This window comes from Mya arenaria, chromosome 11 (genome assembly GCF_026914265.1).
Source record: "Mya arenaria isolate MELC-2E11 chromosome 11, ASM2691426v1".
Classification (NCBI taxonomy): Eukaryota; Metazoa; Mollusca; class Bivalvia; order Myida; family Myidae; genus Mya; species Mya arenaria.
Genome location: NC_069132.1, coordinates 15,893,165 through 15,965,253, shown reverse-complemented (window position 1 = coordinate 15,965,253; position 72,089 = coordinate 15,893,165). Strand labels below are relative to the sequence as shown.

The following is a 72,089-nucleotide window of genomic DNA, read 5'->3' as shown; positions in this document are numbered from 1 at the left end:
CCATTATATTTTCCAATCGGTTAAAATATTCAGCATTGTCTTAATCCCCAAGTTTCAATATGCGCCAAAATAAAATGCAGGTTACAGGATACTAACAATGTTTCCTAAAGGTTATGGAACACCAAACTTATTTTGCATTGTTAACCTAGAAATTACAGATGGTTAGTGCGATTCAATTTATGGAAACCATATATGTCAAATGAAAATTCATTTAGATGGGTGCCGATGTCAGGGTTTCCATGTTGCCTCATTGTGTGATTATGGACGATTTTGGTTGGCCATGTCATGATCAGAATCCTATGTCGAGCAACGTTGTAATGACATCTGTGTTTGCTGAGTGGGTCCACATAAATGAGGGACAATGAATTGCAATTTTTGTATTGGTTGGAATATTTTAAACATTCATTATTCATTCGTTACTTTGAAGTCTTTTTCATGAATTTTAGTGTCCATATATGACATACATAATTGACGGACCTATAAACCCTAATCCAAGCATCCTTATAGTTGTCATGATTGTATGTCAAGTGATTTACCGTTTTTAGCAAACACTTCATAGATACAGCCATTTTAAGAATCCCCCCAAAACTGTCAAATTATCTAGGCTAGGTGCCTAAGAATGTTAAGGTTAGCTCTTGTGCGCTTCATATTCTATTTCTTTGCAAAACTTGATGTTACTTGTACTCTGAAATAACATAATAAGTTTATAAAAGAAACATTACAAACTAATTTAATTTCAGGAGTATCTTTCTGATCTGGGGAGGTTCAGTGTGGATGACTTTCTTATGAAGTTGGAACCTGATGTTTCTAGTTTGACGAGTGACTCCTTTCCCAACATCAGCATTCCTCTTGGAAGGCAGCTTCCTGATACGAGGCCTGCAAGGTGAGTGCATCTGATGTACATAAGATTTTCACAATATTTGTCTACCAAAAATGAACAAGTGTTGCGAGGCAGTAGGCTGAGAAACCTGTTTCAATTTTCTGTAGGATGTCATACTTGACTCTCACATGGTATTTTGGCGCACCTCCCAGCATCTCGCTTCATTAGGTCAGTGTTAGGCAATGATAAATAGTCACAGAATAGTGAATTGCAATTGAAATGGATTTATTTTTTACAAATAAGAGGGAAAGCACCTTGAAACAAAATATGGTTTGGGTGTGTTTTGTAAATTGTAAAATTGTGAATGTTTGGATTGTTGAAAATATCGAGGTATGTTTGCATAAAAAATGGAAACATAAGAATTAATTATTTATTTACTGTGATGGCATTATTAATTTCACGATTGTTTTTGTTCTTTTTACTTATGCTATTCAGATCTATTATCCCTTATGAATGAAAGATATACAAATAGGTGGATATCTTGTCACAGAACTTTGTTTGATTGCGTGTACAGTGGACAAATACAATGGACACATTTTTGGAAAAAGAAACATCAGATAAAAATGTGATAGAGTACAGCAGATGCTTATTTTAATTTAACATTCAAATGTTGAATACTGTCGCATGAATCATGTTGATATATACTGAATTTTTATCAATATGATTTGATTTACAGCTTTCTTGTTAACACATCTATTTTAAGGTTAGGTTCATGATGTTAGCCCTAAATGGCATCAGACAACCACATCTTAACTGTAAATTAAAGTTACTAGAAAATGGGCAGAGGGCAGAGGATTTATTAAAAATAAACAATAACTACATCACATAAACCGAAAGAAATCTGGTCTACAACAATTAATAGCTGTCTCTACTGTCAGAAAAGGTCTACATGATATTGAGCTATGAAAAATTTGACAAAGCCCTGAATGTTGTCTCCCCATAAATAAGTTCAAACACCAAAATTAAAAAAAGGCCCAGGACTATAATGGCTCTAGCAATTGTTGCTCAGTTATATTAAATGTTATAAATGTTTAAAGGGCCATGAAATTATAATTTCCCAAAAAATGCATATCATTTTGCGTATAAACCATAGATGTAGTCCAAACCCAGTCCAACTGGTCAGATTACCAGACACAAGTGTGGTCACAGTGGTACAAGGGGAGCCCAGGCATGTCATTCTGAGGACAATATACACGTGAGTTTTAAGACTTTTGGCTATCTGCATTATTTATGTATTTATGCCACATGCTTGAAAAAGTGTATGCTGCTTGACTGAAGATTGAGCCTGGCACTACACTGCCTGCTTGCAAGTCAGGCATTTTCCCAACTAAACTACATTATAGCTGGCCTGTATAACTCAGATACTCTACAACTTCTGCACCTCACTGCCAAGATACATTAGTAATTTTCATCCAAGTGTTAAATAATACTACAATGTATATGTTTTGATATTATCATGTGTACCTTACTTTCAACAACAAAATGTATTTAAGCATCATTCTCCCTACAATATATCTCCATAAACGGGTTTTAGTAACATGATTAAAAGTCATCAGGTTCTAAATTAACATTTTTTGGGCCATATTAAAAGGGTACACCTATGGAGCAAGAATGGTAGTCAATATAAAACTCTGCATCTATTTCAACTTATTGACAGACACATTAAGAGTCACATTAACAATTATGTACACATTAGTCATGAGCAGTATTAACTCAATTTACTCATCTGCAGGTAAAATAGTAAAGTTCTTGTACATGTATTGCAGTGTGCTGCTGAGGACACCACCAGATCTGCTGAAGGAGATCATTGTTGTAGATGATGGAAGTGAAGATGGTAAGTACTATTCATGATGCTTGTTATACTACTAAAACTACCAGTATCATTTTTTCAGAAGTAAAAAAAAGAATGATTGTTTTTTAAGGTAATTTGAGGACCTGTAGTTTGCTGTCATGGATAGTGTATTTATGTTGCAGTAAGTGCAGGTCAGCAGTTGATGTACATTCCAAAGGTTAAGGTCATCAGGACTGACAAACAGCAAGGTCAGTGTGATGATTGTTTTTTTATCACAATGGAATAAACAATGTAATATATTAATGGCAACTAGGAGACATTTACTCTTGATCAAAATAAATGCACTTTTAAAGTAAAATTCTGCATAAATCTTTCATTCTTATGCTATTGTACCACATTTCTAGAACTTTTTTTTTCTTTTTTCTTTAATGCATTTATTGTCATATCAGAACTGTAACTGTTTGTGGTGCAAGTTACTGTGCATGTAGGTTAGCGTGTGGATAAGTTACAACAATATTTCAATACACACTTACATCTTATTGTATGGTTAGACTTCTTGTTGTATGGTTCAACTTCTTGTTGTATGGTATCCTAGAGAATATGGTACATAACCAGTAACTACACCCAACCGTTCTGATTGAAATGATACATAACTCATGCTTTGGGCTCGCTGCAAATACCTTCATAAACAGGGGAAGTGGTTGCAATATTTATAAATATGTTAACTTGGATAACTTAAACAGGTTTGATACAGTCCTACAACCTAGCAGCTGGTATTGCAGAAGGAAAGGTGCTCACATTTATCAGTGTCAAGTGTGAAGTGAATGTCGGCTGGCTTGAGCCCATGCTGCAAAGACTGGTACAGAAGCCAGCAGCAGTTGTCTCCCCTGTCTTGGACAGTATCTCCCACACTGGAGAGTATTTAGCCACTGCAGATGCTCTCAAGGGAGGTAAACTATAACGCAAAGCTAAAATATAAAAATAGAAATAGAATTACATTGTACATGTCACATGTTGGAAAGATTTGTGTCCTGTGTGTACTGTACGTGACTCCTTCATCTTGTTTATCTTAGTTGCATTACCATCTTGTATGATGCCCAAGGTTACATGACTTGTACATTTAATCAGATGCAATATTTTACCGTTACAAAAATAAAACTATAACTTTCGATTTCAGTCTTTGACTGGGGTCTGATGACATCTTGGGAGAAGTTGGAGAGATTGCCAGAGTTAGATACAGTTGTAAGGTACATTGTACAATAAAGGACCTCTCAGAACAAATATTCAAAAACATTTTGCGATGGGAATCTCTTGTAATGTGTTTTACTTTTTCATTATTGCACTGTGTAATGTTAGGAAGGTGTTGTTTTTCAGCTTATTTGTACCTTAATGTACACAAGAATTTGGCTCTAAACAAATGTGTTATAACACTAAGCATTGTAATTTATCAAATCTTCAAATACCGCACAAATATATACTGCAGTGTGGTATGGAATGTTTTCAGGACCATTGTGTATCGGGGCCAGGTGTTCTGTGTTGGACGGGAGAGATTCCGACAGCTAGGTAGACTGGACCCAGGCTTTGATGGGCAGGGAGGTGAAAACATAGGTGGGTCAATTCATTCTGGATTGGCAGACTAATGTTTTCAGGAGTGTTTTTAACAATGACCTTGGACTTTATGTCTGAAATGTTCAGCTTTACCCTATCCTGGAAGTGCAGGAAGGAGAAAAAAAAGGTGTATGAACACATTCTTTGTTAGTTTTCTGTTTTCAAGACTCTAGTGTACTGGGTCATGGCAGTGAAAGAGGTTGCAACCACTGGACAGGATTGATATATGTGAGAGGGTCCAACCACTAGGCAGGTTTGATCTGTGTTAGGTGTTCCGACCACTGGGCAGGATTGATATGTGTGAGAGATTCCAACCACTGGACAGGATTGATCTGTGTGAGGGTTCCAACTGCTGGGCAGGATTGATATGTGTTAGAGATTCCAACAGTTGGGTAAAATTGATGTGTGAGAGATTCCAACAGTTGGGCAGGATTGATATGTGTGAGAGATTCCAACAGTTGGCCAGGATTGATATGTGTGAAAGTTCCAATTGCTGGGCAGGATTGATATGTGAGGGTTCAAATGGTTGGGCAGGATTGATATGTGTGAGGGTTTCAACAGTTGGGCAGGATTGATATGTGTGAGGGTTCCAACAGTTGGGCAGGATTGATATGTGAGAGGTTCCAACGGTTGGGTAGGATTGATATGTGTGAGGGTTCCAACAGTTGGGCAGGATTGACCTGTGTGAGAGGGTTCCAACAGTTGGGCAGGATTGATATGTGTGAGGGTTCCAACAGTTGGGCAGGCTTGATATGTGAGAGGTTCCAACAGTTGGGCAGGATTGTTATGTGAGAGGGTTCCAACTGTTGGAAAAGATTGATATGTGTGAGAGGGTCCAACTGCTGGGCAGGATTGATATGTGTCAGAGGGTCCAACGGTTGGGCAGGATTGATATGTGTGAGGGTTCTAGCTGCTGGGCAGGATTGATATGTGTGAGAGGGTCCAACTGCTGGGAAGGATTAATATGTGTTAGGGGTTCCAACTGCTGGGAAGGATTGATCTGTGTGAGAGGGTCCAACTGCTTGGCAGGATTGATATGTGTGAGAGAGTCCAACGGTTGGGCAGGATTGATATGTGAGAGGGTTCCAACAGTTGGGCAGGATTGATATGTGTGAGGGTTCAAACAGTTGGGCAGGATTGATATGCGTGAGGGTTCCAACAGTTGGGCAGGATTGATATGTGAGAGGTTCCAACGGTTGGGTAGGATTGAAATGCGTGAGGGTTCCAACTGCTGGAAAAGATTGATATGTGTGAGAGGGTCCAACTGCTGGGAAGGATTGATATGTGTGAGGGTTCCAACCGCTGGGAAGGATTGATCTGTGTAAGAGGGTCCAACTGCTTGGCAGGATTGATATGTGTGAGAGGGTCCAACTGCTGGGAAGGATTGATATGTGTTAGGGGTTCCAACCACTGGACAGGATTGATCTGTGTGAGAGGGTCCAACGGTTGGGCAGGATTGATATGCTTGAGGGTTCCAACAGTTGGTCAGGATTGATATGTATGAGAGGGTCCAACAGTTAGGCAGGATTGATATGTGTGAGAGGGTCCAATGGTTGGGCAGGATTGATATGCTTGAGTGTTCCAACAGTTGGGCAGGATTGATATGTTTGAGAGGGTCCAACAGTTAGGCAGGATTGATATGTTTGAGAGGGTCCAACAGTTGGGCAGGATTGATCTGTGTGAGAGGGTCCAACGGTTGGGCAGGATTGATATGTGTGAGCGCTCCAGCTGCTGGGCAGGATTGATATGTGTGAGGGTTCCAACAGTTGGGCAGGATTGATATGTGTGAGAGGGTCCAACGGTTGGGCAGGCTTGATATGTGTGAGGGTTCCAACTGCTGGGCAGGATTGATATGTGTGAGAGGGTCCAACGGTTGGGCAGGATTGATATGTGTGAGGGTTCCAGCTGCTGGGCAGGATTGATATGTGTGAGGGTTCCAACAGTTGGGCAGGATTGATATGTGTGAGAGGGTCCAACGGTTGGGCAGGATTGATATGTGTGAGAGGGTCCAACTGCTTGGCAGGATTGATATGTGTGAGGGTTCCAACTGTTGGAAAGGATTGGTATGTGTGAGGGTACCAATTGCTCGGCAGGATTGATATGTGTGAGAGGGTCCAACTGCTGGGCTGGATAGATATGTGTTAGGGGTTCCAACTGCTGGGAAGGATTGATCTGTGTGAGGGCTCCAGCTGCTGGGCAGGATTGATATGTGTGAGGGTTCCAACAGTTGGGCAGGATTGATATGCTTGAGAGGGTCCAACAGTTGGGCAGGCTTGATATGTGTGAGGGTTCCAACTGCTGTGCAGGATTGATATGCTTGAGGGTTCCAACAGTTCGGCAGGATTGATATGTGTGAGAGGGTCCAACAGTTGGGCAGGATTGATATGAGTTAGAGGGTCCAACAGTTGGGCAGGATTGATATGCTTGAGGGTTCCAACAGTTGGGCAGGATTGATATGTGTGAGAGGGTCCAACAGTTGGGCAGGATTGATATGTGTGAGAGGGTCTAACAGTTGGGCAGGATTGATCTGTGTGAGAGGGTCCAACGGCTGGGCAGGATTGATATGTGTGAGGGTTCCAATTGCTGGGCAGGATTGATATGTGTGAGGGTTCCAACAGTTGGGCAGGATTGATATGTGTGAGAGGGTCCAACGGTTGGGCAGGATTGATATGTGTGAAAGGGTCCAACTGCTCGGCAGGATTGATATGTGTGAGGGTTCCAACTGCTGGAAAGGATTGATATGTGTGAGGGTTCCAACTGCTGGGCAGGATTGATATGTGTGAGAGGGTCCAACTTCTGGGAAGGATTGATATGTGTTAGGGGTTCCAACTGCTGGGAAGGATTGATCTGTGTGAGGGTTCCAACTGCAGGGCAGGATTGATCTATATGAGGGTTCCAGCTCTGGGCAGGATTGATCTGTGTGAGAGGGTCTAACTGCTGGAAAGGATTGATATGTGTTAGGGGTTCCAACTGCTGGACAGGATTGATATGTGTGAGAGGGTCCAACTACTGGAAAGGATTGATATGTGTGAGGGTTCCAACTGCTGGGAAGGATTGATATGTGTGAGAGGGTCAAACTGCTGGGAAGGATTGATATGTGTGAGGGTTTCAACTGCTGGGAAGGATTGATATGTGTGAGAGGGTCCAACTGCTGGGCAGGATTGATCTGTGTGAGGGTACCAACTGCTGGGAAGGATTGATATGTGTGAGAGGGTCCAACTGCTGGGCAGGATTGATATGTGTGAGGGGTCCAACTGCTGGGCAGGATTGATCTGTGTGAGAGGGTCCAACTGCTGGGCAGGATTGATATGTGTGAGAGGGTCCAATGGCTGGGCAGGATTAATATGTGTGAGGGTTCCAACTGCTGGGCAGGATTGATATGTGTAAGGGTTCAAACTGCTGGGCAGGATTGATCTGTGTGAGGGTTCCAACTGCTGTGCAGGATTGTTATGTGTGAGGGTTCCAACTGCTGGGAAGGTTTGATATGTGTGACGGTTCCAACTGCTGGGCAGGATTGATATGTGTGAGGGTTCCAACTGCTGGGCAGGATTGTTATGTGTGAGGGTTCCAACTGCTGGGCAGGATTGACCTGTGTGAGAGGGTCCAACTGCTGGGCAGGATTGATATGTGTGAGGGTTCCAACTGCTGGGCAGGATTGATATGTGTGAGGGTTCCAACGGCTGGGCAGGTTTGATATGTGTTAGGGGTTCCAACAGTTGGGCAGGATTGATCTGTGTGAGGGTTCCAACCGCTGGGAAGAATTGATCTGTGTGAGGGTTCCAACTACTGGGCAGGTTTGATATGTGTGAGGGTTCCAACTGCTTGGCAGGATTGATATGTGTGAGGGTCCATCTGCTGGGTAGGACTGATCTGTGTGAAGGTTCCAACTGCTGGGCAGGATTGGTTTGTAATTTTAACACCTAAAAAGCCTCCTAAAATGAAGACATTTTAACCCATAATAAATGCCTGAATTTCTCACCTTTGGAAAGATAATAAATAAAACAATCATCAATTTATTTCTAATTTATTTTCAAAATGAAAAAATTATTAAGAATAAAAAGGCAGTAAAACAAGAGCAATCACAGACTGTCATATCACCTGCTGATTTAGAACAGTATCAATTTCGCCTTACCACAAAACATGCCAATAACTTAAAAAAATAGAGTGCCTGTAGTTATGGTTCCTTCGCATAGCACTTTTGCTAAATGAGATCTATCTGTATATACACTTTGAAGTGTAAAAAATAAACAAAGGGCAATAACTAAAAAAATGCTGCACCCAGAGTAATGGGTCTTGCTCACTGCACTTCTCCTAATGAGATTTATCTGTATATAAATTTAAAGTTTGTAGTCAATACCATACAGACTTTCTAAGTTAAGATCTCTGCAGAAATAAGTATTAACATTACCAAAGGGCAATAACTAAAAACATACTGCACCAAGAGTTATGGTTCTGGTGCATTGCACTTCTCTGGACTTGGGAGGTAATCCGCATTATCATCAATGCCAAGCTGGACCCTTGTGATCTCCACAAAGGCAGCAAGGTATGAAAAGTGCTTGGGAGGTCAGCAACCTACCCACCACCTCCACGCTGCATACATGTGATCCAAACACAGGCAGCAATATATGTAAATTACTTGGAAAGTCAGCCATGAAGCAACCTACCCACCATCTCCTAGCTCGACCCCTGTGATCCCAACATAGGCAGCAATATGTGTAAATTACTTGGAAAGTCAGCCAAGCACCGACCATCTCCAAGCTGAACCCATGTTATCCACACACAGACAGCAAGGTATGTAAAGTACACGAGAGGTCAGCCACGTATCCACCATCTCCAAGCTGGACCCCTGTGATCCCCACACAGGCAGCCAGGTATGTAAAGTACTTGGGAGGTCAGCCACATACTCACCATCTCCAAGCTGGTCCCTGTGATCCTCATTCAGGTAGCAAGGTATGTAAAGTACTTGGGAGATCAGCCACATACTCACCATCTCCAAGCTGGACCCCTGTGATCCCCATTCAGGCAGCAAGGTATGTAAAGTACTTTGGAGGTCAGCCACGTACTCACCATCTCCAAGCTGGACCCCTGTGATTCCCATTCAGGAAGCAAGGTATGTAAAGTACTTTGGGAGGTCAGCCACGTACTCACCATCTCCAAGCTGGACCCCTGTGATCTCCACACAGGCAGCAAGGTATGTAAAGTACTTGGGAGATCAGCCACATACTCACCATCTCCAAGCTGGACCCCTGTGATCCCCATTTAGGCAGCAATGTATGTTAAGTACTTGGGAGGTCAGCCACATACTCACCATCTCCAAGCTGGACCCCTGTGATCCCCATTCAGGCAGCAAGGTATTTAAAGTACTTGGTAGGTCAGCCGCATACTCACCATCTCCAAGCTGGACCCCTGTGATCCCCATTCAGGCAGCAAGGTATGTAAAGTACTTTGGAGGTCAGCCACGTACTCACCATCTCCAAGCTGGACCCCTGTGATTCCCATTCAGGAAGCAAGGTATGTAAAGTACTTTGGGAGGTCAGCCACGTACTCACCATCTCCAAGCTGGACCCCTGTGATCTCCACACAGGCAGCAAGGTATGTAAAGTACTTGGGAGATCAGCCACATACTCACCATCTCCAAGCTGGACCCCTGTGATCTCCACACAGGCAGTCAGGTACCTTACTTAAAGTACTTGGAAGTCAATACCTCAAAGGCTTTTTGAGTTATGCTCCAGACAAAATAGTATGAAAATTAGCAAAGGGCAACAACTAACTTTTCCTTAATAATAAATATCTGTATATAATGTTTGACGTCTAAACCTCAAAGATTTTTCAATTTATGCTCTGGACAAAAAATAAGTATGAAAATTAACAAAGGGCAATAACTGATACTACACCTGCTGGGCAGGATTGGTCATAGTTATGGTTCTTGAACAGTGAACTTGTCCTCAATGAGATACCTCTGTATATGAAGTATGAAGTAAATACCTCAAAGACTATTCAATTGATTTACTTGAAAGGTTTAGACAGCTAGGCAGGTGTGATTGGAGATTGGGAGGTAACTCACTCCTTTTTATGTAGATGCCACTATTATTTTTTGTTTTCCTGCGTATATCATTCATCACCAATCAATATATGTATATGACTGGAATACCCTTTCTGAATTGTTGCAACATCTATGAGATATTTATAGAGCTTGTGTGGTATATCTGTAGATCTCTGTAGAGATGGTTTTGTGTCATAGAGCTTGTATGTGTATTTCAGAGTTGTCGTTGAAGGCGTGGTTGTGTGGCGGTTCGGTTGAGAGGGTACTGTGCAGCCGTGTTGGTCAGGTGCATTTGGACAAAGAACTAACTGGCATCCAGAAAGGCAGAGAAAATATCTACACAAGGTAACTTATTTGTCACAACTCAGTGCCGATCTGGAAGAAAATATATTTTTATTGTGTATCTTGAAATAGATTTTTGTTAAATGATAGAAAGTTTTTTTCTTTAAGTTTTATTTGTCATGAACGTGTTTATTTTATTTACTTTTACCTAAATGTTTGAATCACTTGCATTAAACAACTACCAGTTAACATTGTTTATTGCAAGTATTAATAACATTTAGTTGAAAGTTGACTTTAAAACATGCTTGTAGGTCTTTGGCGATGAATCAATTATTCTTTGCCCAAATTTATTTCCTCATTTGTTCAAAACTAAATAACTTGTTTTGTTAAGAGAAAATGTCAAGTTATGGTAACAAAGAAACTTTCAGTATTTTACTTGTGTATACAGGAACGTAAAGCGGGTGGCAGAGGTTTGGTTGGATGACTACAAGAGATTTTTCTATCACATAAAACCGTCAGCCCGCATGGTCTCAGTTGACAGGTACAATTGACTGTCCTTATATATTTAAACAGGGTTCATCATAGACAAAAATTTCAGGGAGACATCTGAAGTCTGATATTCATAAAGCATCCGAAGTCACTTCCTAACTTAAGTCACTTTCCTAACTTAAGTCACTTTCCTAACTTAAGTCACTTTCCTAACTTAAGTCACTTTCCTAACTTAAGTCACTTTCCTAACTTAAGTCACTTTCCTAACTTAAGTCACTTTCCTAATTTAAGTCACTTTCCTAATTTAAGTATCTCATTGGTTATATGATATAAAAACTTATTAATTTTTAAAAAACATACTTAACTGTTAAAACACAGATATATTTCTTTTAATGTCACTTTGAAATTTTTAAGAAATCATCTTAAGTTAAGAAATGACTTTTAAGAAGCTTTATGAATAAGGCCCCTGTTATTTAAGAGAAACATTCTTATTGGTTTTCATCTTTCAAAGGCTTTAAGATTTTTGTTGAACATGAATTTATAGAAGAAAAGTCTACAATTTTGCACAAATCATCTATCTAGATGAGCCCTAATAAGACAATGAAGTTATGAATTTGTGTGTTGTGTACGAAATAACCCAGGTTTGCCTGCAGAGGCAGTTTGTAACAATGTTACTTGTTTCTTTTTATTGGTTAGAATATGATGTCAAATATTTGAAAAGAATTTCAAAAAATATTGTAAAGAAAGTCAGAAATTAAGTTGTAGATGTTATGCAATCTATGGGTCCCTTTGAACAGGCGCCAAGGAAGGAAATTGACATTGAGGCTGCGGAAGGGGTGGGCTCAGATTTTTTCCATTTTAAGCATTTAAAGACTATTTCCAGTGAGTTCAGGCCAGCTTGTACGGGCCTGTTGAATGAGAGTGACAGTTGTCTAGTGGCTAAGGCGACCCCCTTTTACTACTAACTGTTGGTTAAAGCTCAACCAGTAGCACATATATGGACATTCTCCCATGCTCTCAAAAGCGATACCAGTACTGATTTTATCCCTGAAACAGACACTATCCATATCAACCCATGCATGTAGTATCCTTCCATATCCAATACAAATAAATTAGTATACACTAATGATAAGATTCAGTGTGACTGTACCTATTGTTTATAAAGTTGTGTGTTACCAATGAAAGTATGGTTGTAATTATAACTGTGTGTCCAGTGTGGCAGAGAGGAGAAGTCTACGGAAACAGTTGCGATGTAAGACGTTCAAATGGTTCCTGGAGAATGTCTACCCAGAACTCTTGTAAGAACCTTGGAAAATATCAGATTATTTTTTTCCATATGAATGTATGCTGTAGTTGGACCTCATTAGCACGATTATTATACAAAGAAAGCTTTCACAGTCATGTCTGATCAAGTTGCAATTGCATTTATCTAAACTTAATATTGTTTCAATATTGGTAGCACAATAAAAGATAGCGTTTGGAATTAATGCACAAGTTTAATGTTCATGAAGCTTTTTTTTCAAGACATAGGTATGAGTTGATCTTGCTTCTTTAGACTGTCTTTGTTTTCTTCCGGTGTACAGGCCTCCTGTTACAGATGAGGTTATGTATGGTAACCTTCGCCAGGGCAACCAGTGTGTGGACATTGAGGTCGGCCATGTACCCACTATCTCTAAGCTGGCCCCATGTGATCCCCATACTGGCAGCCAGGTATGTACAGTACTTTGGAAGTCTGTAAGCACGTTTTCCGTGATCCCACAGGTATTATTTAAGCCTAAATTTCAACAGTAAAACATTATTTTTAAATACACATAAACATATTCAATACATTAAACCTGCTGATAATACAGTTTATTATAAAAGATTGATCTTTTTATAAATATGTCTTCATTGTTGACACCGTGTAGGTAAACGTTATAACCATAAAGTCCATGTGGCACTGGCTGGAGTTAACAACTGGACGGCACGATCTGCAAATGCAAGAAATCATATAAAATTGAAACCTAATTGTATACTCGTCTATTTATGTGACTAGAGATCGGCCGTGTAGGTTCATTGATCATTGGAATATTTTGGAAAAATTAAAGTTAACTGTTTCGGAAGAAGTTGTTAAACTTTTGTACAAGCACAAAATGGTTTAGTGGTATTTGCTGATTGAAACCTTTGAGATAAGGCCTTTGTTGGCAATACTCACTGGTGAGCCATAAGGGATATTTTGGTGAAGTCAGTTAGCCCATTGCAAAATTAACCATGTTTTAAGGATGATCTTCATTTGTAAATGTGAATGACTGTATATTTCCTAACAGGACTGGTCATTAAAGCAGTCTGGGGAGGTTATTAGTGGAGGGATGTGCCTTACAGCTGATCCTGTAGAGACTCATGGCTATGTGATGGTCCACTTCTGCACAGGGCTCAAATCTCAGGTTAGCTTCTAATAGGTGAACATGTTCAATAATAGTTTTAAGTCTTACAGAAGTTAAAAGAAATTGGTGTGGATTCAATTGAGTGGTTTCAATCATATTTATCTGGACGTAAACTAGTTGTCAATGTAAATAATACAATGTCTGAATTCATGAACATCTCTTGTGGCGTTCCTCAAGGAAGCATACTTGGACCGTTGCTGTTTTTATGCTATGTCAATGATATGAGTATAAGCATAAGTGAAAAATGTAAATTAATATTATATGCAGATGATAGTGCTATCCTTTTCTCACACAATGATCCGTCTGTTATTAGTAATGTACTCAGCAAGGAACTTGAAAACTGTAGTAAGTGGTTAGTTGACAACAAACTGTCTTTGCATCTTGGAAAAACAGAATGTATTTTATTTGGGTCTAAAAGAAAAATAACAAAAGTTGATAGCTTTAATGTAAACTGCAATGGCCATATCAAAAAAACTAAACAATCTGTTAAATATCTTGGAAGTATACTCCAGGACAATGATCTCAGTGCTGCATCTATTGTTAACAATATTGTCAGTAAAGTTAATTCTAAGCTAAATTTTTTATATAGACAAAATCGTTTTTTAGATATGAATCTAAGAAGATTGTTAAGTAACTCCTTAATACAATGTCATTTTGACTATGCATCGACATCTTGGTACAGTGGTATATCTAAACAATTCAAGAACAGATTACAGGTCACTCAGAACAAAGTTGTCAGATTTATTTATGGCTATGATTGTAAAACTTCCCTGAAAGTCTCGGCTTTCAGTGATATTGGATGGCTTATATAGAAAATAGGATAAAGCAACTAAGACTAAACCATGTACATAAAATCTTTAAAAGCAAATGCCCATCATACTTACATGAACATTTTACTTTAGTCTCATCCACACATTCTTACAACAGTAGACATAGTGCTGGAAATTTTAAAGTGTCACAGGCTGACAGTTTTATATCAAATACTTTCTTTTATCAAGCAATCCAGGACTGGAACAGTCTTCCAATAAAGTTAAAAGAATTGAAAAATAAGAATACTTTTAAAAAAGAAGTGAAATCACATCTCATTGTTGGAATGAAATGTGCAGAAATGGAAGATTTCCTATTTTATTAATTGTTATTCATTTAATCTTGCATATCAGTTCGAAGATTTTTGTCATATTATGCTAAAGTGTCATATGGTTTTAACAGTCAGTTGCATTATAACTGTAAAAGTTCGACATTTAATCATTCTTTAACTGGTCAAGAGTACATGCATGTTATTTTTGTATAAGAAAACCTAATTTTAAACAGCTTACAACTGAGATCTTGAAATAATTATATTTGTCATAAGGACCCCATTGGAAATAAGTTGAATAACTTTAATGGGTTATCCTGTTAATCTGTCTGTGTTATAACTTTATGGTTTGTTACTATGACTTACATATATGCACGAATAAATCTATCTATTACATGCTGCAGCATAGCAAAAACTGAATATCTCCTCATTTTGTAACGGCCCTGTGTGCACAAACTCATAACAAAGAGATAAAACAGATATACTTCTTCTCAGTATGGAGATGCACACATCCTCCCAACTTTTTTACAAATCTTAAACTTTCTCTGGAAATAGGATTTTATAATATATTAAAATTAATAATTCTCTTCTTTCAGAAGTGGGAGTTAGTAGAAGGTCAGCTGGCAAGACAAGACAGTGGTCTGTGTCTGGACAGTCACAAAGCAGAGGTTGGACTGGTCATCTCTGAGTGTGATGGTGACCTGCCCAGCCAAAAGTGGTCAGTCAGCTCCAAACAAGCCAAGTCCAGATCCAGGGATGAGGTATGAATGTGAAGGTCATCAACTTGGCCTAAATCAGGATGTATGATTTGATTTATTTGATATGTTTATTCCATAGCAGGTAATTAGTCTTTTAACTTGACACCAGACTGAAAGACTTGTATCATGATATTGTTGTTACATATGTATTGTTCATGTATGATGTTTGGACACAAAGTAGTTTCTTGATGTTAACAAAAATTTTAAGCCGTTGTTTGGCTGGAATAAGTAAAACAATATTCTTTAAATATGAGACGAACAATTTTGTATTTATTTGCTGCTTGTGGTAGTGTATGATGGTATGATATAATAGATGTAATTTCAATAAGGTCTATAGGGGAAATATCTATGAGATGAGTATGGACAAAAGGATTATAGAGTACTGTCAAAAATAGATCTGTTTCAACAAGGTTGCCAATATTTGATTCCATTATTTGGGAAACAATGATAGCCATGTTGCCAATATTTGATTCCATAATTTCAGAAACAATGATAGCCATGTTGCCAAATTCTGTAATGTTCGAAATGTACAGTAGAATGTGATTACCAGATTGAACATTTAAACCAGTTATGGCCCTGCAGTTGTCAACATTTTTAAGAAACTTACCCTGCCTGCTCTATGAGAGCATACATTCCTCAGAGGTGTTTTATAACCGGGCTTAGTCACTTTAGTAACACCAGAAATATGGTCCCTATGCGGTAACAAGTGGACTATGTTAAGTGTGTCTTCTCTCTTACTTGACCATTTCTTATGAATCTCGATTTCTGTTAAATATCTCGTACATGTAAAACACAATTATTTATTTTTTATCCGTATTTATGGATCATATATTTTGAACAAGTTTAACTTTAATTATCATCCAATTATTTTAGAAATTGATTGCAATATATATGTGGAATTTATATTATAAGAATAATTTATGAAAGCAGTCACCATTTATGGTATGTTCTGATTTCTTTTAAATTCATTTTGTCTAATCTGTGTTTATTTTAATTTGTTTTTGTTTAAAAATGTTTATTTACAAATGAAGTGCCAAACTGTTCATTTTGTGCAATGTTTTTCTTTTGAAATTTTGTTTTATTGTTTTTGTTTTTCTTTGAATTGTGTTGGTCTTATATATACATGGTTGTTTATTATAATAGTGCTTGGATTGTTTTGTAAGTTATTTTACTTGATCAACACCTGTCTTTCCCAAAGAAAGTGAAATAGTTTCCATAAGAAATCACACATTTTACTGAATTTACTGAAACCTATAGAAACCAAAAACAGGACAGTATACTCACACATTTGGTCTAGTATTAACCATATTGTAAATTGTTTCTACCCAATTATATTTTAGTTGACCCTTTTCAAGGTTGATACATTCAGTCACAGCATGAGAAAAATCATTTAAAGCTGCACTCTCACAGATTAAACATTTTGACAACTTTTTTATTTTTTGTCTTGGAACGAGCCAATTTTTGCGACAATCCATGGAAACCAGTTATATAAGACTGCTGACAAAAAATTAGATCGCAGATTTTTATATTTAAGTTCAAAACTTGATGTTTTATGCATTTTTCTTAAACCTTAAGTAACGGTTTAAGCTATTAAACATTAATTTTCGAATGGAAATATGAAAATCTACGATCTGATTTTTCGTCAACAATCTTACATCATTGGGTTGCAGATATTTACGCAAAAATTTGCTCTTCCCAAGACAAAAAAATGAAAAAGTTGTAAAAATGGTAAATCTGTGAGAGTGCAGCTTTAATAAATGGGTTTTACCGTTATCATTGCTAATCTTTCTGACGATATTTGCCATTTTCTTGTTTATTTTGTATTTACATGCTTTATATACTTTTCACATGTTTAAATAATTTCTTCTGTGGTTCCCTTCTGTACCCGGTCAGAAAATTTCAAACCAGCTGAATATACGACAGTTTTATAAAACTTGGATAAGTTGTCCACTGGTTATCTTTAGGCTACTTTGTTCATTTAAATGATTTCATTGGTTAATACATGTATACATTGATTGGAATATTGGCCAATCAATAAACATTTTGTATTAATCAATTGGCTGCTGATGTTTAACTTCTGTCGTATATTCAGATGAATAATGTCATGGTTGGGCACAGACAAGCATTCCAGTAATGTCACTCTTGTTATATTTTTGTTTAGTAATCTCAGAACGATAAGTTAAACAAAATGACTTAATGAGATATTAACTTGTATGACTTTGAAATGTTGCTTTATTAATTGTGTGTGTCTAGGGATATGTGTAAACAGTGGTAAAGGTTGGCCAGCTTCAATGTGTGTGTCTAGGGATGGGTGTGTACAATGGTAAAGGTTGGCCAGCTTCTGTGTGTGTGTCTGGGGATGGGTGAGTACAATGGTAAAGGTTGGCCAGCTTCAATGTGTGTGTCTATGGATATGTGTGTACAATGGTAAAGGTTGGCCAGCTTCTGTGTGTGTGTCTGGGGATGGGTGAGTACAGTGGTAAAGGTTAGCCAGCTTCTGTGTGTGTGTCTGGGGATGGGTGAGTACAATGTAAAGGTTGGCCAGCTTCTGTGTGTGTGTCTGGGGATGGGTGAGTACAATGGTAAAGGTTGGCCTGCTTCAATGTGTGTGTCTGGGGATGGGTGAGTACAGTGGTAAAGGTTGGCCAGCTTCTGTGTGTGTTTCTATGGATGGGTGTGTACAATGGTAAAGGTTGGCCAGCTCCTGTGTGTGTGTCAGGGGATGGGTGTGTACAGTGGTAAAGGTTGGCCAGCTTCTGTGTGTGTGCGTGGGGATGTGTGTGTACAATGGTTAAGGTTGGCCAGCTTCTGTGTGTGTGTCTATGGATGGGTGTGTACAATGGTAAAGGTTGGCCAGCTTCTGTGTGTGTGTCTATGGATGGGTGTGTACAATGGTAAAGGTTGGCCAGCTCCTGTGTGTGTGTGTGTGTGTCTATGGATGGGTGTGTACAATGGTAAAGGTTGGCCAGCTTCTGTGTGTGTGTCTATGGATGGGTGTGTACAATGGTAAAGGTTGGCCAGCTTCTGTGTGTGTGTCTATGGATGGGTGTGTACAATGGTAAAGGTTGGCCAGCTCCTGTGTGTGTGTGTGTCAGGGGATGGGTGAGTACAGTGGTAAAGGTTGGCCAGCTTCTGTGTGTGTGTCTATGGATGGGTGTGTACAATGGTAAAGGTTGGCCAGCTTCTGTGTGTGTGTCTGGGGATGGGTGAGTACAGTGGTAAAGGTTGGCCAGCTCCTGTGTGTGTGTCTATGGATGGGTGTGTACAGTGGTAAAGGTTGGCCAGCTTCTGTGTGTGTGTCTATGGATGGGTGAGTACAATGGTAAAGGTTGGCCAGCTTCTGTGTGTGTGTCTATGGATGGGTGAGTACAATGGTAAAGGTTGGCCAGCTCCTGTGTGTGTGTGTGTCAGGGGATGGGTGTGTACAATGGTAAAGGTTGGCAAGCTTCTGTGTGTGTGTCTATGGATGGGTGTGTACAATGGTAAAGGTTGGCCAGCTTCTGTGTGTGTGTCTATGGATGGGTGTGTACAATGGTAAAGGTTGGCCAGCTCCTGTGTGTGTGTGTGTGTGTCAGGGGATGGGTGAGTACAATGGTAAAGGTTGGCCAGCTTCTGTGTGTGTGTCTATGGATGGGTGAGTACAATGGTAAAGGTTGGCCAGCTTCTGTGTGTGTGTCTATGGATGGGTGTGTACAGTGATAAAGGTTGGCCAGCTTCTGTGTGTGTGTCTATGGATGGGTTTGTACAATGGTAAAGGTTGGCCAGCTCCTGTGTGTGTGTCTATGGATGGGTGAGTACAATGGTAAAGGTTGGCCAGCTTCTGTGTGTGTGTCTATGGATGGGTGTGTACAATGGTAAAGGTTGGCCAGCTCCTGTGTGTGTGTGTGTCAGGGGATGGGTGTGTACAATGGTAAAGGTTGGCAAGCTTCTGTGTGTGTGTCTATGGATGGGTGTGTACAATGGTAAAGGTTGGCCAGCTTCTGTGCGTGTCTATGGATGGGTGTGTGCAGTGGTAAAAGTTGGCCAGCTTCTGTGTGTGTGTCTATGGATGGGTGTGTACAATGGTAAAAGTTGGCCAGCTTCTGTGTGTGTGTGTCTGGGATGGGTGTGTACAGTGGTAAAGGTTGGCCAGCTCCTGTATGTGTGTCTGGGATGCGTGTGTACAGTGATAAAGGTTGGCCAGCTTCTGTGTGTGTGTCTATGGATGGGTGTGTACAGTGGTAAAGGTTGGCCAGCTTCTGTGTGTGTGTCTGGGGATGGGTGTGTACAGTGGTAAAGGTTGGCCAGCTTCTGTGTGTGTGTCTGGGATGGGTGTGTACAGTGATAAAGGTTGGTCAGCTCCTGTGTGTGTGTCTGAGATGGGTGTGTACAGTGGTAAAGGTTGGCAAGCCTCTGTGTGTGTGTCTGGGGATGGGTGTGTACAGTGGTAAAGGTTGGCCAGCTTCTGTGTGTGTGTCTGGGATGGGTGTGTACAGTGATAAAGGTTGGTCAGCTCCTGTGTGTGTGTCTGAGATGGGTGTGTACAGTGGTAAAGGTTGGCAAGCCTCTGTGTGTGTGTCTGGGGATGGGTGTGTACAGTGGTAAAGGTTGGCAAGCCTCTCTGTGTGTGTGTTTAGGGATGGATGTGTACAGTGGTAAAGGTTGGCCAGCTTATGTGTGTGTGTGTGTCTGGGATGGGTGTGTACAGTGGTAAAGGTTGGCCAGCTTCTGTGTGTGTGTCTGGGGATGGGTGTGTACAGTGGTAAAGGTTGGCCAGCCTCTGTGTGTGTGTGTTTAGGGATGGATGTGTACAGTGTAAAGGTTGGCCAGCTTCTATGTGTGTGTCTGGGGATGGGTGTGTACAGTTGTAAAGGTTGGCCAGCCTCTGTGTGTGTGTGTGTGTCTGTGGATGGGTGTGTACAGTGGTAAAGGTTGGCCAGCTTCTGTGTGTGTGAGTTTAGGGATGGGTGTGTACAGTGATGAAGGTCGTCCAGCGTTTGCGTATGTCTAGGGATTTGTGTGTACAGTGATTAAGGTTGGCAAGCTTTTGTGTGCTTGTGTCTGGGGATATGTGTTTACAGTGGTAAAGGTTGGCCAGCTCCTTTGTGTGTGTTTAGGTATGGATGTGTACAATGGTAAGGGTTGGCCAGCTCCTGTGTGTGTGTGTCTAGGGATGTGTGTGTGCTTACAGTGGTAAAGGTTGGTCAGCTTATGTGTGTGTGTGTGTGTGTGTGTGTGTGTGTGTGTGTGTGTGTGTTTTTTTGTGTGTAGGGAAGGGTGTTTACAGTGGTCAAGGTTCGCCAGCCTCTGTGTGTTTTTGTCTTGGGATGTGTGTTCACAGTGATAAAGGTTGGCGAGCTCCTGTGTGTGTGTCTAGGGATGGGTGTGTACAGTGGTCAAGGTTGGCCAGTTTCTGTGTGTGTGTCTAGGGATGGGTGTGTTCAGTGGTAACGGTTGGCCACCATCTGTGTGTGTATGTCTGAGGATTGGTGTTTATAGTGGAAAAGGTTGGCCAGCTTCTGCCGTTTCTTCCTGACTTGCATTTGCTTAATCATAGAGTCCCAATTTTATTTACGTAACTGTTTTATGTAACTGTTTTATGATTTCGGTGTTTGTATATATTGACATATGTGCCAAGTGCCTTTGACAATCTCTGGCTTTAATTTGTTATGAAATTTTTCCTTACATTTAGTGTCCATTTCTAATATATTATTGTTTACTGATTATTATTTTTAAATCTCAGTTATCATATTTGTTGCTTAACATGTTAAACTATTTTAAAAACTTATATCATACATAAATTATACATAAAATATGCATATTTAGATTACGTAATGCTTTTCAATTTGTATCCATTTAGTGGCTTTATATTGAAATGTGAACTTTAAATTATAAAGGAAACACCTTTGTTGTTGTTTTTTCTCTTATTTCATTGTAATGTCGTCGTTGAGTCAATCAAGGTAATAAAGTCATAAAAGGTGATGCATCAGGACAAAATCTTAAAATTCTATTATCACATTTTTACACATTCTTCATGATTATGATCAAGAATGTGTGTCTTTAAAAACGTTTATAGACGTCAGTGTCCGTGCTACAACATGAAGATGAATTGAAAAAAAAGACTAGGAAATCAGTGCAACAGTGCAAAAGTCAGTTATAAGGACCAAAACATAACAGCTCCAAACGGTCATTTTTTTATTTCAAACCGAAATTAAAATTTTGGACTTTGAAATTTGTGTATAATCGACTGCCTTATGATATAAAGTCTTGTCCAGGAAATGTTCAACGTACCATGGAAAAATGCTGCAGGGACTGTAACGTTTTATTGTGAGAGTTGTCGACATTTTAGTCACATGACGTACAGAAAAAGAACATTTGCAAAATCCGGCATGTGTGTTAGAACGGCTACAGAAGCATGGTGTCAGGCTTTTAAAACCCGAAACAAGTTTGTTTAAACTTTTCTCAACAAACGCGGTTATTTATCTAAGATACATGCTCACAGAAAGGGAAGTTGCATCACTACCAGAACGGTTAAAGGCTATATAGGAAATGCCAGCATCCTGAAACAAGAAGCAGCTACAAAGTTATCTGGGACTGATTAACTTTTATCATATTTTCTCAAGTTCTAAACATGATAGAACGAGATGGAGAATTGCAGAATAGGAAGCTAATATATTGAGTAAACATGATCCTTGAGTACAGCTGGATAAAACTGTAAAGCCGCTTTCTATTGTTTTAAATAGTAAAATTAAGTAGCATGGTATAAAATTAAATATAGCACTAAAATCACATTTATTAAACCCAATGAAGAAAGTTGGTTACTTTCAATCTAATGCTAAACGGTTTATTTATGGAAACAATACAGTTAAAACATTAAACGATATAAACAATAAACTTTAAAATAGAATGGCGGATTGGATTATAGAAGGATCTGGTCAGGACATTTTAAAGTGTTCATCAACATATAATAATCATTGTTAGGTATAAGACTTTAAGAGGCTTCGCATATCTTTCCCTAGCAGCAGTCATTAAAAATAGACAAGGACTTATAAATATTAGTAATGAAAAGGACTGAATGTTTTCGCTGGTGTCATTTGGCATATACCTTTCCCGCACAAAAATCCATAAAGAATAACTAGATATAAGAAACACATAGAACAACTTAACTATGAAGGTATTCAGTTTCCAGTCAAGATAAAAGATATCACATAAAAGAAAGATCTAATGATATTAGATTTAATGTCTATGGAGTAAACTGTACCAATTAAAGTAGCCCAATTTATCCATTATATATTTCAAAGACTATCAAGCCCAAAGCCGGGACTTGTAATCTTCAATTGATCGAGCAAAATAAAGTATCCCATTATGTATGGATAACAGATTTTAACAATGAATACACAGTCAAGAAATCATAATCATTTCCAGGAATCTTGGGTTCTTTTGTAAATAATGCACCCAGCACTTTACAAAAGAAAGAACACTCAAAGCTCATACAGATGTTTGTTTAGCTATAAATGGTGCACAAAGATAAAATGACCAACTCCAGGAAAGAATAAACTAAGGTTTGAAAATTATCACAAGCAATTAATGGCTTTATTTGTTATTTTTGCTGATTTTGAGGCGATAGTTGAACCATCTAATAAACCATCAGGAAACTCAATCACTGCTTATCAAAATCATATTGCTTGCGGATATGGATATAAACTAGTTTGTACTTATGATGATAAATATTCTAAGCCCGTAAAAGTGTATCGTTGACTTAATTTATCGTTTCATACAGAACATGTTAAAAGAAAAAAGAATTGTGCCAAAATAATGAAGGACCATTTAAATAAAGAAATTATGATAACCAAAATATGTATAAGAGAAAGATTTTAGGAAAGCAACATCTTGTCATGTTTGTAAAAAGAGTACAAAGAATCAGGCTATTGAAACGATAAGCACAGACCAGTTAGAGATCACTGTCATGCCACTGGGTTATATAGAGGGTCTGCTAACAATTCTTGCAATAGATTAACCAAAAAGATCCCAGTAGTGTTTCATAACTTACGTGGATATGATAGTCACTTCATTATGCAAGAGATAGGTAAAATAATGAAGAAAAATGAAGAAAACAATAAAAAAATATTGAGCAGGAAATGGAAGAACTTAATTCCCACTTAGTTCAGAACAACTTAATAACATTACAACAAATAAAAAAGTTGGAAGAGAAAAACGAGAAAACAAGAATTAATGTAATCCCAAACAACATGAAAAATAACATGGCATTTATGGTAAGTGATTTAATGTTTATTTATTTTAGTTAACAATTTCTTAATAAATCTCTTGCAAATCTAGTTAAAAATTTCGGAGGCATTTGTTTTTACAAGGCAGTGCTTTCAATATTTATGCAAGAAGCTACAGAAACAAGCTCAGTGGCAAAACGTTTAAACATAAACCCGGTTTATTGTCACTGGGTAAACGCCAAAGACAGATAACATAAAATCACAAACAAGAAACATAGAAGAACAGCACAAAACTCCACAAACAGCACAGTGCATACATGCTATATATAAAAAATAGGTATGTTTATCAAGAATTGTTAGGTACCGCCTTGGAACGGTCAGTAAAATTTAAATTTACTGGGGGTTTAAACCAGTTTAAGTGCACAAACCTCACTCTTATCCCAACAATCCTAAATAAAAAACGCAAAAGGTAAATCTTATCAAAGTATGCATTAACTTGAGGGAACTTAACAATAAAATAATAAATTAAATTAAATTATAGGTAAACCCCAAGTTCTTCTATGATAAGAGATCCCTACTCTATCTGCAGACGGAGGAATACAATTCAGAGCACCTTATGCAAACTTCGAATTAATGAAATGAAAAGGAGTTTACTCATACGATTATATGAATTAATTTAAAAAGTTTAATAATACCTATTTACCACCTTTTTATTCCCAACTAACAGATGAATCTATATCCGATGATGACTACAAACATGCAAAGAATGTGTGGAGATTATTAAGTTGTAAGACAATGGAAGATTATCATGACATTTACCTACATACAGATGTCCTTTTATTAGCAAATGTATTTCAAAAGTTTAGGAAGTCTTGTATTGAGTACTACAGATAAGATCCATGTCATTACTTTATTTCTCCTTGTCTTGCTTGGGATGCAAATCTTTAAATGACAAATTTGCAACTAGATTTGATTAATGATATTGATATCCATTTAATGATTGAAAAAGGACTACGTGGCGGCATTAGTTACATTTCTAACAGATATTCAAAAGAAAATAATAAGTACATGAGTAATTATGCGAATGAAGATGTACATTAGTGTACCTTGATGCAAATAATTTATATGGATGGGCTATGAGCCAACCACTTCAAACAGCTAACTCTAAAAGACTTAAAGGATTTAAAAGAACGTTATTGAATGTGATCTTGAATACCCAAAGGAGATACAGTTAATAAGTTGGTCTTCAAAACCAATCACCGATCCGAATTTGGAGTTCCTTAAATCAAGAGTAAAATTGCTGCTAATGAAAACAAGACATTTCAAACTTGATAAGTGAACCTCAATCACTCAATGGTTATTGGGCTTGCTTCATCTGGTTCTACTTCGCCATTAGTAATTAACGTTTCGTTTATATAATTATTTACATTGCCTGACTGTAATTGCCACTGTCAAAAACATGTCTTTAAGTTTTTTACATCAAGTTTACCAAGTTTACCAAGTTTATTTAACATCACTCATGTCATAAGTACATGACAAAAAACGCATGAGTACATATACAATACAATATAATGAGGCATTACAAAATATATTGGACATTATAATACAGATTGTCTAAATATGAATAGTTTTTATGTTATTGAAACTTTAATATCAAACATATATAAATATATGTGGAGGAGAACATAGTGTTACATTCTTATACTAAATTTGTTAACAATACACTTGAGGAATTTACATAATTTTATCAATTTTATATCATAATTGGGATTGATATTCACAGTTCCTTTAAATTTCAAAACATTAGGATATCGGTATAATGTCTTTTAATAAATCTTATTCTATATTCGACAAAATAGCTACATTCTAATAAATAATGAAATTCATTACCAATACTGTTTTTATCGCAAACTTCGCATTTTCTATCATTCAGTCCTATATTGTTCCAGCTTCCTACTTCAATTGGTGGTCTGTTATTTCAAATATTAAATATTTCAAAAACTTAGTAGGTGTTTTAACTAAATATTCTTCGAATTCAAAATTCTCTTTAAACAGTCTATAGCTACAACATTTTCTTGACGTACGTTTTTAAAGTAGAATACCACTCGTTTTTTAATAGATGAGATATTTTCATTTGAACGGACCTTTTAATCCATAATGTGTTTCGGAACTCATGACTTTCCCAAATATTATTCATACCACATTTAACAAATATATTTCGTATATGTTTTATCCATTGAAATTAATTGTTTCTAATTCTATTGTCATACATATATCTACTTAGCATAACATAATATACAGATACTGGAAGTTTTGTACAGTGTGGAACTATCAGCTAATCAATAACCGACCAATAACTGATAATTTGAGTATCAATATCTATTTGCAATGGCTTTACACCAGTTTCGCCATATACCATACAGTCTGATGTACTGCTTTTAATATTTAGTACATACTTAAAAATATGCAACTGTACTTTTTCTAAAATATGATTATTTCCGTTGCCCCACACCTCACATCCATATAATCAAATCGGTTTTACAATTTTCTTAAACAAATTAATCTGTAGGTCAATAGCTGGACATAATGTTTTTGTTTTTTTAATAGACTAAACATGGCCTTTGTTTCTTGCTTTGCAATATGTTCTTTAGCTTTACAAAAAGAACCACTTCTACCAAATCTCACTCCTAGATATTTATATTCAGACATTACATCAATATTAGCATTACAAAGAGTGAAATCATATCTAGGCAATCTACCTCTGGAAACAATACGAATTTTGGTTTTTGAGGTATTAACTGTGAGTCTATTTTCGTTACAATAATTTTCATATACATGTAGAGCATTTTGTAAATCGTTAGCACTTTCTGAAAAAATGATTGTATCGTCAGCATACAGCAGTACAAACAATTTTAAGAGATCTATTAGTCTTTGATCACCGTCGTGTTTTGTAATATTCAAGCCTTTAACAACTGTGCTATTTTGAAAATATCCATGTAGATCATTTACCAGAAACGAAAACAATAAGGGGGATAAACTTTCTCCTTGTCTGACCCCTATACAACATTGGAAGTAGTCCGAGTATGTTCCATTTACTCGAACACAACTTTTAGCCTTTTCGTACATATTTTTTACAACATTAAAAAACTTTCCTTGAATACAATAGTTCTCTAATTTTAACCATAGGAAACTTCTATTAATAGAATCAAATGCAGCTTTCAGATCTATGCACGCACAGGATATTTTTTTGCGTGAGATATACAGGTAATCTATAAGCATTTTTAATTCGAATATATTATCAACTGTCGAGAACGTAGTAATAATCGTTGTGATATTTTACTACTGGGATTTTGTAATCTGGATTATACGTATTGTACCATGAATACGTCATTGTGTTGATTTTATCTAGCTCTTAAGATACTGCTTAGTGTTTATTGTTATCCAAACATTTTGTTATATTTATATTAATGCTGATAATATGCTTTCATTACTCCGGATATTTGAACAGTCTTATCTGTTGTGAGTTCAAGGTTCGAATGATAGTAGCCTGCTTCAAATAATCTTGACAGATTATTCCCTCGCTTGCTTGATTTGAAAAACTAAATATATGCATTATTCGAGAATCATTAAATGATGGTAATGAAACAATGCTAACTCTATAACTGAGTCAGGGGTTGTTAAAAGCTCAAAATATAATGTTAAAGGTATTGGCACATTAAAAGGAAAACAAATATATTTATCATCGTAATCGTAATACAGAATTTCGGGATGTACATAATCTTTGCGTGTAAATGCGCCAATTAATCTTTCATAAACTTGAGGTATTCCATCTGACAAAGATGAATACCTATCAAAAGATGTCCTTATTATTTTTTGTCATCTATTTCATACTTTGAAATTAATGTATGCATCCCAAGTAGGAAAGTCAATCCATTCATTTGCTGTTTTAGTTCAGTATTTACCTGCTTTATTGTATGCAGTGACTGTGAATAAGTTTCTGAATTGTTCAGTTGTTGTTGTTTATCTGATAAATGTACGCCTCCATCAAGATTTAAATCTATCTTTTCATTATTGTTTATGATTTTTTTTAGATTCAAAACATGCGCAGCATTTGCTGATGATAATAGCTTGTCTTTAAGTAAACCAATTCATCTATAGCGTTCTTTTGTTTCATAACCATTGTACGGAGCTTATTTAATTGTTCGTCTTCAGTACTAATCAATTCTCTCACATCCTGTATTTCAGAATAATTAGCATTCCTTTTTATATGTATTTTCCAACGTGAAGGTACTGAATCACAGGCTGGGTCGAACTCGTATGGATGAAGAGAAAACGTAACACAAGCTTTGAATGAAAATAGGGCATTTACTAATGCTATAAAAGTGCTTTTACGAAATATCGTAAAATAAAACATCAGAGTCAATAGCATGTGCATAATAACATTTCCCAAAATACATATCTGGGTGGACAATCCTTCCTTCTAGAAATATTGTTTTGTAGAAATAGTGCCTGACAAAACTGGTGAAGGGAAGAGAAACAAAGAACTGTGACAATACATATGGTAAGAAAATATGAAGAAAAACATGGCCGTAAACGATGTGTTCACATTCAAATATGACATGAAAACAGTTAGATCGGCTCATTTCTAGACCTTGTTAACTGACAGTTAATTAAACGGAAGGTGGTGGAGATGGTGGTTGTGAAAACTAAAATAAAATGCCGAGGCTTTCGCCCATGCTAAAAATATATCATTTATGGCTAATAGGTATTTGTTAATGCCACAAGTGTTTTGACGAAATATCGTTAAATAGCATGTGTATAATAACATTTCCCGAAATACATATCTGGATGGACAAACCGCCACGAGTAGAATCCTCCGCCGCCAGTTATTTTTATATCTAAAGCATTATATTGTGCATCTCGCTGAGAACGATGTTGGTTTGAAATTACTCATCTGTGTCAAATACGTCTTCCGTCATTTGTTGAAAATGTTCTATTAAGTTTTCCTTAACCATCCCAGTGGTTATGCCTACCCTGAATAGAGTGTAACGTGCGAGTCAACAAACACCAACAGATCAGAGCAAAGCATTCTCGACCCTGAAGGGGTCCACTGGTCTTTATATACACTAAGTTCTCTATTCTCACAGAGCCCGGGCTTTGCTAATTTGCATTTTACCAACCAAGATAACATCCGTTATGAACGTACTTCCGTTTATAACGGAATGTTATTATGAACGCACATCCGCCGCCTTCAGCGGACCGTTACACTATGAACGCACATCCGCCACCTACAGCGGACCGTTACAAAAGTAATCGATATATGTTTTGATTTTTCTCGCAAACATAATCATGAAATATTACTACATTCTGCTGATCACAATTCGTAACTGTAACAGGTAAAATTCCATCGCTTAATGTGTGTATTATGTCTTCTAGCAATATTTTAATCTTTCTTGTATTATTGTCCATTGTATTAATCAAGTGCTGATATTTTGACTGCTCCATATTCTTTACATACAAGTAAATCTTATCATAATAAATCAATGGTTAGTAGTATATGAAGACGCGTATTAGTCTTCCTAGAACCACTATTGCCAGATATCAATAATCCAAAACAAGACTGTGGCATGCAGTCGTAGTACCTTAAAAGAATCATGTTCTTGTTTAACATCATAATTCGGAATTTCCATCATAAAGCTGTTGTTATTTTTATGAAGCGACCTCTTTTGTAACATGTTTACCATATGTGTCAATCAATATTAAGTAAATAGAAGCGTAACGTTAAAGTCAAACAGCTCCAATCAATACAATAAAATACTATCTGCTACAAAATTGATACAAGTAAGGGATAGCTAACTGATCGCTCAGTGGTTTAATAAATAAGTCATTTTTTTCCATTTCATGTTGTCATAATTTCCAGTTTTACAGAGACCGCGAACGGTAGTCTTTAGTGTACATAATCGTAGCCTTGATGAAGACCTTTGACCAATTTGGAATTCACTTGTGTTGAACGTTTGCGAGGGCGATTTACAAAGCATTACATGGTTAAGTATCAAAACGATTGAACTAGTCAATGTATTGCAGATTCATTTAAAATCTACTCGCAACGCTCCATTCTAGTAAGGTCCGAATTGACCATCTGCGTCAGGACGAATACATTACATACTGCTGCAGTGTTTTATCTCGTATTTGTTGGTCTAAAATGAAATTGATTGCCAGTGAAGTGTATTATTGCAAACATAATTAAGACTCCCAAGAGTTAAGTCATTAAGTTCAACTGCTAAATAAAATTACTTCGATATCTACTTGCAGCAGACTTAAGAAGACCCGATTTCTGACATTGTAAACCGAGGTTGTTTTCAATAAAAATGGCCGAGAGTTCCAAATGATATCATGTTGTTCAACTCAGAGTGGTTTAAAGTAAAGTGTGTGATAAGAGTTAAACGCAGGAAGCATAAGGATAATATTCCGCTATATGTTTAAAGATAACGTTTAGGCCACATGTGAACCATAAGCGAGTGGGAAATTATATTGTTGGAATAACAAAATTGAAATGAAAGGATGCTTTTTTAAAAAGCTTAAGGGAGTAAACAATGTATACCCGAACCTTTGTCATATTTGTAGCCACTCTGGCATGTTCTATGTCGACTGTCTATGTTTCAAAAAACTTGCCATTTTCACTAATATTTAACTACTTCAACAGAAACAATTTGCTGCAGATCGTTGAAGACTCTAATCAGAACAGACTAAACAAGGCGAGGCGACATCTTAAAAGCATGAAAATCAATAGGCCCGTGGTGGCAGATTATGTCTCGTCAGATGTTTTAATTCTCATCGTCACTGTGGCGAGAAGCGGAAACAACCATTATTTGACGCAAACATTTGCAGCAATGGACAGCGCCATAGGGCGGAGCAGAGGAGATCGGGAGTATGGTCTGCTCATCTGTAACGCTGACAGCCAGCCGGGCAAACATCAGGAGGCGTTAGAACTTCGAGATTTCGCCTTGTACGTGGACAAAGAACACACCAGCAATTTTACTGGCCAACCACCCAGAGTCCCTCGAGCCATTAACTCTGGACTAAAAGATACGGCGAGGATTCAAGAAATAAATGACTACGTTTTCTGTCTGAACGCTTCAATGGCCTTGAAATACAAACATGTTTTAGTGTTAGAAGACGATGTTCTGCCAATCAATAATCTTTTACAGACATTAGACTTTATAATATTAAGAAGACTTCGCAATACAGCAGACGATAGTGCATACTATGGAATGACGAAGCCCTTTTTGTACTTAAAATTGTATTATCCACAGAGATGGCAAGGGTTTGCTTACGAAATAGGTATCATGCTAGAGTTTCTGAGCATCGGCGTAGTGGTGGGAGGGATTGTTGTATGTTTGGACACACTATGTGGAAGTCGTAACAGACGCAAGGGACACACACTCTTTATATTTGTGGTATTCACAGCCTTTGCCTTGTGCTTGGCCAAGTGTCTTGGTCGTGTAAACATTAACGATGTCCGGCGTCTGTCGCCCCAGTTGTATCGCTTTGGACGAAGCGCAGCGTGCTGCACACAGGCTATGTTGTACCCGAGGGGCGCCATATATCCGCTTATGGAGCATCTGCTTGTCAACAACAGTCTCAATAAAGATCTTTCCATTCACAGATTCTCCGAAATTAGCGGTTACCCGGGGTACCAAGTAGAGCCAAATTTGTTTCAGCACATTGGAATGCACACGTCATTATCGGGTGGGTCAGATAAGAATCCGGAAGAGTTTTTGTTTAAACTACATGAAAGCACGTTTAAGTGAGAAAGTTATACGCATGTTTTCGTTTTGATATTGAAAAATATGTGTAGTTATGAATAAAAACTTGAAATTATATCTAGTCGTAAGTTTGTACATAAAGCGTACATTTAACAAAACTGTTTCAGGACTAGATTTCTGAGTACAAGCTTGGTAGTAATGATAGCTAAGCTTGGACATGTGTTGTATTCCAAAAGGTACATCAGGATCGTATATCAAACAAATCGATTTTAATTGGTGACAAGGCTTATGTGTTATCAATCTGGAGCAATACAAACCATATAGGAGTCAAATGTTCAGTATTTGAGATAACAGGCTGTCGTAAACGGATGTCAACGTTTGTTCCCTTTCCTCAGTTGCTTTATATCACTCGAAAATTATTTAAACCATGCAGAGTAACCGGCTTTGCAAAACAAATGCATACTCCAATGAGTTTCATGTATATATCAACTTAGAAGTTTTTAAGCTGTGTTTAAATCAGGGATACTCTTCACGTGTAACATTCAATCAGACACGACGCCAATTTATTGCCTATTTAATTTTCAATTCGGTGGTCAAAGTTCATTGAATTTAATATCATTTTGAACGTTTGGTTTAATTACCGTGAATGCCGCCTAATATCAATGTCACGTGGGGGGTGTGAAAATAGGACTTAAGAAAGCTTTATTGTGATCTCCGACATGTTGCCAATTTTGTTCATACTAGACTAGAACACATCCGACATTTTGACAATTTTTATGCTGCAGGGTTGGGATTTAGACAACTAAATTTGCATTTTGTCTGCATCACTCGTCCATCATTACAAAGCTTTCAAGATAAGCTTGATATACCCCCCAAAATAGTTGAACATAATATCCTTAAAAATGTACAAAAAATGAAGTAATTTTTAAAGGAGATAATTAATCAATCTATACCAAAACAAAAAACGTGTGCTTAGCTTGATCCTGTTGCAAGCGGTTTAAGAATTTTCTAGAAATATGGCACACCAAATCCACATACACTCAATTATTGGAAGAGCTCATCAACTAATTAGAGACTTTTTCAATTCAATGGAATCAAGCATAACTTGAATAAGAGACCTCTCCAAATCATATCAAGATTTCAATTGGAGATATCTCCAAGTCAATCTTTAATATATTATAAATAGAACAAGAGCTTGTGACCTGGAAATAAATATAATATGTGTGAAAATGAGTAAGTAAATAAGAGCAAGTATTTACAAAAGCCGTTCGTTATCTGATGATATTCATGCATACAAATTCAAATAGCAAAATTGGATTAGAGCATAGAAAACAGTGGAAACATCAACAAGTTTTCCAGGCTGTACGACCAGTCCACAAGCGCACGGTTCCACTAGTTGATATACCACTGAACTCTATGGAGAAGATTTTCGTAAGTTGAGGTGTAATCATTAAAAACAATTTTTAAAGCTCTGCATTGAAATTTTTCTGTGTTGTTTTTGCTACAAAAATGTCAAACGACAGGACAGTAGTTGAAAATGGATCTGATAAAATATTTAAAGACAATAAGCTTAGAATTGGTTGTCAAAAATTTGCTTAATCTTTGAAGAATATTCAGTTGCTTAGCTGCTTTTTTGCACATTTTAGAAATCTGGGCATCAAAATTTAATAAACTATCTACCTCAACACCTAAAAGTTTCACTTGCTCTTCGCAAACAATGGTGTAATTAAGTATATTGAATTGTTTTATTTCTTTAACAGACTTTGAGCCAATTGAAATTGCTTGAAAATTGCTTGCATCTGATAGGAAGTAAACCAGTTTATCAAAATGTTACTTTCTTCTTCAAGAGTGGTCCTAACAACATCAGGATTTTTATCACACACAGAAAGAGTATTGTCATCTGCAATTATACAGAGCTGCATTATTGATAAAGTAGAAGATGTCGTTTAGGAAGATGTTGAGAACTAAAGACCATAATATTGATCCTTGTGGTACGCCTTTCAGGATGGAGTCCCACTCACTGGTAATTTGACCAAGTTTGACACGTTGCTTTCTGTTCGTAAGATAGCTGTGCATAAATTTACATACTGAGGCTTAGAGACCATATGTGTTAGGCTTATCTAAGATGTGATCATGGGGCAGGCAGTCTAATGCTTTTGAGACTGCCTGCCCCATGATCACATCTTAGATGTTATTACATTGTATTTTCTGTTGGTGGCAACCAATTCTTTTCTTCTTTTTTCTAAAGTAATTACCGTTATCTCTTTTTTCTAGTTACGTTTAATCATAGCTTTAAACGACATTGACGCTATATTGACGCCTGGGAAGGGCTGAAACTAATGTTGTAATAACTTGTAGCCCAACCCATTTGTTCTTTTTGTTTTATTTGATTGTAAATGTACATGTAAATTGTATGCAAAATAATTCTTTACAAAAGAGCAATAAAATATGATTAAACTAATGCTTTTGAGAGGTCCATTAGAACTGCGCCTACATATTTGTTCTCATCAAGGTTTTATTCCCAGTCTTCCACCAGCCTTAACAAGGTAGTTTGGCATCTAAAGGTGGTTCTGACTACTATCAGGAAAGGATGAAAAATGTTATCAAAATGACTAATCAGTTGCTCACTTATGACCTGTTCTTATAATTTGGACATTGATGGTAAAATACTGACTGGTCTATAGTTCTTTTCACTAAAGGGGTCATCTTTCTTGAAAATAGGGGTAACTTGTGCTAGCTTCAGATTATTTGGAAATGATCCTTCGCTAATAATTTCATTGGCCATGTTTCGGATGGGAACCTATAAAGTATCCTTGCCAGCAATGATGATTTTGGGAGGAATCAGATCTATTCCAGTTGCTTTTTTTATTTAACCTGTCAATGTATTTTCCAATATCTTTATCGGTGACCAGGGTGAAGTGAAAGTCAGGTGACATTTGGCAGTTTTCCATTATTTTGTTAAGACTAGGGTGTTTATCTTTAAGCTGAGTTCCAGATATTCCAATATTTTTGGCTATATTAATGTAAAATGAGTTCATTGTATTGGCCCCCAGCTTTTTATCAGAAACCAATTTAAATTCCCTATGTTGTCTTAGAGTACTATTGGGTTATCTTATTTATTTGTAGGTTTCTGTGAGAGAAAATGTTTAATTGTCGGCCAGAAGTCCTTAGAATTGGGTCCTCCACTACATCGTTCTTGGAAATAAACAGTTATAGATCGATTCTCTTTACACGTACCTTGGTTTTGAGATTTTTGAACTTAGTGTAGTTTAACCAGTTAGCCATGTTCTGATTTTTGTTATACATGTAGGTGTTTCTTGCTTGACGAGCCTTGTAAATAAGCTTACGGTACCTAGAGTTCATATAAGGTGGTGGATTCCTTTTTGGGGGTTTTGTTATACTATGGCATGCTCGTCAATAACTTGTTTCAATAGGTGTTCGTGAGCCCAATAAATACCTGCACACTATGAAGACACTTAACTGTTTGCAATTAAAAAGTACAAACTATCTGCATCATAAACGCACAATTTCATAAATAGCAATCATGGGTAATTTAAATATGTCACGATGATGATTTGGGGTACAATTGGTAGATAAATAATTCCGTACACGCTATTAGTACCATTATGAAGAGAAATGCCATTCAGAACCATGCTAGTGAAAAACACTTTTAGCAGACTCAAGCGACAAATGATTAAAGAAAAAGCACGTGACTTAAACGGCTATCATATATTCCGCATCCTTCAAGAAGTACATGTAGATGTCGTTTAAATTCAAAACGCTATATAACTGTTGACTGTTGACCGCTTCGTTGGACATTGTACCGGTCAGTACAGGTGAATTATTAAACAGATTGGTAACAACTTGCATAGTTTTCGATCGTGATGATCACACAATTCTATAAATACCAAGATTCATCACTTAAGGAGGTCGTTAGAATTGTGTGTTTTTACATTAAAAGTAATATCACTCATTCCGCGTATTGTTCATATTTCGGATATGTGATTTCGGACAATTTAATGTTTTGAATTTATTGAAAACGCGTTTTCCTTATATTTATTAATTTAAAAGTGTTCGTTTATATGATTTAATGATGTTTTTTTGTTTAAGTACACTTGTTTTACCCATAAGAGAATAATACAATTTCTCAGTTTGTACAATTTGCCTCCCCATGACATGTCAAGCCAGCTAATACAACTTCTCTGTTTGTACTCCCCAGGAAAGATGTCAAGCCAGCTGTATATCCTGACTGTTAATGTCAACATTGGGCTGCAAGGTGGCATTGATCTGCCTAGTGCTATGAGCAAGCTACAAACACTTCTCTGCTCCTACCCTGATGCTACCCGTTGTCTCCACACTTACAAGGTTTGTCTCCACTCTTCCACTGAAAGGCTTTTACTTCATGTATGTATGTACAATTATATACTGTAAGTGATGAAAGAAAACTAGTCTTAAAGTAAGATTAACTTTATGCAACAATGATGACTGATGAGCATATCACTTACATGTAAGCTATGAAGAGCTTTTCGAGGGGAAAATAAATGTTCAGTTTAAAATCAGCTAAATACATAGTATACAGGTAATTGTTCATTAACTTTATCCATGACAAACAAAGTAAATTTATTCCAAGGGGGTGACATGTGTTTTGGATTTGTATATGAGGAACAACGGCTGTGATGTTTCTATACTGAGTTGAATCTTTATTATAGCGACTAACTACATATGGCTAATGTAGAGTATATACATTTACATGTATCTCTGAGCATGCAGATCATATTACATTTACAGCTTTGCAGCTACAGAGTAAATACATACACGAGAACAACAGGACCCACTGGAATAACTTAGTTTATTTGTAATTAATGGCTTTGAATATTTATAATATTTTTGAAACTTGGGTTAGTACATATAGATCATTAAGTGTGATGTGGCTGCCCAATATATTAATCTGACAACTTAGTCACCAATAGCCCAAATAGAATGCACACAATCTTTGGCCAGTTTGAAGTGATGAACTATTAATGTGATTATATTAAAGATCCACATGCCATATCCTTGAAGTTCCTCCCTTGGTCAAACATGTGTTTTTTTGTTCTTTTTTCTGCCTAAAATTCTTGACTGAAAAAACTATGTAAAAGTATGTGAAACAACTGCTTGTATGCATAAATGTATGTATTTCATGGCTTTTGTTTGAAAGTGTTTAAAGGATTGCCACAATACAAAAGTGGATCAGAAGGATGAAAACACTTTCAAAATGCCACATTATATGTCTTTTTTTAGCAAGCATAGCACATGTATCCTTTCATACATAATACATAGCAGTGATTTAGTTCTAATAGCATTTTCATTTAAATGCAACGGTGATATAAGAATAGGAATATTTTTAGGTGGCCAAATGGACACCATCAAAGAACAATCTTATGTGTAATTATGATTATTGCAGAGCATGTTCATGGGGTGATCAAAAGCATTTTGGCACAAAAACATATTGTTGGATGGACTTTTGTTAGGCAGCTTTTGAATAAAACTGTAAAATTGGCCCACCTCACATACAAATTATACATGTTAACAAAGGGTATCAATTTTGGCCTGTCCCCACTCACCCACCTCTCCCCACTTGTTTGTTTTGTGGAATAGCCTTAAACATTTATAGCATGTTTCACTGGTAACTGAGATCTGTTTTGTTGTCTAGGTAACAGGAGAAGCAAAGGTGGTGGCAGGTATGTTTTACAGCGTAAATACATGGTATTGTATGTTTTAAATAATACATTTTACTGTTTGTTACTGATGTTTAATGTACAAATTTGCTTAATCTGTGCTTAAAATGAAATTACGATAATTATGTGTTTTGAAATTGAACACAATCACAAAGTCCTTTCTTTTTGTGATGTAGTGCTTGTAATATAGAAAATTTGGCAACTTTCTCCTTTGAAAATACATGCAAATATAAATACTCTTCTTAAAAACAAATTTTGGTTTAAAACAAATGTCATTGAATGTTAAAAAGCACTATAAACATCTTATTCTTCCACATTTACAGTGTTTGAGGTGACCAATGTGATAGGCCTTGAGCGGATGGTGTCTGGAATTGCTCGAGTTGGCAATATGGACGTCACCTGCAAGCCCATATTCCCATACAGGTTTTTTGCTGAGTACCTCAAGGTGAATGGTGACGTTCTCCTTGGGAAGGGAGAGAACACGTTGGCTGGAGACAAGCAGGGATACTGGCTAGAAATTTCTGTGGAGTATGCAGGTACATGTATTACTGTTAGTGTAAAGGAGTGGGGCTGGTTGTAGAGGGAGGGGGAAAGGTAGGGTCATACTGGCTGGGGACAAGCAGACATACAAGTAGTATTGACAGTGTTTAAGGTGAGAGGCAGGGGGTTGAGTGAGGGAGGACATCATGACTGGGGACATGCAGGAATACTGACAGGAAGTTACTGTACATGTAGAGTATGCATGTATACCTGTCAGTGTTGTGGAAAGGGATCACATTTGATTGGTGAATTTTTCCTATTTAAAATGTATGCCAGATTTGGAAATTCCAAATCAAAAAAGGGCCTTCAGAAATCATAACACTTACTATTTTTAGTATAAATATTATTTGTTTTCTGTTATATATTATACGTGTCAAATGTTCATGTTGATCATGTTTAACAGGTAAGAGTACATCTGAGCTGCTGGAGATATGGAGTCGCGAGGCTGTGGCTGCGCTTACTGCTCGGTCCTCTGGTGGACACATTGAGCTTTGGAAGAGTGTTATGGAGAGGAAGGTATGAAGCGACTTGTATACTACTGTTTAGTTGCTTTTAGTATTTTCACAACATGCATGTACATTAATCTGTTTTATATTTACAGTGTTTTCTTCCACTTTGTTTGGAATGGGGCTGGTGCCTTTCTGATCGGGAAAAATATGTTGTTTTTACTAAAACTTGGAATTCCAATTTTGCCTAGAAATGACAATATTATAATGCTTTTAAAATAGACAGAAAAGATAAAAAAGACTGTGATGTTTCTTTTAGATTACACCAAATTTTCCATTCAAATAAGTTTGCGGGTTTTTAATGTTTTTAGTGTTGTTTTTTTAACACTAGAGAAAATGCATATGCTTGCATTTGGAATGGGGCAGATCTTCAGCCCCTAATTGGTCAGAGAAAAAGAATGCTGTATATAAAACCCATAATTTAGGTATTTTCATAGACATAGTGGATAGGGGATTGCTAATTTTGAATTGCTAATTTTGAACAGAAATAGTCTTTAGATTAAAAAAGAAGAAGTTAATTTAATATATTAACCTTTTTGTGATGAAATTTTAGGTACACATGTTTATAGCAATGGACCCGGTTGAGCTGGATAAACTGTCATTCGAGCTGCCGATCATGAAGGAAAATGGGTGCAATGTAAATATACAGGCCTTGGCGATACACGATCTTGAAGACTACTGTGCTCGCATATCATCTGATACCATGTGATTGATGGACTGCTGTTAATGGCAGGAGTGGCCTAATATGGCATGAAGCGATGACGACTGTTGGGCTTAGTTATAGTTTAAATATATGGCAGCAGGGTTTGCTAATCAGATAATTATTATTTGAGTAAAAGAAAGTTTCAGTGGCAGTGTAGTTTGGGTAAAAGAGAACATTTCACTCATATTCCATGACTGGCTCATGAAATTTACTATTAAAACGGGGAAAAACCTTGAATTAGATTGATGTTCTAAAGAAGATTGAATCTTGTGTCTTGTGTATGTAAGGGTTTGTATAAGATCATGTTTAAAGCAGAACATGCACATTCAATGTGCCATAGACATGGTGTTGGCTGTTACAACTATTATAACAGTCTTGTTTTTGAATGAAATACAAGACGTCTTTCTTAACAACTCAAAAGATTTTGGTGAGAATATAAATTAAAGAAACCTTAAGAAAAAAGCACTAAATGTATTGAATTTTTGGTGATAGCTTTAACAATGAAATGCTAACTACGAGCACAAAATATGGAGTTATGTAAAGATTTGATTAAACCAATATACTGGAGTATAATGCTACCAATCTGCGTGTGAATGCACTGTATTATTGGTTAAATGTAAAAATAATAAACAAATCTGAACTTTTGATATATTTTTTTATTAGAAGGTGATAGAAATGAATGCCATCAAATGTTGTTTTTTTCATAAAATTAAAATTCGCATTCCTGTAATGTTTTCTGTTCATAAGTGCTCTTAGGTTACATAGCAGGTGCAGCAATACCATTTTATTTTTAATGTTACAGTTTAGAATAGAAAATTACTATTGTTTTGACATCAGAAAAACTATGCCACCAAGCATGAGTAAAATACATTAACTCAGTGTGCTGTGCTTAATATGATACCATGTTAAAACATAAATAAAATAAAAGAACTGTATGATGGATGTTATTGGACAGTTGTTAAGACATCCTTTACTCTGTATTCATTAGTATATTCAAAGATAAAGAAATCAGCTACATTCATTTCAAAGATGAAAAAGTGTTTTTTTGCACAAATGAATAAGACGTCATTTGACCTTATAGGGATGTCCAATGTTGCACTACTACAACTATTTTAAAATATAACTTCATCGGGCAAATGAATGTACCTGAAATTAATTTTGCACATGAAAAGAAACGATTGCGATGATTTCTATGATATTTTTAAATACAATTATTACGTTTGATGAACAATGGCTTTGTTATGGCCCTCGTGTGTGCAACCTTTTTACTTGTTATGTACATTGTAATGTTATTAAACAAGAAAACCTTAAAACGTATTTTTGTTTATATCTCAACAGAGCATTGTGAGCTATCGTTATTGGTTATTGTCTGTTATTTGTCATTAGCATTGACAAAACATTGCTTATTAACACTTCCCAATCTTAACGAAAATTGGTCTGAACATGTCAATAAATCCACATTACATTCGATTATGTGTCACTTTGGGTAAAAAAGGAAGTCATTGTCAACCATTTGAAAAAAACAACATTGATATCTAAACTTTCTACCTAATATATATGAAAATATAAAGAAGATCAATCTTAACGTATTTAGATTTTTCTTCATGAGTTGGAGAGCTACTTGGCCTCGTACTGAGATGCGTGCAGTGGCGTTTTCAGCCTGTTCAAATTCCATGTAGTCAATTGTTATAAAAGCGTCATAACCACAAAAATCACATCGACATCGACATCTTTGTATGAGATTTCATCTTAATGTTTGCATATGCAATTCATGTGATATTGGTCATATCAGGTAATTAGATCAAATGTAAGAGAAAAATGTTTTTAGCATTCAAGGTTACTGTGACATTGACCTTTGACCTGATGACTCCTAAACTCAATAGGGGTCATCTACTGATGAGGCCCAGCCTCCATGTAAATCTTGATGATCATAGGTCCAGGCATTGTTCAGATATCACTGGAAGAAGCTTTGTAAAATTTGCTCACATTTAAGGTCACTGTGATCTTGACCTTTGCCCGATGACTCCCAAAATCAATAGGGGTCATTTACTTGTCAGGCCCAACCATCCATGTTAAGTTTGAGATCATAGGTCAAAGAATTGTTGAGTTTTCCTTCAAGGTCAGTGTGACCTTGACCTTCGACCCCTAAAATCAATAGAGGTCATCTACTGGTCAGGCCCAACCTTCATGTCAAGTTTGAGATCATAGGTCAAAGAATTGTTGAGTTTGCCTTCAAGGTCAGTGTGACCTTGACATTCGACCCCTAAAATCAATAGAGGTCATCTACTGGTCAGGCCCAACCTCCAAGTCAAGTTTGAGGAACATGGGTGCAGGCATTGTGGAGTTATCACTCAGACAACCTTTCATAATTCAAATTCACTGTGATCTTGACCTTTGACCCGCTGACCACCAAAATCAAAAGGGGTCATCTACTGGTCAGGCCCAACCTCCAAGTCAAGTTTGAGGGACGTGGGTGCAGGCATTGTTGAGTTATCACTCGGACAACCTTTTATCAATCAAGGTGACTGTGACTTTGACCTTTTGCCCGATGACACCCAAAATCAATAGGGGTCATCTATTGGTCAGACTCAACTTCCAAGTCAAGTTTGAGGGCCATGGGTACAGGCATTGTCAAGTTATCACTCGGACGACCTTTTATCAATCAAGGTTACTGTGACCTTGACCTTTTGCCCGATTACCCCCAAAATCAATAGGGGTCATCTACTGGTCAGGCCGAGCCTCCATGTCAAGTTTGATGACCATAGGTCTAGGCATGGTTGAGTTATCACTCGGACAAGCTTTAGAATCCTTTTACCATTAAAGGTCACTGTGACCTTCAATAGGGGTGATCTACTGGTCAAGCCCAACCTTCATGTAAAGTTTGATGACCATACATACAGGAATTGTTGAGTTATCACAGGGACAAGCTTTGGTCTACCGACGGACCGACCGACCGACCTACCGACGGACCGACCGACATGTGCAAAGCACCTTCGAAGGGGGGCATAACTATATATTGTAAATGATGCTTATCAAGCAATAGTCAAACGAATAATGGCAGTATATCTCTCGCTGCGCTTGACCAACCGCAAACAGTTAAGGTGTATAGGTGTATAGGTACTGTTATTTGTTAAACTTTTTTGCAAATATGGTTTTTAATGAGATGATATTGTTAGAGGTATAAACTACCTTAACTAGTTTTCTACGCTCTGGCTATAATAATCTGACGCATAAATGAATGCATTGCAAGTTAAATTGCAGATGCGACACATGATAATATGAAACTCAGTAATAGATTCAATGTTTATTTCAATGATTACGATAAACGTCTTTTCAAAGGCATGGAAATGACACTGCGACACAAATACCTTTATTAGGGTCAAAGGTCAAGGTCACAGTGACTTTGAATTATGAAAGGTTGTCCGAGTGATAACTCCACACTGCCTGCACACTGCCTGCACCCATGTTCCTCATAGAGTCACTAGTATTAAACTCTCACCTTGGTTGAGTGAGAGGCGGACACCTATAACACAAGACCAATCTCACCTTGGCTTGGATCGAACTCACAAACCCTTGGGTGAGGGACGGGCACCTATAACAATAAATTACTGTCAACTTCAAGAGATCGAACCGACAACTTCTTGGGTGAGAGGCAGACACATATATCACTAGACCACTCTCGCCCTGGTAAAGTTCAAACCACTCAACCTCTTGGGTGAAAGGCGGAAACCTAAACCATAAAATATCTGCCCCTTCTGGTTTGGATCGAACCCATAACCATTTAAACGGGAGGCTGATACCTATACCACTAGACCACTCTCCCATTGTGTTTGGGATCGAGCCCACAGCCTCTGGGGTGGGAGGCGGACACCTATACCACTAGACCACTCTCCCCTTATGGTGGGGATCGAGCCAACAACATCTTGGTTAAGAGGCGGACACCTGTACCACTAGACCGCTCTTACCCTGGTGGGAATAGAGCCCACAACCTCTTGGGTGAGAGGCCGAGACCTTCACAACTAGATCACTCTCACCCTGGTGGGGATCGAGCCAACAACCTTTTGGTGAAGAGGCGGACACCGATGCTTCAAGACCACTCTCCCCTTGTGGGGATCGAACCCACAACCTCTTGGTTGAGAAGCGGACACCTATGCCACGAGACCACTCATACCCTGGTGGGGATCGAACCCACAACCTTTTGATTGAGAGGCGGACATTTATACCACTAGACCGCTCTCACCCTGGTGGGGATCAAACTCACACCTCTTGGGTGAGAGGCGGACACCTATGCGACCAGACGACAATAACCCTCTTGACAAACAGGCCCTAAGTTAGATAAAACATAGAAGTTGGAACCTTTGCACTTCTCCCCATGTCTTGGTTTTAACAATCTCCAAAGTTGTTAAAAAAACCCAGTCAGTTTGGCGCAAAAGGTTCTGAAACATTTGATTCATGATATCTGTAATAAATCGAGAACAAGGGTTTGCATATGTGTTTGTTTTCTATCGATAATCATATTAGTATTTTGTTTTAAAAATGGGCACGCCTTTTTCATTATGTTACAGCAATGTGTTTACTGTGAACGTCTGTTAGAGGAGCCACAAGATAAGAAATGTTGAATATAAGTACAACATGTACTCCCTTCCCAAGTCGCCATTATCTATACCGTGAACTTCGTATGAACGGAGACTCCACGACACCGAGCAGCAGTTATATACATGATGAAAAGTTCGGACGGACGGACAGTGTGTGTGCTGGCCTCATTTTTAGGTCTGGTCACCACCCTCTTCACCGTCGTCACTGTCCTACAGGTATGCCTTTCAAGTTTTATAAGTGTTTTTGTCATATATACCAGTATAATAACGCAAGGTCACTGTTTATGTCGATATGACTTATTAATTAAAAATTATTAGCACAAACGATACATAAAATTTCAAATATATATAGCTCGTCGACATTTGGAAACTTCCACTCATGTCACATTACGTACGATAGTTAAACACACACGTTGTGAAAACAACCTAAGCAGAGTGTGCCTTTTTCTCCATATGCAACAAATTGTACACTGCCGTATCTTGACCATGCTTTAAGCTATTTATCAGTGACTTTTTTTGTTCAGCTGTTAGCTGTTAGGAATGGGAAAAAGTTAAAACAATTCTGCCATGTCTATTCAGGTGACGTGGACATGGCGGTTGCAGTCGCGCTATGAGGAGAGTCAGCGGCTTGTGCTGGAGCTGCGAGAGCGCTGTGGACAGACCGAAGGACTCCCCGGAAACGCTTTCCTTGTAAGCATCGCTACCACATGTGTTTTACCCGCACGCAGATATAGTACCCTCGTCCACGTTCTAGTACATTATTCCCTGTAGCCCGTAACTAACATCAACTCCATATATACAATTATAGAAATGTGTACAGACTTACTTTTATAGAAACGGATAATATTTAGTTAGTTTATACAACTATAATTTGAACGGGTTTCCTTTGTTTTTAAAGATGGATGTTCAACCAACGATGGAACTATTATGGCAGTCTAGAAATGAATAAAGTTGTCCACTTACCTACTAAGATCCAATTCTCATATGTATTAGATGTTTGCTTGTTTGATTTTTGTTACCCAGTCTCAGTTGCTTAACGAGCATGGTGCGGACGAGGCGACGGAGGAGACGGACGGTGGCCGCGACAGACGCGCTCTCTCCGGAAGTCTTCAACAAATGCTCACGGAGATGATGATTAAACAGGTTATACAGAATGAATATCATTTCGAATAATACTATTGTTTGGATTATGCCAACTTCAATTTTGATGACAGCCTACCGTCGCATGAGCCAATTTCTTTAACCATTGCTATTGGCATTTATGCTGCCACGTGATATATGACAAATACAGCGTTCTTTCATCAAAATCCACCCTACACGAAAGATGTTTGTTATTTAACACGAATATAACACATTGTGTACGAAATTTTAATTATTTCAAATCACGTGATTTTCTTTTCAGGAGCAAATTTTATTGTCCCACTGCTTAAACAACTCAAAGTTGTGCGTACCGGGTATTATGCTTATTTTATACATAATAATAATAATAATAATAATAATAATGATAATGATAATGATAATGATAATAATAAATCTACGTCCAGGCATTTAAGCATATAACTCTAAATAAGAGTTTATTTCCACATTAAAAACCATCATCCAACTGACGCAACAGATAAAAACACACATTAGACTTATGAATATAACAACCACTTTTATTCTCAACGATCAACATTACTTATTTTAGTAAAATGCTCGTGATCTCTGTTAGGGATAATTACTAATGATAACATGTCATATCCGCAGGTCCTAAGGGTGTCCCCGGATTTAATGGCGCCCCTGGGACCCCGGGGACGGACGGCCCTCGCGGACCCCAGGGCCTGCCCGGGGACAAAGGAGACATCGGATTTCCTGGGGCCAACGGCACTAAGGGTGATCAAGGTAAATCAGTAGAGTGGTAGGGCGGTCAACACACATTTGTATTAATAGTTTCAGAGATATTTGGATGTTTCCTAAAAAATTTCATCTCATATAGCAGTTTACATGCAGCGCTTTATGTTTTTGATGCAATGGACGGATTTCTTTCACCATTCATGAAATATTGCATTTCAGGATACAACGGGACAAAGGGTGATACAGGACTGTCCGGACCCAAAGGTAACCATAGATTGAATACTAGTACTATATATTGTAATGACCCTGTCATTACAGGACATGTTGAATTAAATATCAAGAATTTCCCTGTTGATAACTTGGACACTTACCTGTCCATACATTTGACACTTATTAAGCCAAGGGACTTTCACTTAATAACCTAACATATTTAATAATAATATGAACATACATGATTCAAGTAATATTTCTTACCTCATTATCCATTAGTTGATACACGATGAGATGTTGATTTAAATATGCAAAGTAGGTAAAATCCCCACTCTCCCATATTTTTTATTCTATATCATGATGGTAATTCCTGAGAATATGTTTACTCCATTGTTAGAACTATAACTAATATTTAATTCATAATCATATAATTTGTCTTCCGTCGTTCTAAAAGTTGTTAACTTGTTTGTTTACATTTTGGTCGCTACCCAAACTTTCATGGCTGCCTGCCAGGAACGCATCCTTGGACCTCCAGGGCGGTCAGCCACTGATTGGTTGGCGCCCAGGTGGTCAGCGACTGATTGGTTGGCGTCTGAGCGGTCCTCCTCTCGTAGGATGGGCGCTCTCCGGGCAGAAAGCCATCGTCTTGTTTGGGTCACGTGGTAGATCTGGACATACTATATAAGAAGCGCGTCCGCTGCATGAGCTTTTAGCTTTGAAACTTTGAAATACTTTTAAGACTTGAAACTTAACTTAGAACTTTAATCTTTGAGCTCAGTCCACTTAACACAGTAAGTGGTGTGTTTTGAATCTTTGTGATTCTTGTTTTACTTGACTGTGTGTCAGTAATATTACACGATCTGTTGTAAAGTGACAATCGATCATTAAATACTAGTCCAGACGTACCTCGTATTTCCAATATAGGAGACGTGTAAAGTGACAATCGATCATTAAATACTAGTCCAGACGTACCTCGTATTTCCAATATAGGAGACGTCGGTCTAAAGGGTGACCCCGGCGCAATGGGTTTCAATGGCACTTCCGGAAACCCTGGACCCAAAGGTGACCCCGGACTGAAGGGAGAGAAAGGCGATATCGGACTACAAGGACCGGAAGGACCGACAGGGCCGTCGGGAGCAAAGGGCGAAAAGGGAGATCCCGGTACGGAGTTTAATCGTATTTTATTGTAAAAAATAAATACATACGGTATACATATTTTCGACAAACAATATTATTGTACAATTGGGTTGGGCCACAAGTTATGACAACATTAGAAAATGGCTCTCCCCGAAATGTGTCAGACTATCGTTAGAATTGAAAAGTTATGACAATGTCTATTTGCATGTGAATACATAAGTAACTTATAATTGTTACATATTTTTAGTTCGAATAAGTACGAAATTGGCTTAAGAAATAAGTAAGCGAGAGAGAGAGAGAGAGAGAGAGAGAGAGAGAGAGAGAGAGAGGGAGAAAGTTTGGAAGAGAAATGGTATCTGAAACGAATCCGTTGTCGCCAAGTCCACTTGGGCTTATCCTACAAGTGTTTAGTAGACAGGCATCCTATTGAACTTCATGTGTCTTAATTCGTTTAGATGGAACAATATATGTATGCACTCTTTGAAAAATATATGTATTCTGTTCGTCACTTAGATTACTGTAGCCGTATAGTAATTTATAGGCATTCGGTTGGTGATATTGCCTATTCTGAAGGAATAACTGACGCCTTTGTGTTGTAAACGACTACATTTGAAAAGAAAGTGTTCAGCATCTTCGATTTCAGTACCAAAAACACAGTTAGGAGACGTTGCGGTATGATTATTGTAAATGTCAGAATTAAAGTTGCTGCAACTGTTACGGAGTTATTGTAATTCCTGCCATAATATCTACACCTGAACCTGGAAACTAGCTTATTTTCATAATGAATTACATTTTAAGAGCGTTATTCGAGATTCTCAAACTCATTCCTTCAAAAAATCCGGAACAAACGCAGTGGTCGTTTAATGCTAATATTATGTTCCTAGGTCTGAAGGGGGAGAAGGGAGACCTGGGACCGAGCGGCCCGCCAGGGTCCAACGGCACACAGCTCGACTCCGACTGTGTCTGCATCAGTAAGACAAACATAGACTTATAGTTATTACTCGGTATTGTTTTGTCTTTTTTCGTTCCCATTGTTTTGCGAGATAAACCATCCCTGGAAAATTGTCGAAAGTTAGGAGGTGTTTTTAAAGCTGCACTCTCAGAGATTGAATGTTTTGACAACATTTTTATTTTTTGTCTTGGAACAAGCCAATTTTTGCGAAAATCCATGGAAACCAGTTATATAAGATTGCTGACAAAAATTAGATCGCAGATTTTTATATTTAAGTTTAAAAATTGATGTTTAATGCATTTTTCTTAAACCGTTTGTACGGGTTAAGCCATAAAACAATAAATTTTCGAACGGAAATATGGAACTCTACGATCTGAATTTTTGTCAGCAAAAGCATATTATTGGTTTGCAGACAAAACATTAAACAAACTTATAAAAATGGTAAATCTGTGAGAGTGCATCTTCAAAAGCAAATCTGATTATGATTTTTTTTCAATTCGAAAAGTAAAAACAAAAACAAAACCAATCAAAGGCGTTGCTGTCTTTTTTTACAAGAGTGCAATTGATGAAGTGTTTATACACTTTTCATCTGCCAACAGAAACGCCCAAAATCGACATATTTGATCCCCAAAACTCAACGGTCCTGGTGGATATCGGCTCCAACAGAGTCCTCCATTGCGACTCGAACACCACCTCCCCGGGGACAGCCATCCAGTGGACGGTACCGCCTACCTCCGCCTGCCTCTATGGCAACACAAGCAGTCCCTATCTTGACGTCAACAACATACAGCCGTCACAGGCCGGCAATTATACGTGCACAGTTAGCAATAAGTTCGGCTCCGCATCCCGAACATTCACGGTCGTCACAGAACGTAAGTTTTAGTTTTCTTATTATTTCAAAAATAATTTATAAATATGATTTTTATCCGAAACCCGCTCATCGTAATATATGTACCTTTAAATGTTACTATTAGCCGATCCGTTGGACTGCAACTTCGATGCGGCGACGTTGTGTAACTGGTCAACGAACAAGACAAGCCTAGGAACTTGGTCTGCGCACAAAGGGCCAACCAATACCGGAAGTACCGGCCCCGATACGGACCACACGACCGGAACCTCCAGTGGTAAACTCGATTTACTAAACACGAAACGAATACTGTGTCGTAATTTGCAAGTTTGTTACCACCCAAATCCAAAATGAACGTTGAACTTAATTACGTGATGCCATGTGATGTGTTAAGGTTCGCATCTACCGCCAGGTTATTACGTGTACGTGGAGACGAGTTTCGACAAGGTTGGGGACAAGGGCCATCTTATCTCTCCGCAATTGCCGCCCTCTGTCCAGCCCGCCTGTGTGGCCTTCTGGTACAACATGCATGGCGCACAGATCGGCTCCCTCAAACTGGAGATCATGGTATTAAGATACAGAATATTTGTTTCATCATTTTAGGATACTTAATATGCCCGAAAATCGGGGGTCACAGTTTCTACACTTTACATTCAGATATAGCTTTTGTCCCGCGTTTTCTTGGTTATCATTGAATTAGGTTATCTACGTTACCCGATCTCTATACAGTGCACTTTACTTGTTTCCATGACAATGTGAGACATTTTTATTGTCTTGTAGGAGGAATCTGAGAACCCTGTAGACCACACGTGCAGCGGTCAGGAACGCGTGCTAATCACGATTCCTGGCGACCAGGGTTCCACGTGGCACCTCGCCCAGATCACTGTCCGTCCGTCTGCGCAGCCCCATCGCCTCGTGTTCACGTCGGTACATGGGGATGGTAACCTTGGGGACATTGCTCTCGACGACATAAAGTACACACAGGGGCAATGTCAATGTAAGTACCGGCGTAATCAGCCTTATAAGACACGACCCGAGAATGTATGTACTTTAAAATAATATTTTCCCAGGGTTATTTACCCGGAAACATAGAGTATCATTTAAAGCCAAACCAATCCTGACCTATTCAACTATGTATTTTATTCCGTTCAACGTTTTTAACAAAATCAGAATCATTCGTTAAGTTATACGTGTGACAAAAATGTAAAAAAAACAAAACACAACAGCATTTCAATTCTCAAACTTCCCCCAAAACACTTGCTTGATACCTTTCTCTCATCAAAGCGAGTCTGCAGCTGCAGGGCCCGAATCCCAACGACTTGAATATTGGCGCCAATAAACCCCTCGACCTTACGTGCGCCATTTCCGGCCAACCAAGCACCGTTTACAGCTGGACCAAGGTGGGGTCCTGTGGCGCTAGCCTTGCCGCTAACGGTTAGTTCTTTTCTCCGCACATAATATCAATCTATAGTTATCTTTACAAATAATCTTAAGGTGACATAACGCTTATGCGCCATGCAGCGTGAAGAAGACAAAATATCTCTTTCACAGGGACAAGATTGAGTTATTTCTTTAATAACTCTGATTTTAGTTGGTTTAGCTTTGTTATCGTTGTTGGTTATCAAATTATTTACTCTTAGTACACGATAGATGTTGAACATCTACCATTAACTATTGATTAAATTATATGTGTTTGTATATTTCTTCTATTGCATACTTTTCCATTAAGCCTGTATTTTTCACTAAAGACATTGTGCGTTTACGGTGATTCAACGTTTAAGAAACTAGTTGGGAAAGGTACACGACTCATAGTATATACACTTGCTCGGTCGGATTTCGAAAAATTGCTGCTTTTCTGTCAAAAAGATACACTTTGATGTTTTATTCAAACGACTAACGTATCATTGAACATGACGTATCATTGAGCATGGTTTATCGTTGAACATGACGTATCATTGAGCATGGTTTATCACTGAACATGATGAATCATTGGACATGATCAATCATTGAACATGACGAATTATTGAACATGACGATTCATTGAATATGACGTATCATTGAACCTGACGAATCATTGAACATGACGTATCATTGAACATGACGTATCATTGAACATGACGAATCATTGAACATGACGTATCATTGAACATGACGTGACATTCTCGAGGTTATGGAACGCATCTTATGAGTGAGATATGTTAATGTGTGTCTTTTAATATATAACACGAGTTTTTTTTTTTATATCCTTCGAACGACTATTGTTTTTATATTTTTATATTCAAAGTTGCTTTGGAATTTCTTAAAGGTGTGCAGATATATGCTGCTTTGTTTGTAATGGTAAGTGCGGACATGCAATTGCTTTGTGCCTACATTTGTATTTGTACTTGTTTACATCAGTTGTCTTTGTGCACTTTAAACTACTTTTAGTTGCCTTTAATATACTGCTTTGTGCTATTTTCTAAATGATAAGTGCCATGTGTCAATTGTTACCTTTAACTGATTACTGTATTCAGTGTATTCTGCAACTGCGGTAGTCAATTACAAGTAGGCACAAAGCAATTGTATGTAGGCACTGACTGGCACTTACCATTACACGAATTCACTTGCAAACAAAGTAGCGACAAGTCATAAAGCCGCATGACTTATCTGGCGGACAACCCCTTCCATACAAGTTCCTGACCTTAACCACGTGTAACCCTCCCTGTATCATTTACGTCCTCCAGGCGCGAAGCTGCATGTGGCCGACCACGTGACGTCTGCAGACGCGGGGACGTACGTGTGCACGGCGCAGGACGGCGGCTCATCACTCACACAGACCTTTCATGTCACCGTCAACAGTAGGCGCTTATAATGATTAAACATCTTAGGTGTTATAGAAATATTTATCTAAAACTTGTTAATTTAAGAAATCACGGGGCGGTAATTTCGTTTTCTGGTGAACGTGTTTTACATAGCTGGTCAATGATTTTACGAGAACCCAAACTTTAAAAAAGTGTTTAGTTGGTATGTAACATTAAACCATTTAGATGGTGTTGCTTATGTTAACTTGATAACCCACTTAAGACAACATTGTCAAATACCCTGTACAAGAACATGTCGGAGCATGTATGCAAGTTTCCGAGCTTCGGATCATAGTTTAGCAATACAAGTAGAACGTGGTCGTCATTTGATTCAATCGCGTTTTAGTCAATATTGTAAAGAAGTTGTTGAGACGGAATATCATTTCATGTTGGTACTATACGAATAATAGCCAAGGATAGGTATAAATTATGTTAACCCTAAAATATGAATAGTGTAAATCATTGAAGTCTGGTAAGATTGAAAATGCTGTAAAACCAACGGATAATTATTAATTTTCTGCACTGCACTGTAAATCCAAGTGTTAAGTTTTAGAACATGATTTGAACACCCAAATGCAACAGATATTGAACGCGTCTTTCCGTTCAAAGAGTGTTCTAAACCTTAACACTACTGTTCAATAATTGAGCATCATGTTCAATATTTAACACTCCAAGTGTTAAAAATTGAACACCTCAAGTGTTCTATAAATGAACACCGGACGCGTTCAAATTGCATGCAACAGATATTGAACACTTAGAACACGTTCAAAGGCAAAGTGTTCAGCTTTGGAACACATAATGTGTTCAAAATTGAAGTTTTTGTAATCTTGACAAAATTGGAAGTGTTCAAATCATAACACCAGTGTTCAAATACATTTAACACCAGTGTTCAGATGGCATGGTTATAAAAGATAGAAATAAAACATATAACATAAAAACAATTTTATTCAAAGGGATTGTTATAACAGACACAAACAAACCCTCAATGATATTTCTGAAATCATCACTCAACAAACGAAAATCCACATAAATGGCAGAAAAATAATACTCAAACAATACTTTATAATTATTCACGCAGCTTGTTTTAATACATTTTACAATAAAATTGACAATTTCACAGTGATACTGAAATGTTTCATTTATTAGTTAAAGGTCAACAGGTTAAGCAGCCTATAATAAAGATCCAAAAAGTATATATTTTATAATATATTATATACACTGTATTTCAAAAATATATGACAATACATGACCAAATCTGCATATCCTTAGAATCAAATTGTTAGTATCACTATGGCATTAAAAACATAATGTGAAACATTTTGTAAGATAAATGTCAACTCAAAACCAAACAGTAACAAATTATTGTTCATTTGATGCCTCAAAAATCGGTATGAACAGTTTGAGTGATACAATTATTTCTCTGACATGGACTAAGTGACATTCATTTGAAACATTACGCAGCACAGTCCATTTTGACAACTTATGGTCGATACACAGTTCGTTGTTGACATACGAATATTGCCTTGATTTCAAATTCAAAGTTTAATAAGGCTCATGCAAATTCACATGTTTTTAAAAGATTCATGGTGAATAATTAAATGGAGATTGGGGAAAGACATTCTTTTTGCATTTGGAATATAACCTAAAACAGCTATACAAATAACCATGAATATATAGAGAGCAATCATATAGAGGATAATTGTTTGTTTCAGTGTAAGATCATAATATATTTCACCTAGTGAGCACCAAAAGTTATATTTTACGAGTGGCTTAGCGACGAGTGGTATATTCACTTTTGGTGTCCCAGCCCTGTGCATGCTGACACGTTTGTTTAGGTTTGTAGAATGGGCTAAACTTTCAAAACCTTCAGTTTGAATTATCTCAAATTGATATTTGCACTATTTTCAACATTGCCATATTGTTTATTTCACTAACTTATGTCTGTAAAGCACCTGAAAGCATATAATAAATATATTCAGGGTTATTTTTATTGCTGTTATTAGATTATATATCGTTTATCAAAGTGTTAGATGGCTTAGCATGTGTCCTGTCCTGGGCCTTGATTTTATCGAAGAGTGGTCTGATTTTCTTGCAAAAGAACTTAAATGTTTTAGATGTTTCTCTCAGAAAAAGTTCATTAACAATGAACTGTTGAAGGAAGCCCAGGAACATGGCAATAGGTCTTGGGTAATCAATGTCAAAAACATAGTTTACAGCCAAAAGCTGTATAATATAAACCATATAGCAATCTCCATAACATTTTATGGTTACATCGTCTCTTGTGATGTAAGCACAGTTGACATCTCCTTTTAGGATCGTTAATGTAGGGGCTGTGCCGGTTTTCGATTTCTGCAAGACATCTATTTCTGTGTCCGCTTCACACTATAAAAAATGAGGAACACTGCATATCAATTTAACGAGTATGTTTCAAAATAATCATTCATCCATAGTTGACAGCAAATTCTAGTGATCAAATTATTGCTGTTCATTCTTAAAATAGCAACAAATGCCACCAGTTATTCCAACTTGGTTTCTACCAATGCTATAAATATATATATATAAACATGTTGATGTATAATATGGTCAGAATTAAGACTCATTTCCTTAATTTAAGCTGTAATGTACTGAAAATTGCCATAATTACCAGGGGTTTCAAATGACTCAGCGGGTCTATAGTTGTAGGACTACCTGGATACTTTCTTACAGTCCCTTCTTCATATCATGGAAAAGAGACAACTATATTAGGGCACGAAATTTTGTTATAACTTTGTCTTTTAGGCAAAATGTTTTCGGACACATTGGGAGGCCCCAAAACGTTACTATGATCAGAAAATGCGTTCATGTCTTAGAGTAAAATAATTGTTGAGCATGATCTACAATCTTCCGTCCACGTAATAACCTTATTTAAGTTCATGTACATACAAACCTCGAAACAACAAACATGCACTATTGTTCTCTCCGAGCAGACACTGGCTATGAGGACAAATGCACGTTCGAGCAGGGCCTTCTGTGCGGCTGGCGACAGGACACCAACGACACACAAGGGTTTGATTGGACATTCCAGGCCGGAACCACGCAGTCCCAGGACACCGGCCCTCTCGCTGACCACACATACGGTCAGTTATATACACACGACACATAACTATTTTCTGGAAACGTAATGTAAATAAAATTTAGTGGTAATTTCAGTGACATACGAATAATAACCGTCACCATATTAGAGTGGATATAGTTGTATGTATTGTTGGGAATCGGACAGAAAAAATACTATCGATAATCGGTTTATGACACCGATCAATGATCGATTATTAATCGATTGAATCATTATTTAATAATATTAGGTCATCATATTTAAGGCATACAGATACAGTACATGCACCAGTTTTAATCACCAATGTTCCCTTACAATAGTGTTTGTACATATATTTGGATAAACTACATTATCATTCAGAACGCAACTATTCTTTAGTGTTTACAAGTTATTATTACAGAACATGAGACCACAAGCTCTATTATTTTTTTTAGCTTACATTGAGAAGTGTATACATGTGCAAAATAATTACAAAGAAATATATCAATTTCTTTTTAATAATTAGTCAGTAACAAGTACAACACGCAGGTGAAAACTAATAAAATATTTTCTTTCAGAAAACTGCAAAAACTAAATTCTTACATGGTAAGAAGTAAACGGTTAAATGTTTTAAAAATCACGTTTAAACCACAAACATGAGAAGTTGAGAACCAATCCTTTAGCAGATAATTGACAAAGAAAATGAGCAATAAGGTACTATAGTGAATTACTGACTTGATGAGAATATGACTAGATAACTTAACATAGTAACACCTTAACATTTCAACATTAAGTAGCATTAACCAGAAACAAAACATATTTGCATGACAAAATCTTTACTGGTAGTCGGTAGCGGTTACGTCCCATGTTTATATAATCGATTGTTTAAATTTCACTATCGATTGTCGCCGACGTAAGCTTTTCCGATCAATTGTCGATTATAATCGATCATCGGCACAACACTAGTTGTATGGCCTCCACTTAAACAGGAGATACATTGGTGTGTGTGTTAGCTTATGTATACTCGCACTCGGGCAAGGCCCATTCGGAGAGTGGTTTTGGAATGTGTGCTAACATTGAACTATAAATCAGTACAAACAAGTATTATTATGGAACTCATAGTAATACATTAAACAAACAATAATGTAAACGAGATTTATTCATTATGTAAATGGCGGGTGAGCGAGAGGAGCAGGACAACTTGAGATGCGACCGTAGGTGTGTGAATATCATACCCTGACATATAGTGCTTTGCATTTGATGGTTTGTATGAACTTAAGGCTCAGTCTTGTCGTTTCTAAAAAGTGTGCAGGCCTCCATACCCAATAAAGCTACATACAAACAAGGTTACATAAAAGTAATGCTACACCATTGCTAGACCAGAAAATAGAACCACCATCAGCCATAGGCTGCGTAGAATTCCTATATGTTTTGGTTTCCTATTAGATAATATTGTTAACGCTATCAAATTGTATAATTATACAATGTTCACATTCTTTTGTGAGCAGTCGAGTTTCATGTATATTCCAATATTATTAAAGTTCACTCTTATATTTAATACACATTACTAGCGGCGGTACCTAGATTTGATGTTGGGTATCGAATGGTCGGAGAACTTTGAACATAACCCCTTTCATGGGCCAAACAGTATAGGTTTAAATGTGCTTATATATTTTGCATGTTTGCCGTAATGACGATGTTTTTTTTTCTAAATGAAAGTCATTTTATATCTGTCATTTTTGTTTGCTATTTTATTTATGAAATCCGGCGCCGGTTTGCTTATTTGTGGAGTCCGGCGTAACTAACCTCAGCATCCGAAAGACCGCCCAAACAGGAGTGATATCCTCAACCCATGCTAATTAGTACAGAAAACTTGTAATTAAAGGATTATATAGGAATGAAGAAGTTTTTTCCGTGTATTTCATATTGATTGTAAAAGTCAACTCCCCTCAGGTACCGCCAATGGTAATTACATCTACATCGAGGCATCCTCCCCGCGCGTGGCGGGGGATAAGGCGACACTTTTGTCTCACACACTTCCGGCCAACTCGACCAAGTGCTTGAACTTCTGGTACAACATGTTCGGGGACGGAATCGGCGACCTGATAATCGACGTCAAGGTAGAACAATCACAGAAGTATACGACCCTGTGCCATCTTAATGAACTTTGCAATTGCATTCGCTTTTCAGTGATAAATAATGAAATGTGATTATATTTCTACTACACTAAGTACATTCATTCTGAGATGATATAAGTGGTTTATGATTTTTCTATATACCGTCATTTCACCGTCCGAAATCCTGATTCCTCATCAATGATGTTTGTCTAAATCTAAGAGCCTATTCTTTCTCTAGGATCTGTGCACGGGCGCCACGAAGACCCTGTTCAACGTGTCGGGCAACAAGGACCAGAAGTGGCTGGAGGCGACCATGGGGATACCAGCGTCCAGCGTTCCGCACGATTACCAGATCCGGGTTTCAGCTACCGTAGGGCCCACCTTCCATGGCGACCTGGCGCTCGACGACCTATTCATCCAGGACACGAGCTGTGCCGGTAATGCACGTACCGCGAATGCGCATGCTGGTGGCCGTTTACAGAAGGGTGACAGTGCTTATGCTTTTAATGTTTAGTGAGTTGGGTGTCGGGAATTTATAATCTTATCTAGTTAACCAGTTATTATGCTACTTATTAAGCGGAATTCGCAAACCATAACTAGTCAACATGATAGTGTTGTATAGCTAAAAGGGTACTAGGTGGCAGTCGTGGACACTTTCAAGCCTGTTTTCAGTCTTATGATTTTTATTTTACCAAACGAGTATCGCGAATATCAACTAGATAGCTAGATAATTATCGCGAAAGTTAAGTGGTTAACAAGAAACAATCCGCGAACGCTATCAGGTTATCTTACGGCAGTAATATGCCACCATAATGTTTAACACATATTTGGTACGCTAGTTTGTGTGCAGTGCGGGATTGGTAGCATTTGATACGCTGTTTATGTACACAGGATATACGTAATTTGAGAAATATTGGGAATGAATTCAGAGTTATACCACGCTTTTTGCTTTTTGTTTGCTTCAACAATGTATTATAATTTTTGCATGCTATTGCTAGTTTAGTCAAACGGGCTTGAGCAACTGTAAATGGTAAATGCACCATTTTATCAAGAAGCTTTGCAACTGAAGGCGCACATTACATTGCAGAGTAAGACATGTGGTTAGGTGGCGTTTGTGGTTAGGTGGCGTTAGGTGGCGTTTGCTTGAAATTGCTTGTGCATTTTTAGCTCGACTATTCGAAGAATAGGTGGGCTATACTACTCGCCCCAGCGTCGGCGTCCGGTTAAAGTTTTAGGGCAAGTTGGGATTTTCACTTATAAGTCCAATACCTTTCATTCAATCGAGTTAATACTTCACACAGTTGTTCAGGGCCATCACATGATGAGGTTAGATAACTCCATATTATTTTTTACGCAGATTATGACCCCTGATTGACTATAAAACTCAGGTTAAAGTTTTAGGGCAGGTTGGAAAATTTATAAATAACTTCTATTCCCTTTGTTCAATTGACTTAATACTTCACACAGTTGTTCAGGACCATCACACAATGAGGTTACATAACTCCATATTATCCTTAATACAAGTTATGGTCCCTGATTGACTTAGGTTAAAGTTTTAGGGTAGGTTGGGATTTTCACTTAAAACTCCAATACCATTCATTCAATTGACTTAATACTTCACACAGTTGTTCAGAGCCATCACATAATGAGGTTAGATAACTCCACATTATCTTTTATACAAATTATGGCCCTTGATTGACTATTGGACTTAGGTTAAAGTTTTAGGGCAGGTTGGGATATTTATTAATAACTTCTATACCCTTCATTCAATTGACTTAATACTTCACATAATTGTTCAGGACCATCACCCAATGAGGTTACATAACTCCATATCCTTAATACAAGTTATGGCCCCTGATTGACTTAGGTTAAAGTTTTAGGCAAGTAAAAGTTAAGGGCAAGTTGGAATTTTAATAAAAAAAAACTTCTATACCTTTCATTCAATGCACTTAATAAAATTCAAAATTATTTACGACCATCTAACAACAAGAAACATAACTCCATTTTAACCCTAAATACAAATTATGTCCCTTTAATATATATATATATATATTTTTTTTTTTTTTTATTTTTTTTTTTGACAGGCACATTTTTACATTCTTAACCACTTTTTTACCAAGGGCAAACAAGGAGGGCTATACAATTTGGCCATTGAATTTTTTTTATTTTTTTTTTTAAATTTTATTTTTATTTCTTTTGAAAGGCATATTTGTATATTCTTTACCACATTTTCATAATGGGAAATCAAGTTATTTGAATGACTTGCATCATTTTTCGGGTGGTTGGAGGGCAGCATCAAAGTCACCTTATGTATTGAATAATTTTAGTTAGGTTTGACATAAATAGACCAAACTTGGTAATATAACATTGTTATTGTATTCACTTCTAAGTCAAAGCGGCGAAGTCGAGGTGCTGTCTTACGACGGCTCTTGTTAAAATACATGTATGATTAAAATCAATAAAATAACAAAAAATTATCAATTGCAGGCATTATTTTAGCTGAACAAAATCTATCACAAGTACACGTTTCCAAATTTAAGCCGGTGAAGAGTAGTGTTTAGACATGTTTAAACTTTGTAAAAAGATATACGTGTGATATGTATGATTCTTAGTCTAAACATAAGGCCTTACCCTGTTGTAGCATCTAAGATGGACTGCGACTTCAGCGTTGACCTGTGTGGATGGAGCCAGTCCAAAGTGGATGATTTTGATTGGACAAGATCTCGGAGCACCACCAGCTCCAGCAATACTGGGCCCAACGGCGATCACACGGATGCACAGGGTATGGCAACGCGAAATATGCGTGTTATCGGCCTTGGTTCGATGTTTTGCTCTCTCGGGACGCCATCAAATTTGATAAAATGTACTAAATACATGTTAAATACTTACGATATAAGAGTTTTAAATACGTTTCCAACTTTTCACGTTTTACTCGAAGGGAATACAGATATTACACTTAAAATATATCAATATATATATAGTTACGGCCACATGAAGACTGACAACGTTATTGTTTTGATTAACGTTTTATTTATTTATCTGGTTCCAGGAGGCGGCTATTATCTGTATACAGAAGGTTCATCCCCCCAGCAGGTTGGCCAGACGGCGGACCTCGTCTCTCCAGAGCTGCCTGCCGGCACGGATTTCTGCCTCCACATATACACAAACATGTTCGGGGCGACCATGGGCTCCATTGCCGTCCTTGGACAGGTTGAGCTGTTTTGCATCCCATTTTAAAGAAATATGTAAATAGCTGTAAAGTGTCGAGTATCATATTGGTAACGCCACCTTATCCTCAGATTTTTCGGCACAAGCAGTCAATAATTATTACGTTTGCAACTGTTCATATAATTTTCTCTGTCAAGTGACATATTTCTTGGTATATAAATTACATGTTGTTCTTTAAAACTTCGTAAACAATGTACCTTAAATACTTTATCTCAACGATTAATTTTTTTCTTGTTTCCAGAGAAGCGGTGACAGCAGCCCGAGCCAGTCGTTTGCACGGTTCACCCAGGCGACAGCCACACCAGCGTGGGAAGAGCACAATATCAACATTCCCGCACAGCCATCTAACTTTAACGTAGTCGTTCGGGGCATCATCGGCTCCGGCTTCGCCAGTGACGCTGCCATCGATGACCTTAGCATTCATTCAGGGCCCTGCTAGTCGCTGAACAATTCTACGTGTTCTATACTTATATAACTCTGTAAAATTGCTTTATTTACTGAATTGTTACTTGATCATTGTGTTATATTTCATGACATTTACTTTAAGCCCGAGCCCCAAATGTAAACGTTTGTCCATCTTTCACAGTGCCTTAACTCAAAACTCGTTTTTATACTATTACTACATGTAATTCAGGTTGCATGATATGCAAAACCATGAATAGAATATACATATAAAATGCATTTTAATTATTGCCAGCCATCATCGAAATTGGATTTATGAGTAAGCAAGCCCGCTCTTGGCAATTTCTTCAACAAGCCCTGCTAGTTAAAGTTTAGAACCACAGTAAATCCTCAATGCATTTTATCAGTGCAGGGCATATGGGCTCACAATTATTTCGACCACATACTATGCCATAGGACATTCGTCAAGCAATGCACAACCCTTTGCTTGACACTCGTTTCACCATGGATATTAAATCGTAAAAGCTACGTTTACGATAACAAAGTTGTTCAAACACTTCGACCAGTGCTATACTTTATAAGTCGCCATTGCCCATACTCGAATCTGACCTACAGGAAGGTTTTGCAGAAAACACTAATATATAAGTTACCTACAGGTATATTTAAAAGATAACATAATTGATCAAGTTTCAACGAAACTGGGTAGATATTTGAGAATCTAAAGTGAAAACAATTGTTTTTGATAATTTGACCTCGGTGTCTGTTTTTTTGCCCATCATAGCCAAAACTCAATAATGACTTAAGTTTGGTAATTCTGTTGTGCGTACGTTTAATGAGCGTTTTACCTCAGTCTTGTGACCTACCTTTTAAGAACCAGAACCCTAATTCAAACAAGAGATGTTTGTCAAACATTATGTCCCCATGAGCGCCATGTTGTCAGGATTATTTGGACAATTCAATGAAATATGCATGGACCGAAATGACAGCTAATTTGTCATTGGCATTGGATGCCTTTGAGGCTGTCCTAAGATTATGACCATTCAAAGTGTGAGGATAGATGGTACAGGTTTTAATCATGTTCAAATGATGACTGATATTTGCAGATAAACAGGTATCCTCTTAACAGAATAAGTAAATATGACTACTGGTAACTTCTAACCTAAATGTCAAGTTTGAGGGCCATGGGTGTAGGCATTGTCGAGTTATCACATGAACAAACATTTTTCATTCAAGGTCACTGTGACCTTGGCATTTGACCAGATGACACCCAAAATCGATAGGGGTCATCTACTGGTCAGGCCCAGTCTCCATCTCCAAGTTTGATGACCATAGGTCCAGGCATTGTTGAGTTATCATTCGGACAAACATTGACAACCCTTTCGCGCTATAGGTCACTGAGACCTTGACAAGATGACACCTTAAATCAAAAGGGGTCATCTACTGGTCAGGCCCAACCTTCATGTCAAGTTTGATGACCACATGTCCAGGAATTGTCGGATATCCTTTGATCTACTGACGGACGGACCGACTGACTGACCGACATACCGATCAACATGTGCAAGGCAATATACCCCATCTTTTTCGAAGGGGACATTATAAACTAAATTTAGATTCTTGTCTGGTCGAACACATCAATCACTATTCAGGAATATTGGGCAGTAAAGATGGCTTTCAGGGTAGAATGTTTTACTATATTTTTTTTATTTCTAGAGTATTTCTAACTTGTGACCTATCTTAAAGACTTGAGAGAAAAAAACAATACCAAATGCGGAAGTAATTTATTGAAACCATGAAAATAAATACTTGACAAGACAACTCATACTTTGACATAATAATAAAAATGAATCAGTTTAACGAACAATCATTAAAGAACATCATATGAGCCTATTTGTAATGCAAAACATTTCATTAACCAAAATATACATAAATACACAATATATACACAATATATACACAAATACGCCATAATATCTGCAGCCAATTGTTTAAAACTTAAATAGGTTGCCCACATGTTATCTTTGTGCTTATTGGTATATGGAAATAAATGATTGGGTAAATAGTATTTCTTTTGGATAAATATTGACCAATTAATTAATATTTTGGCAGACAAATGGCTGCAGATATTTTGACAGGATGATTACGGAAATGTTACACATTTATAAGACGGTTGTAATATAGATCAACATAAAGTTGTAAAATATGTAAATAATACCAAAAAAAATAAACAAAATGTACCAGTAAATTCTCCCCAATTGAAATCAAGACTACGAAAACACATGTCAAACGGTAATGTTGGTAGGTAGTTGGGGATTCCAATATCCGACAACCTACTAGTTAGTAGTGGATTATTTGAGTATCTAACTACCTGCTAGTTGCCATTTGGGTATAAAGATAATCAACTACACAGCAATTATGTTGATGTTGGTTTTTAGCTACTTGACCATTTCCTGTAGAATATTCGCGAGTAATCAACCACTAACCAGTTAGTAGTTGTGGATTCAGTGTCTTGTTTTATATTTAAAAGGTACATATGTAAAGAAATCAAACAGTTATTGTATTTTCATACACATATGCATCTTTGTAACAACCACTTTTTATCACTACATTAAGCACAGTGTGAGTTCTATGGTACGTATGTCTATAAGGAACTGTCATGGATGAACTGCAAATCCTAAAACCCCATATAAGGACAACAACTGTGTCATTGATGATGTTTTTCTTGTAGTAGAAATTGAAAAATAACAATGTGCATCAGAAGAGATGGATCCTTTCGGGTATTAACAACATACAGGAGTCTGAACATTATAATTCATGGTCCTGATCAAATAAATGGCAATAATGATAGGGACGTGATGCTTGGTTGTCTTACGATGATACACAACCAAGTTGCACTTCACCAGTGGTTTCGGAATTGGGAGGTGTTTGTGAAGAGCTCGATATGTGTTTGCTCCTGGAAAATACTCAGGTATGTAATTGAATGGAAAAAAGTATATGAATGGTGAACAGTATATCGTAATGGAACAGTTGTCAGTAGAACCACAGCAGTTGCAGGTTTCATCAGACTATATTAAACAATCGTTTAATTCCGCACTTCGTACCAAACAGTTGACGGTTTCATCATACTATACTGAACAATCGTCTGGTTCCTCACTTCGTACAAAAACAGTTGCCGGTTTCATCAGACTATACTAAACAATCGTCTGGTTTATCACTTTGTACAAAAGAGTTGCCTGTTTCATCAGATTATAAGTCGGGCTCAAAGTTATGTCGCCGCCTTATGAGCCCCCTATGATGTCATTTCAGGTGGAACACATGTGGCAAGTTATTTTAAAATATGTCCATACAAGGGAAAGTTACAGCCCGGACACGACAACCTATACTCTATGTCCTTATATGCAGCACTCCATTGTAAATAAACACTAAGTGAGACCTTGACCTTTGAGGTAGGGACACGGGTCTTGCACGCGACACGTCGTCTTGGTATGTGGAACACATGTGGCAAGTTATTTTAAAATCTGTCCATACAAGAGAAAGTTACAGCCCGGACACGACAACCTATACTCTTATGTCGTCCTTATATGCAGCACTCCATTGTGAATAAACACTAAGTGTGACCTTGACCTTTGAGGTAGGGACACGGGTTTTGCACGCGACATGTCGTCTTGGTATGTGGAACACATTTGGCAAGTTATTTTAAAATCTGTCCATACAAGGGAAAGTTACAGCCCGGACACGACAACCTATACTCTATATCCTTATATGCAGCACTCCATTGTGAATAAACACTAAGTGTGACCTTGACCTTTGAGGTAGGGACACGGGTCTTGCACGCGACACGTCGTCTTGGTATGTGGAACACATGTGGTAAGTTATTTTAAAATCTGTCCATACAAGAGAAAGTTACAGCCCGGACACGACAACCTATACTCTATGTCCTTATATGCAGCACTCCATTGTGAATAAACACTAAGTGTGACCTTGACCTTTGAGGTAGGGACACGGGTCTTGCACGTGACAAGTCGTCTTGGTATGCCGAACACATGTGGCAAGTTATTTTAAAATCTGTCCATACAAGGGAAAGTTACAGCCCGGACACGACAACCTATACTCTATGTCCTTATATGCAGCACTCCATTGTGAATAAACACTAAGTGTGACCTTGACCTTTAAGGTAGGGACACGGGTCTTGCACGCGACACGTCGTCTTGGTATGTGGTATACATGTGGCAAGTTATTTTAAAATCTGTCCATACAAGGGAAAGTTACAGCCCGGACACGACAACCTATACTCTATGTCCTTATATGCAGCACTCCATTGTGAATAAACACTAAGTGTGACATTGACCTTTGAGGTAGGGACACGAGTCTTGCACGCCACACGTCGTCTTGGTATGTGGAACACATGTGGCAAGTGATTTTAAAATATGTCCATACAAGGGAAAGTTACTTAGCCGGACGGACGGACAGTCTGCGAAATAACCCATGTGCCCGATGCCCGGGGCAAGTAAAAATCCCGCCGGGCAAGTAAAAAATCGTATTTGCTTGCCCGATCGGGCAAGTGAAAAAAGAGAACGAAATCGTTTATCCGAAAATCAACAAACAAAGTAAATACGCTAAATTTGATGACGTATTACTCGACTTTGTAAAAGTCGCTAAATTTGATGACGTTTTACGCGGTCTGTATCGACTGGTACACTTACTCCGCAGTCCGAATCAATAGACGCTTATAACTATGCGTATAAAATTGAAAGCAGATTGGACGCTTGATTTAAACCAGTCCGATGCAAGCGTTTCAAAGACGAAGGTCATAGATCAGAAAATGTCATTTTTGAGATATGTTCCTGGTGCTAAACCAGGAAAGAAACGTCCTGTACCCAAAGATAATGCCAACACAGATGTCGACATAAAAAAACGGTACGAGGAAAAAAGGACGCGAGTTTTCCAAGCGAGTTGGAAACAGCAATACAACTGGCTTGAGTATGATTTAGAGAACAATGTTATGTTTTGTGTATCTTGTCGAGAGGCCGGTGTCGCCGAAACAGAGTGTGCTTTTGTTTCGGGGACTAGCTGTTTTCGTAAAGGCCTGGTTGATGCACACAAAGACAGTGCAATTCATTTGAAATCGACAGAAACAAAAAAAGCAAAGACCTTGCCAATTGCACAGAGCCAGGGAGCTAAGTGCCTTCAAAAACTGAAAAAGGCAGATAATGACAGGTTGCTTATTTTGATGAGAAATGCACATGCTGTAGCTAAGCATAACATGAGCTTAAAATCATATGTCTTGTTATGTAAATTAGATAAAGCCAAAGGTCTTGCAGTCGGTGAAACCTATTTAAATGACAAAGCAGCAGCAACATTCACAGAGTCCATTGCTCGCACAACAAGAGCTGGGTTAATCCAGAAAATTAAAGACTGTGACTTCTGTAGCATAACATGTGATGGAGCCACAGACTTTACTGGGGATGATCTTGAAAGCCTCTACATCCGCACATCTTCTAGGGGGAAAATTGAGGACAGCTTCTTATCTATTGGCTGCTCTGAATCTGCCTGTAGTCAAGATATTTTTACCTTCATAAAAAATGTCTTCAAGCGGCTTGGTATTGAGGATGCAATAATGCCAAAGCTTGTTGGCTTTTGTGCAGACGGTGCATCAAATATGCAAGGTAACTCAAACATGTTCTAAGACTAATGAAATAATGATAAGATTACTACATGTAGTAACTTGGTCATAAAGTTTCATGAACAATTCAATGTTTAAATTAACAAATTCTTTTCATTTTTTGTTATATTAAATCATAATTACAATTCCTTATTTTCACTATGAAAATGAATAACAATAATAATAAAAATGTATTGTTGTATATTCCAGGGGTAAAATCTGGTCTTGCTGCACTATTGAAAAAGGAGTGGCCTCATCTGTTGTCAACCCACTGTCTCGCCCATCGCCTTGAGCTATCTTTCAAAGATACCGTGAAGCAGTCCTGTCCAAAGATATATGAAAAGGTTACCACACTACTGCTAGGCTTGTACTACCTGTACAGGAAAAGTCCGAAAGAGAAAAAGGGTATAAACAGTAATTTGAATAAATTATGTTTCATAGCATTTTCTGTTCGTTTCCATAAACATATACTGTACTGAATACACTATGACTAATTTTATATATTATTTCATGCGATTCTACATATAATTCATAATCATTTTAGAATTTACTCAGCTGTCTGTCATTATTTTATAATATGATATTTGCTTCCAAAGCCGGATTTGTCAAAACTTTGAAATTTGGTACTCAGCATTTAACATATTTGTTTTAGGGTTGCTACGGGCATTTGAAAGTGTGCAAATTAAACCGATATTACCAACAAGGATTGGCGGCACAAGGTGGCTTCCCCATTATGAACGTGCAATTAGAGTCATATCGAAAGGGTACAAGGCCTTCCGATTTCATCTCGAGAACTCCTCCCACAAGAATCCAAAGGCAGAGGGCTTGGTGAAACTTCTTAGGGACGGCCATGTTATTGTTTTCATTTTGACACTGAAGGTATGCATTCAGAGTGGGCAAAAGGCACATTTTATTTATGAACTTTTGTTACCTTGCAAAATACATCTATATCTTCAACAAAACATTTTGTACATGTATAACTGAGTAGGGCTATATTGCTAGATATTTTGACGCAAACAGTATTGAGCAGAAATGTGTTTTTTTTATAACGCTTAATCAATCATCAGTGTATTTATCACTAATCAACTCAGAACTGCTTACTGCACTAAGCTTCACGTCTATCGTAGTTTCTCATAATCGATTTACTTTCTTCAGCGTGTCATAGAGCCAGTGATGAAGCTGTCTCTTTACCTACAGACCGATGGCATTTCCTTGGCTGACGCATATGGTAGGGTAGACGGGACAAAGACATCTCTTAGTCACATGCGATCTGGGTTAGTATCATTTTAGTCATCATTGTGTCTAATATTTTAATAATAGTTGGTATAAATCATATGTAACGCCCTTAAACCAACAGTATGTACATTGTGCTTTGTTCACAAAGCCATTATCCCAGATTGTAATTCTCAACCAGCACTTGATGCATTCTTCACTTGACCATATCATATGCCTGACACCAGTACAGTCATATCCTATCGAATTGCAGGCTAAGGGATAGTGATGGTCTGTCATCATCATCACAAGTTGTTGTAGAAAAGAAGTTTCAGGGCGAGAAAGTTACACTGAAGGGTAATACACCCGATATTTATAATTGCCATGAACGACTGGTTGATGCAGTTATAACAGCCGTCGGCAAAAGGTTCCAAACCTCGGAACTTATTTCTGCCACCAAGATTGGTAGTTTCAGGAATTGGCCTCGTCCAGGATCCCTAACTGTCGAAGGTTTAAACATTGTCTTGGAAGTTTGTGGTTGATTTTGTTTTGTTTCGAAGGACTCCAGTTGCCGTTTTCACTTTAGATGTTATTTTAGTTTTAGAATTATAGTTTTACTTTCTGTTTCAGGCTTGAAAAGTTGAAGTTATTTGTTTAATGCTTTACTTCACACATCATTTTCAAAATATGGAAGCAGTGTAGATCCAGATAAACACATCACTGTACTTAATTACTAAAGAATTTCTGACTGTTCAGAAAGTGAATAACCCTACCCTGATCAGACTGCCAATGATGGTCATTTTTATCTGGATCCACACTGATCATGCTTGTGTTACCGTTACATTTTAAAAATATATATACATGTATAGATTAAAGAGTTAAGAAAACATACCTGTTCTACAGATTACTAACTAAATAATAATAATAAAAATATATGATATATATTTTCATTGAATATATTAAGTTTATTCAAATACAGTAACAGAACAGGTATACTATTAAAACAATTTCTTATAAACTCTACAACTATTTAAAAAAAACTTATAATGCAATGTTTCAGTGTTTGGTGATGCAGAAGTGAAGACACTGTGGACAAACTTTGAGCCTGTGTTCAACTGTAATGATGTTTCACTGGAAGAGGTTGTTGATGAGTGGAGCACTTTGAAATCCCTGGTATATGAAAAGTAAGTTTGTTACTAAGTTATAAATAACTGTATAAATATAATTCACGTTTTCACGTTATTTATTTTTTTGCCAAATGCACAAATTTTGTAACAAATTGTAACATTATCTTATAAATTTAAGAATCAATGATAATTGTTCCATACACTAAAGTGATTAAATTTCAGATACCATCAGGAGATCTTGGACAATGTCTTAAACTGGGAGATAGTCATAGGCAGCTGCTCTGATGTGTGCACAGAGAACATAATGAAGCTGTTTACACTGCTCTGTGCACTGCCACCTATATCAGTCAAAAACGAAACAACATTCAGCCAAATGAAACTGCTTAAAACAAAGAGAAAGGGTCATTTAAAGGCTGACAGGCTAAATGACTTGCTCACTATTAAGCTTGAGAGTGAAGATATTGAAAAATTTGACCCTGAACCAGCCATTCTTGATTGGATGGTAAGACCTCCTTTCTTTAATTACTGTAGTATATATAGCTATGTGAACTATGTTAAGTCAGCTGAAATAATATATAATATAATAAACTGATTCTACTCTAGAATTTAAACCATTACAATCCCTAATGCCCAGTCCCTCGTTAATTTTTTTCTGCAATCCTGTTACTGCATATCATGCAAGGTTAGGTATGAACTATTCAGTGCTGCAATTTATTGGCCTTTATTTTTTATTTTGATAGACTAGTACAGCATCTGGTCAGGGTAGGCGACTGAATGCCACAAAGAGGGTTCAATCGACAACTTCCAAGACAGTTTTCATTTCTGATACAGATGAGGAGCCGGAGGACCTAGTAGGGATAGATGATGATGATGATATTGCACAGCAGGTACTTAAATATCTAAAACTTGTGTTGTTGCTGAGAGGTAATTGCATGAAATTTCATTTCAGAAAATTATTATACCGTTACATGAGTAAATATGTGCCTTGTAATTTTTTCAGGAAACGAGTGTCATGAAAGACTTCTTTGGTGAAAAAGACGAAAAAGACGACGATGATGATGATGATGATGATGTCGAGATGACACAAGATACTGTTTTCTCTCTTCTTTTGTCATTTAGAGAATGAATTAAACAACTCTGATGTGATCTTTGCTTTATATTTTATTTGAAATTTATTCGGGCAAGTGAAAATTGGTCCGGGCAAGTTAAAATTGCCAGGGAGATGCCCGAAAGGACAAGTTCATCTGAAAAGTTATTTCGCAGACTGGACGGACGGACGGACGGCGGACGGTGTGATTTTAATATGCCCACCTTCGGGGGCATAAAAAGTGACAGTTAACATGTTGAACCTGCCAATTGATCGTTGTTACCATTGCTTTTTTGTGGAGAGATTCAGTGAATGACGAGCCAACTGAATATGAATTTAACAGAGTAGTTTTTGGTGTAAATGCTTCATGATTTATAGCTCAATTCGTGTCCTAAGAAAATGCGCGGAAACATGCACCATGAACCAAGGCGACACCAACGCATGTGTACTTTTCGCGATGGTAAAATATTGTTTTAATGTTTATATCGCCCAATTGCTAATATTGAAATTCGTTTTAGGGTCATAGAGACTAAGAAGCTGCAGTCGACGCTTGACGAGTGGTTTAAATGCGTTCATCTAAGCTTGTTACATGTCGGAAAATAACTGGAGAAGGTCAAATATATGTTATATTTAACTTCATTTAAAGTATAATACTTAATCACGTTTATGTTATGTGTGTGTCGGTTATTTAAGGATTGGTTATGTGTTGGTTTGGTTTTCCGACAGCTGCTAAAATTCTGTTGAAAACAGTATAACATATTAATTTAACTACAAATAAATTAGACCCGATAAAGTCACATTGACCATACGTAGAGAAATATTAATAACTTACTATCTTTAACTTTGTTTAATATCAATTGTCACGGCCATAGACACTGGAACCGACGTAGAGAAGGCGAGTGCCATAGATGTTGGTTGTCAACGTTGAATATCTGGAGTTTTATTTACATGTTGTTGGGATAAATCAAACAAAATTGTAACAAAGACTTATATGTGTACATGGGTTAAAGACGAAAAAACGTATTATTTAAATAAATTTACATCTCTTGACAAGAGAACACATTATTATTTAATCCCAAACTACCAACTAGTAGGTAGTTGGATTGCGCGATTAACCAACTGGCAATTTGCAAGTATCCAATTGTATAATGTAAAAAATACAGTGTTCACATGAATACCTTTCAACCATGAAACAAGACAAAAGCTGAATCTTGTTGGCACTTCAAAAATAACTGGAAAAGATCAAGTAGCTAAATATTAACCTCAGCATCTTACTTCTATGTGTTTTATTATTGAAATCCCAAACTGGCAGCCTGCATGTATTTGTAAGATTCGAATAATCAACAACCAAGTAGTAGGTAGTTGGATATTAGAACCAACTACCAACAACCTCCCATCTTTACCGTCATGTGTTTTTCATCTATAATACAACAATTGTTAATCGTGTGTTATAAGCCTTGTCTCACATGCGTGTATTATGGTCAAGGCAAACATATTTGCATGCTGACACTGACAACACTTACGACAGTGCTATCAAATAAGGTAAACACTAAGAAACAACAAAAACCCAGAAAGGACAGTCTTTACAGTACACATATACTAAATGATGATCGCCCACCAGAGTATTCATCTGCATAGAATGAATAACGTCTCTTTCAATAGCTCACCTAAAATCACTAGTGAGGCGCATATGTATGTCGCTCCCTAACATCTTCTTAACCAGCTTTAAAAATACTGGTTATGCTTTTTTATCGTATAGAAATAAGCCGGCTAGACTTTCATTCCAAGTTTTTACCTGATAGCTCTGTCCGTTACTGAATTGCAACACTTTAAACTCCCGTAAACGATACGTACGTTACTGTCGCAATAAAAGAATTTGTACATAAAAAATCATTTCTGTATTCAAAATTCACCAAAAGGCAACGCAATGAGATACTTTTAAGAACTAACATGACAAGTTCTTTTGTGTTCAGATATAAATACAGAATAATTCAGTATCATTTGGCATTGGGCGTTGTTTACGAGGATGTCGCTGCGATCTTGATACATACTTTATGCTATCGTATAATATCACGTTATTGCACTGTGTAACTAACTAACATTGAAGATTCATTGGCTCGTATAATATTAAAGCATTTATCTTCCCTCTAGAGTAATTTTGGTTGCGAAATTTGGTATATCTTTAACAATATATCAGTTTTGAAAACCTAACCCTATAGCGTATAGAACAGCGCGATACATACGTAACCTATCGTAAAATCAATGTAATTTTATTTACAAATCTGAAATGTCTTTAATGTGAAAGAGAGTTGTCATATTTTGATAGCTGATTACTCCATAGGAATGAAATATTTACAAAACCAAACTATTTATGACTATCAAACATAGATATGATACATACGTGATCGATACATACGATACTAAACTATCCGAAATCAACTTCCTCATCAGGCTACGTCATCAATTACGTATGCATTACTTGGAAAACAGTTGTTTATGCCGCCATTTTTGAATTTTGATGAAGGATTCAACACTCTGTAGACATTTGAAACAAATTCAATTTCGGGCATTTGTACGTTTCATTTGAGGTACGTAAATTTCGTCACTTCGTTATAAATTGTCATGTGTTATTATTTTTAAATATGAATATGATTCATATTTTAAATCAAATTATAAAAAATACATGCATATGTACACGAATGTAGATATAGCTGATAAACACTTATGATACCTACGTTACCACGAGAAACGTATGTATCGCTTTAAATTAAAAGCCCATTTTGATAGTGGCAATCGTTATATGTTAATACTATTATTCGAACAGCATGTTTAGTATATATAGAAGGTAAATAGATATGGAAGGTGTCTTCAAATTACGTTTTATATTAAGTTAGTACCTTTCTTCACATCTCCTATTGGTCGTTTGTGGTAATTGTTGTTTTGATAAGGTTGTAACTTATATCCACAAGCTGTTATCCTTTATGCAT

General features: G+C 37.4%; 5 protein-coding genes across 6 annotated transcripts in view; all 5 read left to right on the top strand.

Moving 5' to 3' along the window:
• Window positions 1-16,820, top strand: part of LOC128207641 (polypeptide N-acetylgalactosaminyltransferase 2-like) — a 17,996-nt gene extending 1,176 nt beyond the window's left edge. Inside the window, exons 2-14 of the mRNA XM_052910685.1 lie at window positions 741-883; window positions 1,974-2,075; window positions 2,647-2,714; window positions 2,855-2,920; window positions 3,416-3,622; window positions 3,850-3,919; window positions 4,177-4,280; window positions 10,542-10,668; window positions 11,054-11,146; window positions 12,309-12,392; window positions 12,678-12,804; window positions 13,401-13,517; window positions 15,189-16,820. Coding sequence (XP_052766645.1) covers window positions 741-883; window positions 1,974-2,075; window positions 2,647-2,714; window positions 2,855-2,920; window positions 3,416-3,622; window positions 3,850-3,919; window positions 4,177-4,280; window positions 10,542-10,668; window positions 11,054-11,146; window positions 12,309-12,392; window positions 12,678-12,804; window positions 13,401-13,517; window positions 15,189-15,359 — 1,479 coding nt within the window. The 3' untranslated portion in view covers window positions 15,360-16,820. The remainder of the gene's footprint in view (window positions 1-740; window positions 884-1,973; window positions 2,076-2,646; window positions 2,715-2,854; window positions 2,921-3,415; window positions 3,623-3,849; window positions 3,920-4,176; window positions 4,281-10,541; window positions 10,669-11,053; window positions 11,147-12,308; window positions 12,393-12,677; window positions 12,805-13,400; window positions 13,518-15,188) is intronic.
• Window positions 16,821-30,444: 13,624 nt separating this feature from the next.
• On the top strand, window positions 30,445-31,365 carry LOC128208364 (post-GPI attachment to proteins factor 4-like). Its single transcript, XM_052911924.1, has one exon. It carries the CDS (start codon window positions 30,445-30,447, stop codon window positions 31,363-31,365), a length of 921 nt encoding a protein of 306 aa, XP_052767884.1.
• A 3,715-nt stretch (window positions 31,366-35,080) lies between these two features.
• Window positions 35,081-40,088, top strand: LOC128207579 (uncharacterized). Of its 2 annotated transcripts, none has more exons than XM_052910608.1 (6): window positions 35,081-35,156; window positions 35,540-35,685; window positions 37,013-37,040; window positions 37,361-37,573; window positions 37,981-38,093; window positions 38,637-40,088. In XM_052910608.1, exons 2-6 carry the CDS (start codon window positions 35,545-35,547, stop codon window positions 38,790-38,792), a joined length of 651 nt encoding a protein of 216 aa, XP_052766568.1. In that variant the 5' UTR covers window positions 35,081-35,156; window positions 35,540-35,544; the 3' UTR covers window positions 38,793-40,088. The 2 variants fall into 2 exon arrangements, with proteins under 2 accessions (XP_052766568.1, XP_052766569.1); XM_052910609.1 differs by having other exon boundaries at window positions 35,105-35,146.
• A 3,370-nt stretch (window positions 40,089-43,458) lies between these two features.
• Window positions 43,459-60,128, top strand: LOC128207718 (MAM and LDL-receptor class A domain-containing protein 1-like). The gene is made up of 20 exons (XM_052910826.1): window positions 43,459-43,597; window positions 43,961-44,071; window positions 44,405-44,524; window positions 44,784-44,835; window positions 45,128-45,262; window positions 45,434-45,478; window positions 46,415-46,585; window positions 47,446-47,532; window positions 48,113-48,385; window positions 48,488-48,637; window positions 48,773-48,927; window positions 49,141-49,357; window positions 49,645-49,794; window positions 51,084-51,197; window positions 54,167-54,316; window positions 56,224-56,390; window positions 56,626-56,824; window positions 59,029-59,169; window positions 59,437-59,597; window positions 59,857-60,128. Exons 1-20 carry the CDS (start codon window positions 43,505-43,507, stop codon window positions 60,052-60,054), a joined length of 2,889 nt encoding a protein of 962 aa, XP_052766786.1. The 5' UTR covers window positions 43,459-43,504; the 3' UTR covers window positions 60,055-60,128.
• Window positions 60,129-64,749: 4,621 nt separating this feature from the next.
• On the top strand, window positions 64,750-69,141 carry LOC128208363 (zinc finger protein 862-like). The gene is made up of 9 exons (XM_052911922.1): window positions 64,750-65,680; window positions 65,887-66,081; window positions 66,329-66,555; window positions 66,832-66,950; window positions 67,142-67,398; window positions 67,949-68,072; window positions 68,232-68,517; window positions 68,756-68,902; window positions 69,016-69,141. The coding sequence occupies exons 1-9, from the start codon at window positions 64,750-64,752 to the stop codon at window positions 69,139-69,141; spliced, it is 2,412 nt and encodes an 803-aa protein (XP_052767882.1).
• The last annotated feature ends 2,948 nt before the right edge of the window (window positions 69,142-72,089 follow it).

What these genes read in the sequence shown, in the direction of transcription:
- LOC128208364 (XM_052911924.1), top strand. Translation starts at nt 30,445, where the DNA reads ATGGACAGCGCCATAGGGCGGAGCAGAGGAGATCGGGAGTATGGTCTG.
- LOC128207718 (XM_052910826.1), top strand. Translation starts at nt 43,505, where the DNA reads ATGATGAAAAGTTCGGACGGACGGACAGTGTGTGTGCTGGCCTCATTT. An exon ending in TCCCCGGAAACGCTTTCCTT is followed by an intron (nt 44,072 to 44,404) that starts GTAAGCATCGCT and finishes TTTGTTACCCAG; the next exon opens with TCTCAGTTGCTTAACGAGCA. An exon ending in ACCTGATAATCGACGTCAAG is followed by an intron (nt 56,391 to 56,625) that starts GTAGAACAATCA and finishes TTCTTTCTCTAG; the next exon opens with GATCTGTGCACGGGCGCCAC.
- LOC128208363 (XM_052911922.1), top strand. Translation starts at nt 64,750, where the DNA reads ATGCGTATAAAATTGAAAGCAGATTGGACGCTTGATTTAAACCAGTCC. An exon ending in AAGTCCGAAAGAGAAAAAGG is followed by an intron (nt 66,082 to 66,328) that starts GTATAAACAGTA and finishes TATTTGTTTTAG; the next exon opens with GGTTGCTACGGGCATTTGAA. An exon ending in CTTAGTCACATGCGATCTGG is followed by an intron (nt 66,951 to 67,141) that starts GTTAGTATCATT and finishes ACACCAGTACAG; the next exon opens with TCATATCCTATCGAATTGCA.
- LOC128207579 (XM_052910608.1), top strand. Translation starts at nt 35,545, where the DNA reads ATGTCAAGCCAGCTGTATATCCTGACTGTTAATGTCAACATTGGGCTG. An exon ending in GTTGTCTCCACACTTACAAG is followed by an intron (nt 35,686 to 37,012) that starts GTTTGTCTCCAC and finishes TTTGTTGTCTAG; the next exon opens with GTAACAGGAGAAGCAAAGGT. An exon ending in AATTTCTGTGGAGTATGCAG is followed by an intron (nt 37,574 to 37,980) that starts GTACATGTATTA and finishes CATGTTTAACAG; the next exon opens with GTAAGAGTACATCTGAGCTG.